The 72,089-nt window shown below is 45.0% G+C and overlaps 2 protein-coding genes and 1 long non-coding RNA gene across 6 annotated transcripts; 2 read left to right on the top strand and 1 right to left on the bottom strand.

Annotated features, from left to right (window-relative positions):
- The first annotated feature begins 4,654 nt into the window (after positions 1–4,654).
- Positions 4,655–17,563, top strand: LOC142664309 (jeltraxin-like). Its single transcript, XM_075843340.1, has 3 exons — positions 4,655–4,720; positions 11,030–11,641; positions 17,394–17,563. The coding sequence occupies exons 1-2, from the start codon at positions 4,666–4,668 to the stop codon at positions 11,629–11,631; spliced, it is 657 nt and encodes a 218-aa protein (XP_075699455.1). The 5' UTR covers positions 4,655–4,665; the 3' UTR covers positions 11,632–11,641; positions 17,394–17,563.
- A 1,881-nt stretch (positions 17,564–19,444) lies between these two features.
- Positions 19,445–22,280, bottom strand: LOC142664548 (uncharacterized). Its single transcript, XR_012851312.1, has 3 exons — positions 21,779–22,280; positions 21,471–21,538; positions 19,445–20,446 (listed from the first exon to the last, which is right to left on the bottom strand). It is a non-coding gene; the product is annotated as an uncharacterized LOC142664548 (long non-coding RNA).
- A 19,318-nt stretch (positions 22,281–41,598) lies between these two features.
- Positions 41,599–68,883, top strand: HORMAD1 (HORMA domain containing 1). Of its 4 annotated transcripts, none has more exons than XM_075844943.1 (15): positions 41,599–41,764; positions 46,579–46,631; positions 50,154–50,298; positions 50,814–50,877; positions 51,160–51,196; positions 53,100–53,120; positions 54,645–54,671; positions 56,543–56,610; positions 59,521–59,666; positions 61,382–61,632; positions 62,257–62,323; positions 63,757–63,824; positions 64,730–64,819; positions 66,543–66,620; positions 68,664–68,883. In XM_075844943.1, exons 2-15 carry the CDS (start codon positions 46,596–46,598, stop codon positions 68,748–68,750), a joined length of 1,185 nt encoding a protein of 394 aa, XP_075701058.1. In that variant the 5' UTR covers positions 41,599–41,764; positions 46,579–46,595; the 3' UTR covers positions 68,751–68,883. The 4 variants fall into 4 exon arrangements, with proteins under 4 accessions (XP_075701058.1, XP_075701059.1, XP_075701061.1 ...); XM_075844944.1 differs by having other exon boundaries at positions 41,599–41,779; XM_075844946.1 differs by having other exon boundaries at positions 41,599–41,786.
- Positions 68,884–72,089: the final 3,206 nt, after the last annotated feature.

Raw genomic sequence — 72,089 nt, 5'->3', positions numbered from 1 at the left:
AAATATACAAATATAAAATATACAATATAAAAATGGACGGATTCATGTAAAGTGAGAAGTATGAGTTGATTCCTGGTACACATCTGGCTCAGAAACCAGCGCAGCAGTATGTGTACAGTACAGATAAAAAGTTAAAAGGGATTTCCAGGGAATTTAACATCGGTAGTAATACCTTAGCATAGGCTGTCAGTGTATAAACAGTGGCATCTGACCCCCGGCGATCAGCAGTACACAGGGGTTAAGGCGCTAGCTGGAACATCGTAGTCAATTCCTTGCAGTGCTAAACACAGCACCCTCCATTTGCGTTAGGCTGTATTTGGTACTGCAATAAGTCATATTCAATTGAATAGGGCTGATTTCCAGTATCAGACACAGCATGCAATAACCTGCATGTGATATGATGCCATTATTAGTGGGATTAATTATGGGATTTTTACTACCACCCATACAAGGAACGGGTATGGATGGCATCAGAGGTAATCTGTATGACGTGCTCATAGAAGATCCCTATTTTGCTTTCCCCTTGTATGCCGTGTTCAGCTTTTATTTGCAGTATACAATGGGTTAAACAACGGAGATTAAATGATTTTTGATCTCCGCTGTAAGAGCAAGGTCGTGGCTGCTCCAGCAGGATATGCCATAAATGTCTAATCGATGCCGGTCCCGGTTCTAGGACCCAAACCTACTTTGAGATTGTGGTTGCCCCGACACCGTCCCGGCCTTAACGGGGAATCAGTGCAGAGGTGGTCGGGGTTCCGGAAGTACGCTGTACTATGCTGTTTCCAGAACTCCCATTGACTTATATGGGAGTTACGGAAACATCGTAGCTCACCTGTTTCTGGAACCCCGACCATATTTTCACTGATTCCCTGCCATGATGTGGTGCGTAACTTGGTCACGCTGATACCATGTAGTCCAGGCTCTGTTTGCATTGTCCCGGTGACGCTGGTATTTTGTACCTAGTAATTTATTTTAACTATAATATATTGGAGAACTGTTACTGATTTACTTGCTGACATCAATGATCTTGAAGGGGTTATTTAAATTGATGGCCTATCCTCAGGATAGGCCATCAATATTAAATTGGTGGGGGTCCGACTGTTGGCACCCCCCCATCAGCTGTTTAAAGGCGCCGTAGCACTCGTACGACCGCTGCAGCCTCTTCATTGTTTACATGGTTCTTCTTTATGTTCATACTAGGCTACCCGGGCATGGGAAAACCTGATCGTCATGACGTGCCCTTTACAACCACATTGTGTATCCTATGGTAAGTAAACATGTCGAGTGGTTTGCTACAGTGGGCAGTAATTTTTTCGCGATAGGCTGGCATTTAAATAGGATGCATCAGGCAACAGATAGTGTCATAGACTGTTGTGTACAGAGGCCCCTGAGGGTACCATTTTATCGGGGAAACATGTTGGGTAGTGCCTCTTGCACACGACCGTTGTGCCACTCGGACCGTTTTTGACGGCACCCGATAGTCGTCACGGACCCATTCACTTTAGCGGGTGAATCGGGTCCGTGATAAAAGGTCCGAGTCTCCGATCCGAGGAAAGATAGAACATGTCCTATCTTTCCTCGGATCACTGACGGGACTCGGACAGCGCACACGGTTGTGGGCATGAGGCATTAGCAGACGGTGTCTGTGTATATTTTCATTTTATTCACCGCGTGGATAGGTTATGGAATTACACACTAAGCTGTAGCGGCGAACCAACTAAAAATATTATAACCCCAGAGAGGGTCGAAACTCAACTGCTCCACAGGCATCATATACAATAGAGAAAAGCTGCAAACAGCTTTATCAGAATATACAAAAAATGGCAAATATGACCATAATGCGCACTTTTGTGCAACATAATAAAGAAATTTGATTATTTCAACTTTTAATAGTGAATAATAAAAGTTACGCTTCAATATGCCTGCATTTAGAGGGGATTCCTAATTTTTGGACTATGTCTTGTACCCTATCGGTGAATATGTATGTGAATTAATAGATCCGCCTGCTTTGGTGTCCTGCCTTGGGACATATTGTGTTACTGTTTCTATGTATGAGATTTATTAGATCTAGATGATATCCATTGTGACAGCTAAAGGAGCAAGTATACATTTTTGGGTTTTTCCTCCACAGTAATGTGAATATGAAACCTACAAAAAACATGGTGGCAGCAGCATCATGCTATGGGTGCACTTTCTAGAACGGGAACAGAGGGGCTTATGAAAGTAGAGAATAAAATGTTGCAAAACTCAGGGAAATTCTGGAAGGAAACCTGCTGCAGGCTGCAAGAGAACTGCATGTGATTTGTTTGAAATTCCCCCAAAAATTTACAGTACACAAAAATGTTTTAGGAAACAACAATCTTAAAGTGACATTGTCATAAAACAGTGGCACATTTATTATAGGCGTTCATAAGATACCTGTAAGTATTTTGGATAGCAGGTGCAGAACGCCCGCTGTACAGCCCAAAAACGGCAATTGTTTGCCCCTTCAGCAGTCCTTGTGAAAAGGACATTTAAGTATTTATTAATCTAGGTAATCACAGGGAGGTAATCACAGGGAGGTAATCACAGGGAGGTTGTCCATGGATCTACATCTAGAAATGGAGACCCCCTAGCACTGGATATAAAAACGAACCCGATTTACTGTATAAACAGCTATCTGAGCCCTCTGGCTGGGATAGACATGAAGCGGAGGCATTACATTATTTTGTATCTATGAACTGTAGATATTTTGTTTTCACTTCATTTTTTAGAGAGTTCCTTCTCTAAAACAATGGGGGAAGGAGGTCACAATTTATTTTTGCATATATGACAAAAAATGTAAAACAAGGCGTCTGACACAGAAACAGCTGTGAACTGGAGGAGAAGGTAAGACTGAGATATTGTGTCATCTATGACAAATTTTTATATAAAACTTACATGATTGAGGCAGAATTACCAGATTCTAGTAGAGGAGCAGGGTTGTCACTGATACGTTTTTATTTTTATTCCACTTTGATCTTTAGTGAGATATTGTGAAATGTTTTACCAAGATCTGTCATTTGCGCCTTTATTTTATAGTCAGTTACAAAGTTCATTTTTAGATTAAAGACAAGGTAAATTCTCATATTGTTTTCATTCGAGTCCCCAATCATTGCTGACAGTATCACACATTCTACTGAAAAGGGGAATGGTAACACCCAGTTATCTATTAGTCCTAGGCTAAACAAATACTTTTGTGGAATACAATTTCTTTTATCAAACATGTCAGGAGAGATGACAGCTTTTCTATAAATCCAGTGACTCACAGGAGACGTCTTTTCTGATTGTAGACGTTCTCTTCCCCATCCAACCAAAACCGGCCTGGCGAATTCTCCTGGTGACTGCAGAGTTTTATGCCGAGATATCTTTGGCCCCTCGATTCTGCAGCCTCTGTAGCAACCTCTGTGGTAACACAAATAAATTCAGACCAGAGATCTGACCCCACATCAGACCCTAAAACAAATACAGACCTCAGACCTTCTAAACAATTACATTCCCTAGACTAAACAAATGCAGATGTCATAACAGATACCCCAAATAAATACAGAACCCAGAACAGAGACCTAAACATATACAGAGCCCAGACCAGACCCCCTACACTAATACAGACACGAGACCAGACCCTCTAAACTAATACAGACCCCACACAATTTCATAGCAGATCACACTCTTGCTGCTATAATTTCTGGCATCTGGACCTGCCCACATGGCCATGTGACCTTAAGTTTCCGGGTTCTGCACAAAGCCGTTTAGTCACATTTTTTGCCACCATCCATGGCAAAAATAGTGTTAAAATGTAAATGTATTTTGTCTGTGGGCAGCCATGGCCCCCTCGGGAGACTCAGAACCCGGGAAATTGCCCTAAACGGCCCTATGGTAATCCGCCACTGCTTTTCCTCTATAACTGTTGCTGCACAGCGCTGTCACTGTTAGGGCTGTACTGAGTTTAGTTAGAAAACCGCTTTTGTCTTCTCTCCAGGGTCTGTCTTATCTCCAGGGTCCCTGGGTGTTTCTGACCGGCGGGCACTAGACAATCAGCTGCCAAATTGCTTGGGCAGCAAGCTTAAACCTGTGCTGTATCTATACAGCAGGCAGTCCTCAACCGCAAAAGAATGTCATACCATTTTGTGTCTAAGGCAACTATGCAGAGCTATGTGTCTCCATGGTAACAGACTACAAACACACCCTGTGAAGTCTGGTCCTGCAGTTATACTCTCTTCCATTTTTCCCAACTTCTTGCTACCCTACTGAATCTTTGTTAGCATAAAGTTGGGGACAGATGAAAGGGAGTTCGACTACAGAATCAGACTACACAGGGTGTGTTTGATGTCTGTTACCATGGAGACACATAGCTCTGCATATGAGCTGCATACACAAAAGGGTAGGATTTTAATTTTAGACCATATGCAACATTGATTTTTTTTATATATTTTAGATGCATTGATACAGATTTGTTGCAAAGGTGTACAGACCGTTGAAGCGCTGTGTCCTGTAAAAATTATAAAGACAAAGAGTTTCCCTTTTCAATGGCCACAGCTTTGGCAAAATGGAAGCAAATGTACTAGTGGTGAAAACATGCACAGGATATGTATTCACTAGCTACACATTGAATAATTATTTTTTTTACAGATGTGCGTGCCAGAAATGAATACCTTTTCCATTCTGTTTGTGCTTCTCTTTGGATGTTTTCCACTGGAAGGTGAATAAATGTTTACTCAAAATGTCAAACGCTCAATCATCATGTTCTTATATAATACATATTACAGATATTCATAGGTTACCGTCTGTGTATGATAATACTTAAATTCAATAGGAAAGAAACATGAACGTGTTTCACCTCTGATCAAAAAGGTGTCAAAGAAAAGCACCCGTGATGTGTGAGCCTGACTTTCACATTATTTGAGATTGGCCCCTTTCCCTGAAAAATAATGTTTCCTCAGCGGTCCCCTGGTAGTCACAGCGCAGCCCCTCCTCTTCATCAAATTGTCACAGCAGTGCCTCATCTTTAATCTCAATAGCCAAATATGGCTTCCTTTCCCAAGTTGTCACACTACTCATCCAATTTTCCTCCAGGAATTGTAGCAAAGCCTTTTCCCACTTTCTCCCAGTAATCATAGCAGGGCTTTCCCCCTACCTTCAGCCTTCACAACAAGCTTCCCTTCTACCTCCAATAGTCATAATAGGGATTCAAACCTTGTCCCCCAATGGCCACAATACAGCCTCCCCCTATAGTCAAATTACGGCTTCCCCAACAGTCACAGCAGTCCCCCTTCTTTCATCCAGTTGTCACAGCTAAGCTTCCCCCTTATCAGTCACAGCAGGATTACCCTGGCTCAATAAGAACAGTATCCATAGCGCTCTACCCGCTCAACTCCTTCAGCTGACAGGAAACTACATTGAGCATTTCATACCTGGTAACTGTTACGGTCTGATTCCGACGATAGCCAAAAAAAGAACCAACCGGGCGCACCCCTTTCCAACAAGCTCAGTTAGGGTTGAGGTTCTCAGCTGGTTCCCCGATTTCCGTGCCCTCAACTAGACCGGTGGTTGATTCTCTGGATAAGGTCAGCGGAAAAAGAACCAAACAATATACGGTTGTTACAGGTAACAGCAGTAAAATTCTATAACATAACAATGCAATGACATAGCAGAGTAAAACAGTAAAGGGGATCAGGGCCGACATCAGGGGGGTATTAGGGGTACTGATGTGAGGGGCCCGGCCAAATCTAATTGAAAGGGGGGGCCCGGCAACTGCCGCGACTTGCCTTTGGTAGAAAAAAACAGGCCCCTGCAAAGGGGCCCGTTTCTTTCACCAAAAGAATGTTGTGAGCTGCGGGCCCCCCCCCCCCCTCTCATGGGGGCCGGCAAACACCGCCGACCGATCGCGCGCATCCGCAAACTCCCGCTCGTGCGCACTCGCGAGCGTCCGCGACATGTCCGATATTTGTGCATTGTTCGCGCATCACGCACCCATTGAAGTCAATGGGTGCGTGAAAATCATGCCCAGCACTTCCGCAGCAGTATAAACTATGAATGAAAACAGAAAAGCACCACGTGCTACAAACATACAAACAGAGTGTCATAATGATGGCGGCTGCGCGAAAATCACGCAGCCGCGCATCATACGCTGCTGACACACGGAGCTGTTATGGACCTTTTGCGCGCGCAAAAAGCACACGCTTGTGTAAATGCGGCCTTAGGGTAGGAACACACTAGGCATGAACACTGTGGATTTTATGCAACACATTTTATTGTGGAAAATCCGCTGCGCATTACAGTGGCAGCCGAGTGGATGAGATTTGAACAAATCTCATTCACACTCTGCAAAAAAAGTTGACCTGCAGTGTGGCTTTTTAAGCCGCAGCATGTCAATTTATGCTGCAGAATCGCTGCTCCTCTGTTGCGGAAATGCTGCGGTTCTGCCGCAAAAATCACAAATGAGTAAAAAAAAAGGTACTTTTTTACATTTATAAAAAAGTTTCGACTTCCCCCGGCCGTAGTCCTGGTGACGCGATCCTCTATTCTTAGCGCAGCCCGGCCTCCTGTCATGACGTTTCATCCCATGTGACTGCTGCAGCGGTCACATGGTCTACAGCGTCATCCCAGGAGGCGGGGCTATGTTCAGAAGAGAGAGATGCGTCACCTAAACTACGGCCAGGGGAAGTCGAAACTTTTTTTTCCCTGCAGGATTCCCGCAGCGGACATGCCTCACGAAACCTGCACCACTATTTGGTGCGGTTTTGCTGGCAGACTTCCCTGCGGCTACCGGGGCGGATAAGCTGTGTAGTTTTACTCAGCATATCCGCCTAGTGTGTCCCTTATGATGTCGCTCCTGGAGCTGCTGCCGGTCTCTAAATAGGCAGTTGGTCCAGTAGAATTTGGAATTTTTTTTTTTTGTGAACCAGCTTAAAAAAAAGACAAAACTTTTGTGTTAGGGCCTGTTCACATCACCGTTCGCTTCCGTTCCGGGGTTCCGTCTGAGGTTTCCGTCGGGTGAACCCCGCAACGGAAAGTGAAAGTGACAGCACAGCTTCCGTTTCAGTCACCATTGATCTCAATGGTGACGGAAACATCGCTAATGGTTTCCGTTCGTCACCATTCCAGATGGTTTTCGGTTTTCCGACGGAATCAATAGCGTAGTCGACATCATAAGGGTAGGAACACACTAGGCGGATATGCTGAGTAAAACTACACAGCTTATCCGCCCCGGTAGCAGCAGCACCAAACAACTTCCAAAACCGCCTCCCATTGATTTCATCTGAAATCAATGGGAGCCAGTCGCGGAAAAAATAAAAAGCAGCACGTCCTTTCTTGCCGCGGTTCCGCCTCTGACCTGCCATCGAAATCAATGGGAGGCAGAAAATGCATTTTTCGCTGCGTTTTTTGTCTGCTGTCAATCGCCGCGGGCAAAAAACGTGGCAAGATAGTGTGGGCAGGTCAAAATCTGCCTCAAAATTCGGTGCGCGCTTCCAGGCGGTCGCGGGTGCGTGGGTGGTCGCGCACGCGCGGGAGTTTGCGGGTGCGCGCGATCAGTCGCGCGGGCGGTGTTTGACGGCCCCCATGACGACATTCTTTTGGTGAAAAAAAATGGGCCCCATTGCAGGGGCCTGTTTTTTTCTACCAAAGGCAAGTCGCGGCAGTTGCCGGGCCCCCTTTTCAATTAGGTTTGGAGGGGCCCCTCACATCAGTACCCCTAATACCCCCCTGATGGCGGTCCTGGGTAGCATGATATAGTGCTGGACGGAGTACCGTTAACAGGCGGTGCCACGGTAGGGGGGCCCAGAAAATTTAGCTGTATGGGGCCCCGAAATACCTGATGGCGGCCCTGAAGGGGATGTAGCAGTGCCAGGTATGTGGTTCCAAAGCAGTTCTCTAGAAGTTTCTAGCTCGGGGTTACCCTAGGAAATGGCTACACAAAGCTTACGCTAGAGCAAGAGCCACTGATAGAAAATAATTATTGTACGAACAAAAATCCACGAGTACACACTACACGACTACTACCATCGAGTCTGGTGGAACTACCAAGGTCAGGTGTATTGGTACCTTCGACACTGGTTCACAACAGGTCCGTGAGATTCTTGAACGCCACTGGCCAATTCTTCTGTCCGACCCCGATCTCCAGGGGTTTGTACCCTCAGTCCCAGCCATTACGTACCGTAGAGGTAGGAATCTACGTGACTACCTGGTGCATAGTCATCATACTGGACCTTCTACTATCTCCAAAAATTGGCTGAGGACGTCTGTCATTGGCTCTCATTCATGTGGCCGTTGTTCCTTTTGCCATCTAATGCCCACCACTAAACAATTTACCAACCCAGTTGATAATAGAATATACCAGGTCAGACAATTCATGAACTGTCAGAGTAAAGGGGTGGTCTATATTGCTAGGTGTCCCTGTCCCAAACTGTATGTGGGGAAGACCGTACAGGAGCTGAGGAGGAGAATATCCAAACATCTTAGCACTATTAACAACAGAGAAGATACACCCTTATCTAGGCATATACGTTGTTTCCATGGTGGTGATACTTGCTCGCTACAATTTTGGGGTGTCACGCAGGTCAAACTCGGTCCTAGAGCAGGGAATCTGGACCGAAAATTATTACAGGAAGAGGCACGCTGGATCCATCGTTTGGGCTCTCTTAGCCCAGGTGGTCTGAATGAGGGCTTTACGTATGCTGCGTTCCTGTGAATATATGCGCTTATCAAGTTATTAACTTAAAAATAGCCATTAGAATGGCACTTGCTATTGAATTGACCGTTCTATACTAATTATGGGTCATGTGATCATACACTGACCCTTATTGAATCTAACTTTATCCTTATGTCTTCGACATTATCTCTACTAATCAATCTATTCACCATAGTTTGTAGACAATACTTGCTTCTACATCTTTTTACATCTTTTTAGAACTATACTCAGGAAATGACACAGTGACGTCATGTCAGCCTATTGGACTTTACCTTATAGACTAAATACAGTCGTTTCATTTGCTCCCATAGTTATCATTATCCATAACCACATTGCTATCATATGCAGCCGCTTTAAATTATGGGGATTTTTTCTCTATTACCATTTTTGCTGCTACTGCGCATGCGCGATGGGGGCATGTATTTAGGGTCAGCAGTATCTTATCTGCTTTCACCCTAATGCGCCTGCGCGCCTTATCCCATCCCCATTGGCTGTTCCAACTAGTCTGCAATTGGTAGTGCGGGACGCCCATCACTTACTAGAGGGCTCGTCTCATACCCTCTCTCTGATTGGCCACTACCGAGCAGGGGAACACGTGGAATGACGTCAATACACATATAAGCACGGACATCTCGCCGCGCGCCGTCATTAGCCCCGATACCCCTGAAGACGCTACATCGTAGCGAAACATGTCGGGGGGGCTTCCTCTTTCATTTTAAATACGAGTCCTGCTGACTCCCTAATCTAATTGTGAGCTGGGTGCAACGTGCTGCAGCCGTTGGCCCTAGGCTCCCCTACTCTGCACTGTGCTGATTGTAGTCAGCATTGGACCTTGCTTTTATTTATATGTAGTTTGTCAGTATTGCATAAACCTAATAAATACTTTATTATTTTCTATCTTCATAGTTGGAAAACAGGGCTTGCTTGCCGGTAGGCAAACCATTTTTCTCAATTTAAATTTATGCCCACCTTGTTTATATTGGTTCCAAAGCAGTACTCAGAGGAGTAGTCAGGCAATCCAGAGTTCAATAACGGTGATGTAGAAGAGCAGAGTATGGGGTACAAAGGATTATCCAAAAGAGTAGTCAGGGACAGAAACAGGTCACAAAAATAAAGTTCAAGTACAAGAACAAGATATAACAAAACCAGGCTAGTAAACAAACACTAAGAAACCAGCACTGAGGCCACTGTATAGGAGATTTAAAGAGAGCCTAACTGGTTGAACAGCCGTGTGATCTGCGCTTGACATCTCAGCCAGTCCCACCGATAGACTCATTATGGCGGCCAGTAGGGAAATCAGCGCAAGACCGTCGTAACAACATTACAGTAACTTATGCTAACCTACTAAAAGAGATCGATGCATGAGAGGCACACAGTGCTTTTCTTTTTTGTTGTATACAGGAGCAATACTCTAATTACACATAGGGCAAGGAACAATTTTCCAAACTCTGTAGTGGCCTGACAACTACATTTAATCCTGCCCTGATTAGAGGGGTTGTCCGGGTATGGGGCGATTTTTCATACTGATGATCTATCCACAAGATAGGTCATCAGTATATGATCGGTGTGAGTCCGACACCCAGACCCCACACCCATCAGCTATTCCGGGTGCCTCCGGCCACCGGATGTACGTGCCGGAAGCAGATGGCTCCAGTCACAGTATAGCAGCTGTGCTAATATTCAAGTGAATAGGAAAAGGGTTGCAGTTGCAGTACTGCAGCACGGGCCGCTATACAGTGTCCGAAGCCATCTACTTCCGACATTGGCCACTGAATAACGTCCAGTGCCCAGAGGCAGCCAGAACAACTGATCGGTGTGGGTTCCAGGTGTCGGACCCCCAAGAATCATTTACTGATGACCTATCTTGTGGATAGGTCATCAGTATGAAAAACCGCTCTGTGCCCAGACAACCCCTTTAAGTGTCTAGTGATCCAGTTTTGCCTTCACATGACCCAATGGTATATAGTCTTGTCCTGCATCATCCAGTAGGTTAGCGTCAAGCAATTTTCATTAAACTGGTGTAGTCTCTGGTGACCCAATAATATTGTCCAGAACCAATGGGACCCAGTGTTCCCTATTTAATCAGCGATGTAAAGTCATGTCCCTGGTGTGCCAGTGAGTTGGTATTTTGTTCCTGGTTACCAAGTGGTTAAGAAAACTGTCCCTGATGACACATTGTCCAATGACCAGTTATTGGTGGCATTTGTAGTTATCTAGTGGTTTCATAAATATATCTTAGAGTTAATACTATTATTATATACCTGAAAATTATTGATTATTTATTTTTATTCCTTTTTTTCATTTATTTTTTTGGTCCAGCTAAAAACATCATAGTTTTTCCAAAGCAAACAGCCACTGACCACGTGATTCTGCAGCCGACTGTGAAACAACCTTTAAAACAACTTACCATATGTCTGCGCTCCTATTCTGAACTCAGACGAGAACAATCCCTTTTATCCCTAGCCACACCCGGTTCAGGATCGGCCAATACTTTTTATGTCTTCTCAAGAGAAAGTTCATATGTTGTTAGCGTAAATGAAGAAGAACTTAGCTTTAGAGTGGACCCTCAGGTTCTAGACTGGAAATGCACTTGTGTGACTTGGGATTCTGGTACAGGACTGGTCGAGTTGTGGATTAATGGCAAGCGTTACCCTAGAAAAATTGCAAGCAACCGATCTCCCATAGGACCTCAGATGAGTGTCATTCTTGGGCAGGATCAGGACTCCTATGCTGGTGCGTTTGATGCAAGCCAATCGTTTGTAGGTGAAATATGTGATGTCAGTATGTGGGACTATGTTCTGCCCCCTTCAACTATGAAAATGTTCACTTATGCCTATATTTATATACCTGGAAATATCTTTAACTGGATAAATGGAACTCATGTGGTCATAGGGGGCGCCATCATCTTGGACGATAACTGATTAACTAAAGGCAATGGAAAAGGGGGGGCGTGGCCTAGAGGTGAATGTGAGAGGACGTGTGTGACCGGAGCTCCTGCTGTAATCATCCTTTAAGGTCCATATATCCCGTAAAACTCGGGGAAAATAGCTTCCCTAGGGGCTTACCAGAGTCTGGAGGTGGAGGAGCACGAATACCCGGTCATAATGACGCGCTCTAAGAAGCAGAAGTCGCCGCCAGCGAGTCCCGGGTCCCGCGCTCAAGATGGCGCCGAGGAGAAGGAAGGCCGCAATAGAGGCCTCCGGCAGGAAGTTGTGGAAAAGCTGGAGAGGTTCGCCCGCACGCCGAGAGCAGGGGGGGCGGCTGCACAGCAGCGAAAGTCGGCTGGAGATCAGGCAGCTGGAAGCTCATCATATGGATCCAGGTATTCTCCTTTGGCGGGGGACATGAGAAGTGAGGAGGAGGAGGAGGAGGAGGAGATGAGTGGCGCCATGCAGGATCAGCCAGGTGCTGGAGGGAAAAGTGGAGTAAGGAAGGAGGAACCCTCCCTAAAGGACATTTTGGCAGCGGTGAAGCAGAATTCTATGGTCCTTAATACCTTAGCAAGTCAGATGGGTGGATTGAAGGAGGACATTTTGCTGCTCAGGAATGATTTGCAGAAAGTTGCGGAACGCACCACTGCAGTGGAAGGGAGAGTCTCAGACATGGAGGATGCGATTCCTCACATAAAGCAGGATGTACAGGCACATTCGCAGGCAGTGGCGACATTGATGGCTAAGACAGACGATATGGAAAATCGGCTGAGACGAAATAATGTGCGCCTTGTGGGGGTTCCGGAAAGAGTGGAGGGAACGAATCCGGATGACTTCTTTGAAAAGTGGCTGATAGACACATTTGGTAGAGAGGAATTGACCCCTTTATTTGCGGTGGAGAGAGCGCACAGGGTGCCGACCAGACCTGGCCCTCCCGGAAGGCCGCCGAGACCGGTGCTGATAAAGATTCTACATTATAAAGATAGAGACAAGATCCTGAGGAAAGCTAGAGAACGTCAAGACATCTCCTTTAATGGGGTGAAAGTGTCCTTCTTCCCGGACTTCTCTTTGGAAGTACAACGGAAAAGATCACAGTTTATGGATATAAAAAGACGACTAAGGGCATTACAAGTGCAATATTCCATGATGTATCCTGCCCGTTTGAGAGTGGTGGCGCTGGGAACAACTTCCTTTTTTGAGACACCGAGAGAAGCGGTTAGATGGTTGGATAGCCATGAAAGTCAGCTGAGACCGGCAGAGGGACGGCGTTGATCCGGAACAGACCGGCTGGCAAAAGGAGGCTGGGGATGCAGGACTGAACCAGGTGTCGTAGGAAAAATTGCAAGATTTGGCATTTGATTGGACTTGGAGTTGGAGGGCATGGTTGCGGGGACCGCGGAAGACCGGAAGAGGAGGAATGTGTTTATGGACATTGAGGGGTATTGATATGCTGAAGGGATGGTAGTTTATTTGTAAGAAAATGGCAGCGGGAGGGATGGTCAGTTAAGCGGGAAAAGCACATAACGAGTTATGGCATTGTTGAATGTATGGTGGGCGGAGTTGACCTGCCGATGTTTGTTATGGGTAATGGCAGATACGTTCTGTTGCCCCAACCCTTGGAAAGGGGTAGGTTTACGGGGGAGGTTGCAGGGGGGGGAGGGGAGGTTGCAGGGGGGGGAGGGGAGGGAGGGAAAGGAGACCCAGCCGGTCGGATATGTAAAATTAAGAGAACAGGATAGGAGGAGCTGTGATATGTTGAGGGATGATGGGATCAATTAATTGTTTGTCCTGGAATGTACGGGGCCTGCGGGAAGCCAGAAAACGACAGGCGGTATTTGATTTTATTAGAAAACAGGAGTCGAGGGTGATAGGACTACAGGAGACACATATGACTAGGGATTCAGTTTCCATGATGCATAGGGCCTGGGTAGGCCATAGTTTTCATTCTTACCATACTACATATTCAAGGGGGGTGAGTCTTCTCATACATAGGGCAGTGCCATTTGTATGTCACGACTCCTTCCAGGATGGGGAGGGGCGGTATGTGGGGGTACACTGTACATTGTATCATTGGAATTGTGTGTTGGTGGTGTTGTATGTACCCCCTCCGTTTTCTAGTGGATGTATCAAGAAAGTGGTGGAGGAACTGGCTAGGTACCCGGAGGTGCCGTTAATAGTGATGGGGGATTTTAACGCAGTATTGAATACCAATATGGATAAATTTGGCATGACAGGGGGAGGTGTAACAGCTTTTGGCCATCTGGTTGCTGAAATGGGCTGGCGGGACATATGGAGGGATAAACATCCAAATAGCTTTCAGTATTCTTGTGCGTCTTCCACATATCAGTCTTTATCCAGGATAGACTTAATCTTGTGCTCACCGACAGCGGTACCATTTGTAGCTCAGATAGAATACTTGCAAAGAGCGTTATCGGATCATTCTCCTGTGTTAATGAAGGTAGAGACGGAGGAGAGGACAGGGCGGGGGCAAGGGTGTTGGAAACTTAATGCCTTTTGGCTAAAGCTGATAGACAATAAACAAATTTTAGACCTCATAAAGGAGTACTTTCAGTTCAATTCAGGAACGGTACCGCAAGAGATACTGTGGGACGCGATGAAGGCGTGGCTGAGAGGGGTGTTCATCCAGCACATTTCAGCAGTAAAAACACGGTCTAGACAATTAGGAGAAGCACTGTTGGGAAGGGTAGAGGAGACAGAAAGGCTGCATATAATAGATAACACAACAGACACATTGAAGCATTGGGTGGAGGCGCAGCTGTTGTTAAAGCAACATCAGTTGGAGAGGGCAGATAACAAAAGGATGTTTTTAAAACGCCAATATTATGAGGAGGGGGAAACCACTGGACGGTTACTGGCAAGGATGGCGCAGGCTCAGAGGGAGAATAATTACATACACACCATTAAAGGGGAGGGGGGGAGGTTGGAGACTGATACAGGACAGATTTTGAAAGTGTTTCAGCAGTTCTACTCGGATTTGTATGCCTCTAGGGCAGAGCACACGCCTCAGCAGCTGGAAGAGTATATAGGGGAGATAGAATTTCCTAGGTTGGGGGGGGAGGAGAGAGGGACATTGGAGGAGCCAATATCTCTGGAGGAAATACAGGCGGCTATAGGGATACTAGCCAGTGAAAAGGCGCCGGGGCCGGATGGTCTTCCGGTGGAAGTTTTTAAGGAATATGGGGAGGAGCTTGCGCCGCAGTTACTGGCCACTCTTTTAGATAGCTTCAATAGGGGGCGGCTTCCAGAAACAATGTATGAAGCGACTATAGTAGTTCTGCCTAAAGAGGGGAAGGATCCTCAACTCCCGGGCTCTTATAGACCAGTCTCACTGCTGACGGCGGATATTAAAATCATGGCGAAAGTATTGGCGCTTCGACTAGCTAAAGTAGTAGCTGGGGTGGTACACGGAGATCAGGCCGGTTTTATGCCATCCAAATCGACGGCGGTAAATCTGAGGCGGCTGTTTTTGAATCTACAAGTTATGCCGGATAATCGTGGGGGGAGAGCCATAATGTCCTTAGATGCGGCCAAAGCATTCGATTGTGTGGAGTGGAATTATTTGTGGTCAGTTCTGGAAAAAATGGGATTTGGCCCTAATTATATAAAATGGGTAAAATTGTTGTATGTAGCCCCGACAGCAAAGATAAGGGTGAATGGGGTGTTATCGGATCGGTTTGCGCTGGAGCGGGGAACGCGTCAGGGATGTCCATTGTCCCCATTGTTGTTTGCGTTGGCGGTGGAACCCTTGGCGTGTGCAGTGAGACAACATAAACACATTCAGGGGTTGAGATATGGGGGGGTGGAGGAAAGAATTGCATTATACGCAGATGATATGCTGCTATTCATGGCGGATACCGAACGCACATTACCGTTAGTGATGGCCCTAATTAAGCGGTTTGGGAAATATTCAGGACTACTCATTAATTGGTCAAAATCGGCCCTAATGCTCATGGACCCGGGGGATATTCAGAATGGGGAAGAGGAGGTGGAGATACCTGTGGTGAAGGAGTTTAAGTATTTGGGGGTGAGGGTGACGGCGAAAGTACAGGATTATATGTCCCTTAATGTAATGCCACTGTTAACAAAGATAAAAGCCAAAGTAGAGGCGTGGAATAAGTTGCCCCTATCGGCTCTGGGTAGGACAAATTTGATTAAAATGATCCTTATGCCCCAGGTGTTGTATGTCCTACATAACTCACCGGTATGGATCCCCAAATATTGGTTCAGGAGATTGCATAACCTTTTTAGAGACCTAGTATGGAAGAAGGGGGTACCTAGGATTAAACTGGAGAAATTACAGCTGCCAAAGGAGGAGGGGGGCCTGGCTGTTCCTAATGCTTGGGTGTATTATTTAGCTGCCCAATGTCAGCATTTCTGGGGGTGGGAGCAGGAAGAGACATGGGGGTCCAGTGCGCGCATCCTATCATATCTGGGGGGGGGGGAGAACCCGTTGGCAGGACTGGAAGCGCACAGATATAAACAGATGGCGAGTACCAGACCCACTCTGCTTCTCATACATAAGGTGTGGTGGCAGTGCAAGCAATTGCTGGGGATAGGGGAGTGCACTAAATATACACCGCTCTGGAGGAATGCTTATTTGGGGGAATTGGGTAAATTGGAAGGGATGCAGGGGTGGGAGCAGCAAGGCATAATACGGTTGAATCAGTTGTATGAGGGAGACATACTCAAATCTTTTCAGCAAGTAAGGGAGGAGTTTCAACTGGACTCCCGCATGTTTTATCAGTACCTGCAGATTCGGCACGCAGTGCAGACACAAGCGGTCAGTGTGGACCTGACGATGCATGCAGCGGGGGTGTTGGAGCATATTGCAAAGGCAGTATCATCAAAAGGATTAATCTCATTGGTTTATCGCAGGTTGTTGGTGGAACATCTGGGAGATCCTATGGCAACAGTGAAAGCAATATGGGAGAGGGATGTGGGTCCTATTACAACAGACCACTGGGAGGCGGTATTGGCAGCAACATGTACTTTGTCCATTAATGTAGCACAACGAAGATCGCAGTTGTTTCTGATACATAGGGTGTACAGGACCCCGTGGGTGCTGAAACAAATGGGATTAAGAGCGGATGCAAAGTGCCCTAGGTGCCCGGAAGAAAAAGCAGACATCCTTCATATGTTCTGGACATGTGGGAAGCTGGGGAGTCTGTGGACGGAAATATTGGAACTAGTGGGGAGAGTGTTTGAGGTACAGATCCCATGGGATCCGGTAGTAATGCTGCTAGGGTATGTTGGAGATTTGGGGGGAGATAGGATGTCAGGGTTGGCAATTGCTAAAATACTGTATCAAGTTCGGAAAGGAATTGCAAAGCACTGGCTGGATGCGGAGCCACCATCAAAACAAGAAATCATAGGGGCACTTAACTCACAGGTTCTGATGGAGTATAGGATATACTCCAAGAGGGGGTCCAGGGTCAAGTTCGACAAACAATGGGCTAGGTGGATTGATCAATCTGGGTATGCTTCTGTGGAGCTAATGACACTAAGGCAACAAGTGCAGGTATAGGGCCACTGAGGGGAGAGGATTGGAAAAGTGGTACTGAGGAGATCGGCTGGGGGGGATACAGGGGGGAGTTGGGGGGAAGGGAATGTTTGGTTAAATGTAAAGAATTGGGTCTGTTGAAAATTGCTTGTACACTGTATGAGAACGTACAATGACCTGTAATAATGTGGAGTTTTGTTGAATAAACTTGAACTGATTAAAAAAAAAAAAGGCAATGGAAAAGTATTTGATTCACTTCTTCATCTCTAAGTGCTATAAACTTTTGTATTCCATAGAACTTCTATGTACCATGTTTCTTGACCATCTACCAATCATTATATGACCTTAAATCCCCATGTATGTCTCTTATACTGATAGGGATGTCTGTAATTCCTTCACTTTCATTTTATGAATTAAAAAGTAATAAACTTTCTGCAGAACTATATAAACACTATATGTGATATTTGCACAGCTGGATTCTCTAGAGTACACAGTACTTGAAGGGCATTGGCAAAGTTGAGGGAAATGCCCTGTTGTAACTACTGGTAAAGGAGGGAAATCAAGTAACTAATAGGGAAATGGGTTCTGGAGAAAAGGTAGGAGCCATGCTGTGCATACTGGGGGAAGGAGGATCTCTGTTGCATCTACTGTGGGAAGGGTGAGGCCCTATTGTGAAAACTGGGAGAAGAAGGCTGCTTTAACTACTAGTGGAAGGGTCACAATTGGGAGGATTGGACCTGGTGTGTCTACAAGGGAAAGAGTGGAAGACTGCTGCGACCATGGTCGTATGGGGGAGCGCCCTGCTGCGAGTACTGGGGAAAGGTTTGAGAATCTGCTCTGACTACTGTGGGGAGGGTCTACTGTGACAACCAGACTAAAGGGGGGACATTGCTGTGACTTTTGGGGGGAATGGAGTAAGGCATTGCTGTGGCTATTAAAATAAATTGGGAAGGTCCTTCTCTGACTGCTGGGGGAAAGGCACTGCTATGACTATTAGGAAGAGGGCACTTATGTTAGAGGGGAATATTGTTGTAAATAATGACAGGAAGAACATTGATGTGATTGCTTTAAGGGAACTTTACATTGACTGCTTTTCGGGGAACTGCTGTGATTACTGGAAGTGGGGGGAACAGGGTTTTGACTACCAGAGGGGAGAAGGTGGACACGGCTATCACTACAGTTTGGTTGGGTACAGCTGTACATGCTGTTTTCCTGGGAGTTGTGCTGTGTCTACTGTTGGGGGTATCTGCAAGTAAGGTGTAAAGCTGGATTCACAAATACAGTTGCAGGGGCAAGTACAAGGGGCCAAATACCAGTACAGTGCTTGAATTGAAGTGGCACTGTGCAAGGGAGAATTTGGAGGGAGCCAACTCAATGTTTGCCTACGAGCTAAAAAAAATGTTCCACAAGAGAAAACATTGATGACAATGTTGTGGCCAAATCATTTATTTATTTATTTTCTGTTTTCTGTGGCTTTTGCAAATCGCTTTATAACTGTCATTTGCCACGGTTTTGTGGAAATCGCTATAAAAGAAACGTAACATGTCCGTAAGCTGTGAATAGCTACCAAAGAAGTCCCCCCACACACAAAGCACTTACAGTGAAATTCCCCCTCCCCGAAAAAACTATTTATACGGCATTTCTTCCCCCACACATAACACTTACAGTCCCATTCCCCCTCCCCACAAAAATGATTTATAACACTTCCCCTCCCCCACACAAACAGCTCCCCCTACTTACAAAGCACATGCACAGCATACTTACCAGTCCTCAGCTCCGTGGAGGAATCTCCATCCTGTCAGCAGCCTCATACAAGTTGCAGGCACTGGAAGAGCTGTCTGTTCCTGCTCCTCCCCAGCCCTTTCTTGCTCCATCTTCCCTGCCTGCTAAGCAACTAGATGGGCCATGAACGCGGATAATGGCCGGTCCATATTTGTGACCTCTTGAATACTATGACGTCACGTTTGATGTCCGGAGATCACACGCTCTGCCTGGAGAACACAGTATACAGCTAACAGCTCCCGCTCCCCTGGGCTGACCCAATCAATTTTTTCAGCAGCAGGTTGCTGCAGTCCTAATCGTCTACTTGGGGACCGGCCCTGGAGAGAGGCTTGTTTGTTGTTTGGGGGTGACTTGTTTGTTGTTTGGGGGTGACTTGTTTGTTGTATGATGTAAAAACTTTCAACAAAAATCATTTGATTTAAAAGGAAGTAAGACCAGAAGCTAATACAAGATCAGGAAACAGAATTGAGGTCAATAAAGAGGAAAACAGTAACACAGATATGATGAAATACATTTTATTATAGAAATATAGATGTTGGTGTTAATTTGCCAGTCAACAGCGACCACATGGCTTGGCAAATTCTAGAAGGCCAGGTCTTTGTATCATCCACTTCAGTAGATAGAGCCTAGATTGTCGAAGGCCGGATCTTTATATTATCCACTTCAGTACATAGAGCCTAGGTTGTAGAAGGCCAGTTCTTTATATCATCCACTTCAGTAGAAATTGCCTAGATTGTCGAAGGCCGGATCTTTTTATCATCCACTTCAGTAGATGGAGCCTAGATTGTAGAAGGCCCGGTCTGTTTATTATTCACATTAGTACACGGAGCCTAGATTGTAGTAGGCCCGGTCTTTATATCATCCACTTCAGTAGATAGAGCCTAGATTGTTGAAGGCCGGATCTTTATATTATCCACTTCAGTAGATAGAGCCTAGATTGTAGAAGGCCCGGTCTGTTTATTATTCACATTAGTACACAGAGCCTAAATTGTAGAAGGCCAGGTCTTTATATCATCCACGTCAGTAGATAGAGCCTAGATTGTCGAAGGTCGGATCTTTATATCATCCACTTTAGAAGATGGAGCCTAGATTGTCGAAGACCGGATCTTTATATAATCCACTTCAGTAGATGGAGCCTAGATTGTAGAAGGCCCAGTAAATGATCCACTTCAGTAGATGGAGCCTCCATACACCAGGACCGGTGGTCCTCCTGGTCTCTCTTACTTCCTGAGCAATATTTGTTGATATTTTTTGTCTACACAGGACGTTTTGAGGATTACAGCAGAGATGACACATCTATTTCTCCATGTCCACCATGATGAATTTTGGGCTGGACACTTCGATGAGTACAATGCTGAAGTAACCCCTTGTAGTCGTTACTTGATCCAGAATGGAGGGGGAGCTGTGTTTAGGACGTGCACTTTGTTAGATACAGTCTGTAAAGTTGTGCACGTCTTCGGACTCCCCGCTGATCTCCTTTCATTCTTCAGGGGTGGATGAAACCTGAAAATAAAGTAAGACAGTCGCCGGTTATATGTGGTGACCCCAGGGTTCAGTGCTGGGACCAATATCATTCAACTTATTTATTAATAATATAGAGGATGGGATTAAAAGTACTGTTTCAATTTTTGCAGATGACACCAGGCTACGTAATATAGTTTAGTCTATGGAAGGTGTTCAGATGTTACAAGCTGATTTGGACACACTAAGTGTTTGGGCGACAACTTGGCAAATTAAGTTTAATGTAGATAAATGTTAAGTTATGCATTTGGGTAGCAACAATCTGAATGCATCATATGTCCTAGGGGGAGCTACACTGGCGGAGTCACTTGTTTATAAGGATCTGGGTGTACTTGTATATCATAGACTAAATAACAGCATGCAATGCCAATCAGCTGCATCTAAAGCCTGCAGGATATTGTTGTGTATTAAAAGAGGCATGGACTCGCGGGACAGGGATGTAATATTACCACTTTACAAAGCATTAGTGAGGCCTCATCTAATATGCAGTTCATTTCTGGGCTCCAGTTCATAGAAAGGATGCCCGGTGTTGGAAAAAATACAAAGAAGAGCAACAAAGCTAATAAGGGGCATGGAGAATCTAAGTTATGAGGAAAGATTAAAATAATTAAATCCAGCCTTGAAAAAAGACGATTAAACGGGAACATGATTAACTTATATAAATATATGAATGGCCCATGCAAGAAATATAGTGAAAACCTGTTCCATGTAAAACCCCCTCAAAAGACAAGGGGGTACTCCCTCCGTCTGGAGAAAAAAAGTTTAAACTCCAGAGGCGACAAGCGTTCTTTACTGTGAGAACTGTGAATCTGTGGAATAGTCACCGCAGGAGCCGTCACAGCAGGAACAGGAGATGACTTTAAAAAAGGCTTAGGTAATTTCTTAGAATGAAAAAATATCAGCGCCTATGTCAATGTGTAGAATTCTTGTTTGAATGTTGATCCAGTCGGATCAAGATCAAGAACAACCAATTATTCTTCACTTTCCACCAGTGGTTATCACTTACCCAGAATGGCCGTGCCCACGAACACTATCGTAAACAGCACCGACTGGGGGTATCGGGCTCCCGTTTCACTGCGAATAAGAGAAAAGAGACGTTGAGGGAACATTTCTGATTGTCAGAGATGTGTAATAATGACCCAGAGACTTCTATGAACTTGATGTTAACACTTCATAGAGTTCTTCTACTTGTAATGCCCTGTATAGAATCACTTATAAGATGACACTTCTCTGCTGTATAATAAAGTAACAGCGCTCAATATACAACGTCACTATGAAGATAACGTCATGTCATCTGTAATGTTCTCCACGTACCTGATGTAAATCATCAGCCGGCCATTGTCCTGGTCCAGGGTTAAGGTGTAGCAGAGCAATATCCCTCCCAGGCACAGATGGAACACAAGGATGGGCAAGAATGCCAAACCCTTAATCTCCATTGAAAATCGTGATAAAGCGAAAATCACAAAGAAACACACAGCAATGCAGCTGCAATCTCCCTCTGAATACACAGAAAGTGACACTGTGCTGCGTCACCGCCTTTTAGAACCACCCAACTGTGATGTCATCAGAGTGATGTCACAACGGAAAACTTCATAAGTCTGGATGTTTCCAGGAAGGCGACAACATCCTGTGATGTCACAATGGAAAACTTTATTAGTCTGGACCTGATCAGGGCTGAACGTTAAGGCTCGAAATGTTCTATGGCTGCTCCGTTATTGTCCAGTCTAATACCAAAGAATAGAATTGCCGCCTGAGATCGCATGAATTATACTAATTAGGATTAATAAAAAAGTTCTACTATGTATTGATTTTGAATTTTTTTTTATGTATCAGGTTTCCTAATTCACAGTCACATATGAGCAGTTGTCTACAGATTATGAGACTGAATGGATCTCTCTCTGTGTATATCCCAGCAGTCGGGGTAAGTGCACACATTGCAGAATTGCTGCGGATTTGTGGATGTAAAGATCGCAGCGGATTACAGTACCAGCCGTGCGGAGGAGATTTGAAGAAATCTCATTAAATGCTGTCACATTTTTCTACACAGAAAATAATCTGCAGAGCGGATCTTAAAATCGTCGTCAGAATGTCAATTTCTGTTGTGGACCATTAATTAACCCCTACCAGACATCCACCGTATATATACGGCGCACGCCGGGTGGGGGAATATGGAGCAGGCTCACGGGCTGAGACCGCTCCATAGAGCGAGTGTGTCGGGTGTGTGTTACAGCCGACACTTCCGGGTAACGAGCGAGATCCCGCTTGTTTAACCCGTTAAATGCCGCGTTCAAAAGCGATCACGGCATTTAAATGACTAAAAACAGGGGGGTGACACCCTGTAACGTCCCAACGGCCCCCCGCAGCGAGATCGGGGGGAGCCATTGTTTAGCACAGCTGCCTGGGGGCCTGACGAAGTCCCCCGGGTCCGCCATCTTCGCACTCCTATGAAGCTTCATAGGAGACTGTCAGAATCGCGATATCGTGCAATACATTAGTATTGCAGTATATCGTGCAAACTATCTGGTTAAAGTCCCCTGGGGGGACAAGTAAAAAAAGTAAAAAACAGTAAAATTATTTTTTTTTAACAAATTAAAAAAAATAAAAATAATTAAATGCTCAAAAAAAAAACCTTTTCCCATTTTCACTCAAGCACAATGTAAAAAAAATTAAAAAGCTAACATAACTGGTATTGACGCGTCCGTAAAAGTCTGAACTATTACAATAGATCATTATTTAGTCCGCACGGTGAACGCTGTAAAAAATTAAAAACATCAGAATTGTTGTTTTTTGGTCTCTTATTCTCCCACGAAAAATGAAATAAAATGTGATCAAAAATTCTCACGTAACCCCAAAATGGTACCAATATAAAAATAAGCCCTCTCAGAATGTGGCGACAAAACTCAAATTTTATTTTTAACAATCAGTTTTTTCCTTGTAAAAGTAGTACAACATAAAGAAAACGATATAAATTTAGTATAACTGTAATCGTATTGACCCGCAAAATAATGTTAACATGCCGTTTTTACCGTAAGGTGAACACCGTAAAAACAAAACCACCCAAAAGGTTGAGGAATCGCTGTTTTTTTTCCTATTCCACCCCACATATATTTTTTTTCCTCGTTTCCCACTACATTATATAGTACAAAAAATGGTGCTGTGAAAATGTACAACTCGTCCCACAAAAAAAAAGCCCTCATACGGCAATATTGATGAAAAATTAAAAGAGTTATGGCTTTTGGAAGGTGGGGAGGAAAAAACAAAAGTAAAAATCCGAAAAATGGCTGCAGAGGGAAGGAGTTAAAGGGAATGTGTTGCCAGAAAAACATGTTTTTTTTTTTTAAATTAAACATTTAGTGTGTGGGTGATTAAACATTGTTCAAATTTTTTTTTTTTTTTTCACGAGTCAGGAAATATTATAAATTAATTCTAATTTATAATACTACCCATTTTTGGTCACTAGATGGAGCTATTTCCAAAATTGCAGCTTTGCAAAATTGGGTAAAAAGCCCTTGCTCTAGTGAGCTCTCAGCATCCCCCCCTCCTTTATCCTGGCTAGTGCCGGGATAAACGAGGGGTTTGAACGGTGTAACCTCCTACACCGTGTGTCGCCATTTTTTGAGCTAACACACAGTGTAGTAGGTTTACATACAGTAGTAAACACACACAAACACGAACATACATTGAAATCTCTTACCTGCTCCTGCCGCCGCAGCTCCCTCCGGCCCGTCCGCTCCGTTTGCTGCCGCTGGTCCAAGTGCACAAATCCGGAAGCCGCGACCGGAAGTAGTAATATTACTGTCCGGCCGCGACTTCCGGTCCACAGGAAAATGGCGCCGGACGGCGCCAATTTCGAATTGGACTGTGTGGGAGCGGCGCATGCGCAGTTCCCACACAGACGCCGTACGCTGAAGTCAATGGGACGGGAGCCGTTCGCAGTCCCTATGGGACTGTGGCTGCCATATTCCATGTCTGTATGTGTCGTTAATCGACACACACAGAAATGGAACAAAAAATGGCAGCCCCCATAGGGAAGAAAAAGTGTAAAAATAAGAAAAAGTAAAACACAAACACACAAATGAATATAAACGTTTTTAATAAAGCACTAACATCTTTAACATATAAAAAAATAATTTGTGATGACACTGTTCCTTTAAGGGCGTGAATTGTGAAAAAAATTCCGCACCAATGTAACACAAATGCGGATTTTGCGGCGGATTTTCGTCATTCCCTCTCTTATCGCTGGAGGCATGGTATACAGAGGGCTGCGAGGACCAGGGAAGCGTTGTCATGGGAGAGTGCCAGGGGAGGTGAGAATAGTGGTGGTTTTTTTAAGACACTCGCCACAGGGAAACCTGCACTGATTTTGACATGAAAATGTGCGGACTTAGCGATACTGTTACGTTTATGGAGAACTGCCTTTACTGCATACATTGCAGCAAACCCTCAGACAAGAGAAGTATTACATCTGTATAGGTTTTAAGTCTCTGGATATTTCCGTTCGCTGCCAGCAAACAGAGATCTTGAAAATGATGAGGAAGTAAAATGAAAAGTATAGTAGAGAGTTGCTAAACATTCCAATATCATTATTAACTGTTATTTATATACAATTCTCCCGTTACTAGAATGGCGCTGTGCTGCAATTACTTGCACAGCAGGTAGACGGGAGAGCCGAAGTGCAGGGATAAAGCCAAAGGGATCGGACTCCCACCAATCATAATGTCATGGCATATCCTAGCAATATGCCATAACATTATAGCATGGGTATACCTCTTTCAATATAGGTGATAATTGATGAATAAAGTATTAAAATCATGACATATGTATGTGCTATATGTAAGGCACTATATACAGGGGTGGGCTATATGTGGAGCACTATTTATAGGGGAGATATATGTAGGGTGCTCTCTATAGGGATGGACTATATGTTGGACACTATATGCAGGGGTGGTCTATATGTGAAGCACTATCTATAAGGGAAGCTATATGTGATGCACTATCTACAGGGGTGGGCTATATGTTGGACACTATATACAGGGGTGGGCTATATGTGGGGTACTATCCACTGGGGTGGGCTATATGTAGTGCACTATCTACAGGGGGAGCTATATGTGTGGCACTTTATACAGGAGGGGCTATATGTGGGGCACTATATACAGGGGGCTATATGTGGGCCACTATCTACAGGGGTGGGTTATATGTGGGGTACTATCTACAGAGGGGCCATATGTGGGGCACTATTTTCAGAGGGGGCTATATATGGGGCAATATATACAGGGGGGCTATATGTAGGTCACTATCTACATGGGGGCTATATGCAGGCACTATCTACAGGGTGGCTATATGTGGGGCACTATCTACAGGAACTCTATGGTTGTCACTATCTACAGGGGGATCTATGTAGGGCACTATCTACAGGGGGCTCTATGGGGGACACTATCTGCAGAGTGCACGATGTGTGTGGGTCACAGTGTATGGTGCTTTTATAATAAGAGGTGCAATGTATGACGCTATTATATTTAGGGACACAGTGTATGGCACTCTTATATTTAGGGACACAGTGTATGGCGCTATTATATTTAAGGGTGTGTTTGGCACCATGAGAACTTTATCTTTGTTTATAGGTGCAGAAATGTTTGAAAAGTGAGATGCTGAAGACATCTGAGCGGCAAACTGCAGAAATGGGCTGTGGCCGGGAGAAGTCGTGATAGAGGTCTGGACTAGATAGAGAAGAAAAGAGAAAAAGAACAACTAGAATCTGACGTCACCTGTGATTCACTTCATGTAAATGTTTATTCTGCCTCTAATCTGTACTGTAGTCACAGTATGATCTGCAGCGAGATGTTTATTTTTAGTGAAACAGCAACTCCCAGCATATTGTTACTCCTGTTTGGGCCATGATTAGAGCTATATACAATTTAGTGCAAACGTATACGGCAGGGGTTACACTCACACAGCGGGCATTCTGGCCAAAAAACTGCACAATTTGGTGCGTTTTTTCGCCCAGAATTCCCTGCGGCTGCTAGGGTGGATATGCTGTGTATCTTTACAGCCTAGTTTGGGCCTTAAAGAGGCTCTGTCACCAGATTATAAGTGCCCTATCTCCTACATAATCGGATCGGCGCTGTGATGTAGATAACAACAGTGGTTTTTATTTTGAAAAACAATCATTTTTGAGCAAGTTATGAGCAATTTTAGATTTATGCTAATTAGTTTCTTAATAGACAACTGGGCGTGTTTTAACTTTTTACCAACTGGGTGTTGTACAGAGGAGTGTATGACGATGACCAATCAGTGTCATACACTTCTCTTAATTCATGATTAGCTGTACTCGCAGCACAGCGTGATCTCCCAAGATCACACTGTGCTGTCACTTACTCACACATTAACTTTACCAAAGTGTCTTCAGATTGAATGGATATTGCCTCCAGCCAGGATGCGATGTCTATTCACACTCCCGACACTTCGGTAAAGTTTCTGTGGGACTTACTCACACAACACAACGTGATCTCGCTGTGAATGTGTAACGAATCGGGGTAGGGAGACGGACAGGTGAGCCCTAATCTACCTACAACTCAGTCCCTGCCTACTTGCACGGCCCATCCTAAGTGACGGCGTACAACTGGGCGACGGTCCCTACGCTCAATAAGTGAAAGACAGACAACACAAGACAAGAGCACACAGATGCAAAGGGGGAAGTAGGGGCAGTTGCCCATGGAACACCGTGAGCAACAGGAGTGGTGAACGAGCCGAGTCAAACCAGGAGAGTACGTAGTAACAAAATCAGAGCAGGAGAAGAGTCAGTCAAGCCAGGGTCAAAAAGTAACAGCGGTCAATAATGAAAATAGCAGGAATCGCAGAGCCAGGAAACAAGACAATCACAGGCAAGGAACAACTGCAAGTGAGGGTATAAATAGACCAAGGGCGGGAGCAGAACCGTCAGGCCAGGCTGTGATAGGTTCTCCCTCTCCTCAGCCTGCGAGCCTGAGTGGTAACAGATCGCGTCACTCTAGCAGACCTTGGAGCTGATGAAGGCTGATTAACCCCAGACGTCGACACAGAACCTGTGTCTGGCAAATCCATTACAGTACCCCCCTTTTATGAGGGGCCACTGGACCCTTCCTAGGTGGGCCTGGCTTGTTGGGGAACCGAAGATGTAACTTCCTGAGCAATATACCGGCGTGAACATCCCGGGCGGGTACCCAAGTCCTCTCCTCAGGCCCGTATCCTCTCCAATGGACCAGGTACTGGAGGGAGCCTTGGACCATCCTGCTGTTTACAATCTTGGATACATCTAATTCTACCCCATCAGGAGTGAGAACAGGGACCGGAGGTTTCCACGATGTAGCCAAGGACAGGGAGCAGCTTTTCAAGATGGAGGCATGGAACACGTTGTGTATCTGAAAAGACGGGGTTAACGCCAGCCGGAAGGAGACAGGGTTGAGGACCTCAATGATCTTGTACGCCCTATATACCGAGGAGCAAATTTCTTGGACGGAACTTTAAGGCACAAATTTTTAGAAGACAGCCACACCAGATCCCCGACCACAAACAGGGGGTTAGTTGAACGTCTTTTATCTGCCTGAGTCTTTTGGATGCTCTGGGACGCCTCAAGGTTCTTCTGAACCTGGGCCCAGACTGTGCACAGTTCCCGATGAACGACATCTACCTCGGGATTGTTGGAACCATCAGGTGAAATGGAGGAGAACCGTTGATTTAAACCCAAAATTATAGAAGAATGGAGAGACCCCCGACGAGTTACTGACCCGGTTATTAAGGGAAAATTCGGCGAGGGAAATGAAGGAGACCCAATCATTTTGACAGTCTGAGATAAAATACCTTAAGTATTGTTCTAGAGACTAGTCCTCTCAGTTTGGCCATTAGTTTCAGGATGGAATGCCGAGTAAAAAGGACAGATCAATCTCCAGTTTCTTACAGAAAGCTCTCCAAAACAATGAAACAAATTGTACCCCTCTGTCAGAAACAATATTGACCGGAACCCCATGGAGACGCAGGATGTGTTTGGCAAACAAGGTAGCTAACGTCTTGGCATTGGGTAGTTTCTTGAGGGGTACAACGTGGCACATCTTACTCAAGAGGTCTACTACAAGCCACACCACCAACTTGCCTTGGGATGGAGGCAGATCGGTGATAAAATCCATGGAGATATGGGTCCAAGGTCTCTGGGGAATGGGCAAAGAACATAGTAAGCCCGCAGGTCAGGACCTGGGAGTCTTGGGCCTAGCACAAATTTCACAAGCGGCGACGTAGGCCTTAACGTCTTTAAGCAACCCAGGCCACCAATAGGTTCTAGAAATGAGGTGCTTAGTACCCAGGATGCCTGGATGGCCAGATAGTGCGGAGTCATGATTCTCCCTGAGCAACTTTAGCCGGAATTGTAGGGGAACAAACAGCTTGTTCTCAGGAAGGTTCGCGGGAGCAGAACCTTGATCAGCCGCAATTTCTGAGACTAAGTCTGAATCCACAGAGGATATGATTATACTGTCAGGGCAAACTTCCTTTTCCCTGGTATTTCACACTGAATAGCCACCTCTGTAAATTGAAAACTGAGAGCATGCGTAGAAAAAGTACACCAGTGAGACAAATGTTGGTAGACATCTTCCCTCAGTTCAGTAGGAAGTAAGAACTGAACTTTTTATTGAACAAAGAAAGAAACACAAAACTCCTCCCTAGAGATGTGGGACGTGCTTAAGCCCCATTGGCTCTATTCAGCTGTAAGTTCTTCTGTACACTCCTCTTGCATTCCAGGGACGGTGTCTCCATAGGCGTGCCCCTGATACAGGTTCCATCTTGTTTAATTTACAAATCTTTGTGGAATATACTGATATAAACTGATGCAAACAATATACATGGTAATGATCCCTGACAGTCCCACCTAAAAACATTATTACTCTATCCCTGAGTCTTGCCTATCAACCTACTACTGACCACTCGAACCAGGCGGGTAGGGGTTTTGGATTTCTTTACCAGCTTGAGATGAGCTACTCCTTATGAGTATCCCCCCTTTGTACCTGGACTTCCAAGGTTTCGGAGTGGTCCTAACTTGCCCTATTCTCCTCAGGATACAGGATGTTGTCTTGGTATAATCGACAAACCGCTGCTGGTTGTAATATATATAATTAATCCAGTCTACATTTTATTAATGGTAATAATTGTCGCACTGTCACTTACTGTCCTAATGGGACTTCTACCCCTGCAGATATAACAGGTCATGGGCGGCATCTTCCCCAAACCTAAAGACACCCGGATAATATGACATCCGGGCTCTCATTGCTGCCATGTACTTCTTACATATGAGTGACAACAACCAGTGACCTTCACCTCACACCTCCACATAAAACTCCTCAGATCGTAATTTGCAGCACTGTGGCATATTTACACACAATATAATTATAAACCTCAGACAATATAAACAATAGGGCCTCAACTAATAATATAATGCTATCACCAATCTCATGCTATCACCCTCAGGTTTTGGGTCCCATCAGTTTATTGCCAGTCCTGTACATCATCGTCCTCTTCTTCTCCTGTCTTCTGCTCTTCTGTTTTCTGTGGAGTCAGACTGCACAGTGGTGTCCAGTGGGGGATTTATTACTATCCTCCACCTCGTCACTTACTTATTTAAACACTTGATACTGCTGACAGATTCACTCAGGTCTTTACTTTACTTTGCTGATGTCATCAGGACTTGGTTTGGTCCTTCTCATCTGTCAGACACCGTCTCTTTTAGTATACGTCACCGGGCTGTACATAGCACCTCATGCTGTGAGCCTGGGGTGAGATCCCACGTAGACGAATTAGTGGAGTTTTATTGTGACTACCACAAACCCTCCGCATCTGTCCTCTTCCTCTGGTAAGTTACTTGTCTGGGCGGCTGCTTAGAATTGTGACACTGCCGTCAGTTCATGATAAACGCATTGTACTGGTTCAGGCTGCGCCTGCCGCATCTCAGTGATGGAGTTCATCATATTAAAAGTCTTCTAGTTCATGTTTACTGGCACTTGCCGGGGACCCCCAACCCTTGTCAATTGTTAAAATAAATACTAATCTGGTGATAACATCATCCGCATACACTATAAACGTTGTTCTAAGTACATACAATAATAATGACAGGCCCTTAAACGACAAACAAACACCATTATGTAAGAAAAACTTCTCTGTTCCACTGGACAGGGCCACTAGAAGATGTGTAATTACTGGGTACACTGTATTTGAACTTGGTGTCACACTTTCCAGCAGGATTTATACCTTATTCTCAGCTGATTACCTGGAACATCTCCTATTCACAGAAATATAGACAGATTCCACATGTTTATCTGACAAGTGTCTCAAACCAATTTCCCCCCCCCCCTACTCTGGTTCGTTCTACCTGGGAAGGCCTCTCAAGGTCTGTTCTCTTTGTGGGAGGCGGGTATGATAAGGTTGGCACCGGTCTGCCAGGACTGTTCTGTAGGCAAATCAAACAGCTCTAACAGAATTTAGCAGCATCAGCTGTAAAGCCTGGGACATACCAATTAGATCTTACCACATCGATCCTTGCAGTCTTGGGGCATATGTGAGGTCATACACCATCAATGCAATGGCCATCAAGAGTGCCTTGGGTGCTACCGGTTTACCTTCCTTTATCCGTCCACATTCTGTCAGAATCTGGTTCTCACACCTTCCGCTCCCAGTTGGACTCTTCCTGTGGAGAACAAGCTTTTCATCGCATAATCAGTAATTGATCTTAATCAGATAATTAATTTGAAGAAAAACATTAACAATGACAGATTTATGTTAAACGTTCAAACTGGGAAGTAACTAAAACTGATACCTACAAACTGATTCTTCTTCTCTTTATATATATCTATACATACACATATACACTGCACAGAATTCTCTGCTCTAAAATTTTCCTTTCACAACAAAAATATTTTCAAATGGGAATCTTCTTGCACTGAGAAGTTATCATTTACACAAACATAATACTGACGCACGCCTCCAATAGTCCAATGCTGAGGCTGGTCCAGAACTTTACATAAAACTTAACCTCAGTATTTAGTATTCTCACAACACTTTTTGAATATTGTTATTAAACAAACTAACTTTGGGACAACATCTGGAGAACTGCTGACATCTTATCATTGTACAAACACCAGTTCAATACTTGGGATAACACTGTTCCCCTGTCACTACACACAACGTCTGCAGTGGGGAAGATACCGGCCGGGCTTCAGGCCCCCCCCTGAGAACAGGTCTACCACATTGTCATACACTTCTACCTCGGGTAGTTGTATGTTCTGCAGTCGCTGGGACAGGTAATCTGGCCGGGCTGCACTCTTCACAGGTACCTTTGCTGTTTTACCTATGTCATGCCGTGCCCACATCATGCCGGCTGCTACAAACCTAGTGGTGGCATTATTGTATCCAGAGACAAGCCAATTTACTGACACCTGGCTGCACATACTCTTGTTGTCAGTTCTGTCTTCTCTTGCTCTTTCAATTGGCTTACCCGATGATCCAATAAAGTTCCTACTACCAATGGGCCCATAATTGTGGGCGATGCCAAAAGCGTACCTAGAGTCAGTGTAAATGTCGGCCGTCTTACCTTCTGCCAGGTTACAGCCTCAGCGAGCACCTCCAGCTCCGCTCCTTGAGATGAATGAGGAGGTGAGAGTGGTTTCCAGATGATTTACCTGGTGCCTCGTATCCTGTCTTGTATATACTGTATATGATCAAGTATCTCTACATTACAAATTTACATTAAAAACCCATGTCACATATAGATAGAACATTTCAAAGGAGTGGCGTCTTTATTCTCAAAAATAAAAACAAATGTTATACACTTCTCCACACTCATTTGATAATCCAGAACACTGTGAGAATCTCACTTTTATCAGGTTCTGTAAATACTTGATTAATACAAAAACAAATAAAAATTACTAAAATCTTTACATAAAATTAACAATATTCAGATAATTTTCACCTCCTTCCCTACTAAATCTGTAAAGACTCATCTGTGAGTGACATCGGCCTCTTGTGTAAATTTGCTGGAGGGGGATGGTCTCTTACACATTTTGTAGATCTCCTGAAGCCAAATTCATTAATTCAAAACAAACCAAAATTGTACCTGATCAGTCCCTTCACCATTCCCCCCTTTGTGGACTCTGCGAAAGTAATGTAGCAGGGTTCAAAACTACATCTCAACATAATAAGGTCGGGCACTCTATCTGGGGGGCACTAGTTTAACCCCCTGTAATACACAAGAGCCTGGAACAAAAATGACTTTCTCCTGACAAAAAAAACCAAAACATTTTAACTTTAAAATGACTTGCAACCATTTCCTGTAAAACATCTCACATTTTCCAAAATAACATGTAGGTGGCACTATAGCATGTGCCTCATGTGTGAAAACAAAAACAAAACAATTGTAATTAGTTATTCAATAAAACGGAAAATAATATATCTGGTAATATTAATTACTGCAAACCAATAAACTGTATATAAAAATAGGGAACAGTGGGGGCACATACATTTTCAAGACCCCGTGTCTCACAATATCTGTAGTTTAATACATTTGAATTAACATCAAAACACATTAAATCTTATCACATCATAACACATAAATATGCAGCGTAACTTTTATCGACAACAGCGCATGCGCAAAGATAAGAAACTTTCCTGTACACAGAAAAAAGAAACTGATTTTAACCCCATACACAAAACACTAAGAATTTTGGTTTTTAGACATTACTGCTGTTAAAAATAAGAGCATACAATATAGATCTAAAATCTGTGCAATATTGTAATCCCTTGTCTCAGTCCACGCCCTGTATACCAGTCTGCTTTGCACACATCACACAGCCCCCCCTCCCCCACACCATCGCATTCTACAGGAGGGGGTCACACACTCACTCCTCACAGCCTCTGTTCTCACAATCTTAACAATTTCAATGCCGGCAAAACAACGTACGTATCTGCAATCATTCATCACACTATTGTATAGGAATTATCTACGTTCAAAACATCAAACACATAATCTGTAACAGTGTCCAATCTGTCGGCCACCATCTCTATATTATGATGACGTGTCTTTTCACCAGTGCACAGCGTCCTGCACACTGGGACGGAATCTAGAATAGAAAAAAAACACTGCTGCATGTGTTATTGCAAGCAACTCCTTACTGAGGGAAATGACAAAATTAACAAGGCTATCATTTCATACTGATTTGATTGGGCCGGGCGTGACCTCATCAGGGGTGGGGGGGCAGCCTCTCCCACAGGAAGCACATTGCTCAGCTGTGAGGGGGATTTTGCTGCCCACAATGAGGACACACTCAACATGAGGGACGGACGCCATTACAGGGCGGCGGCTCGTCCTGTGGTTTCTAATACATATACCATACAATGCCTTTCTTATTTCCAACTTCCAGTCGCTTCACCAAATCATACGAATAGGATCGTCCGGGTACGGGTGATCCTGATGATTTGAATATGGACCGTAAGCCATCCATTCTAACTGTCTATATTATACACGTAATTTATATAACACCTTTTAGTCTGCAACCTTCTAGTGACCGGTTTCACCGAGGTCTGGCCAACAAATTACCCACGACTTATCACACGACTTATCAGTGCGTTACACCCCGCGTGCACCTATCCCACGACTTATCACACGACTTATCACACATTTTATCGTGCCCGCATGCCCGCGTATAAGACAGGTTATAATACTATCCACGACTTATCGCACATTGTGCCCGCGTGCCCCTGTATAAGACAGGTTATATTTTCTATCTAGTCCCTAATTACCCAGAGGATGGTTAGTCGGGCACGACTAATTTGTTACGGGTTCGTGACCACACAGCGAGGATGTCGCCTCTATCGCCTGAGAGCTAATCCAGGCAACCGACAAGGGTTATACATATTCCCACAAGACCGTCCACTAACACAGATAAGTCAAAGATTAATAAAATCAACTGACTTACCGTGTTATTGTGGAGGTGATCAGGCTCCTTCAGTGGGGAGTCCTGGGTCGTCTGTTTCACCCTGTGATTGTCGGTTGTCCGGATTCTGAGATCCCCTCAAGTATGGCCCCACGCTTGGCGCCAATTGTCAGGGCAAACTTCCTTTTCCCTGGTATTTCACACCGAATAGCCACCTCTGTAAATTGAAAACTGGGAGCATGCGTGTAAAAAGTACACCAGTCAGACAAATGTTGGTAGACATCTTCCCTCAGTTCAGTAGGAAGTAAGAACTGAACTTTTTATTGAACAAAGAAAGAAACACAAAACTCCTCCCTAGAGATGTGGGACGTGCTTAAGCCCCATTGGCTCTATTCAGCTGTAAGTTCTTCTGTACACTCCTCTTGCATTCCAGGGGCGGTGTCTCCATAGGCGTGCCCCTGATACAGGTTCCATCTTGTTTCATTTACAAATCTTTGTGGAATATACTGATATAAAGCAATAATGTTTTTGCAAACAATATACATGGTAAAGATCCCTGACAATACCTGGGGGCAAAATACAAGCGGGATCCTCCTCAGGAGGAGGGCTGGCCATGAAGCTACGCGACAGAGCATCAGCTTTAATATTTTTCGACCCAGCCCTATAGGTAACCACAAAGTTGAATCTCGTAAAAAAACAACGCCCATCGAGCTTGTCTCGTGTTATCCTCCGGGCAGATTCTAGGAAAACCAGATTATTGTGGTCAGTAAGTACCGTTACCTGGTGCCTAGCCCCCTCCAGGAAGTGGCGCCACTCTTTAAATGCCCATTTAATGGCTAAGAGTTTGCGGTTGCCAACGTCATAGTTTCTCTCAGTGGAGGAGAACTTCCTGGAGAAGTAGGCACAGGGACGGAGTTGGGTGAGAGACATAGTATCCTAGGACAAGAGCGCACCCACTCCCACCTCGGGGGCGTCAACCTCCACGATGAATGGCTCCATTTGGTTAGGCCGAATCAGCACTGGGGCAGATACAAAGCACCTCTTAAGGATCTCAAAAGCCTGGACCGCCTCCGGAGGACAGTGGAGGAGATCAGCACCTTTACGACTGAGGTCCGTAAGAGGCTTAGCGATGTACGAGAAATTAGCAATAAATCTCCTGTAATAATTAGAAAACCCCAGGAAACACTGTAAGGCCTTCAGGGAGGCAGGGCGGACCCATTCTGCCACAGCCTGAACCTTGGCAGGGTCCATGCGGAATTCGTTAGGAGTGAGGATTTGACCCAAAAATGGCATCTCCTGCACCCCAAACACACATGCTCAATGTGGGAGGACCAGTCCTTGGAAAACACAAGTATATCATCAAGGTACAGTACAAGAAATACCCCCAGATAGTCTCTTAAAATCTCATTTATGAAATTCTGGAAGACCGCGGGAGCATTACGCAACCCAAAGGGCATGACGAGATATTCGAAATGACCTTCGGGTGTTTTAAACGCAGTCTTCCACTCATCCACAGCTCTGATCCGGATAAGGTTATAAGCCCCCCGAAGATCGAACTTCGAGAACCATTGGGCCCCCTGAACCTGATTGAAGAGATCAGGAATCAAAGGAAGGGGATATTGGTTCCTAAAAGTGATCCTATTTAAATTTCGGTAGTCGATGCATGGCCTAAGACCACCATCCTTCTTCCCCACGAAGAAGAAGCCAGCACCTACCGGAGAAGTAGAGGGGCGAATGTAACCCTTGGCCAGACTTTCCTGGAAATATTCTTTCATGGCTTCACGTTCAGGACAAGAGAGATTAAATATCCCACCTTTAGGGAGCTTAGCTCCTGGTACCAAATCGATTGCGCAATCGTACTCTCTATGAGGAGGTAACTCTTCAGAGGGCCTTTTAGAAAAGACATCAGCGAAGTCCTGAATAAACTCAGGTAGTGTTCACCTCCTCAACGAGAGAAAGCAAATTAATAGAAAAACAAGACGTCATGCACTCATTACCCCATTTAGTAAGATCACCAGTATTCCAGTTAAAAGTGGGATTATGCGTCTGCAACCAAGGAAGGCCTAAAATCAAATCGGACGATAACCCCTGCATCACTAACACAGAACACTGCTCCAAATGAATGGAGCCAAAAATGAGTTCAAAAACAGGGGTATGCTGCATAAAATAACCATTAGCAAGCGGAGTGGAGTCTATACCCACTAGCGGGACAGGTTTAGGCAAATCAATTAATGGCATAGCTAGAGACATAGCAAATTCCAGAGACATAATATTAGCAGCAGACCCTGAATCCACGAAGGTACTGCCAGTGGCAGACCTACCATCAAAAGAGACCTGAAAGGGGAGGAAGATTTTATTAGGCTTTATGTTTACGGGAAATACCTGTGCGCCCAAGCGACCTCCCCGATGGTCACTTAGGCACGGAAGTCTTTCCAGCAGCTTATTCTTGCGCTTGGGACAGGAGTTCAGTAGATGCTTGTCATCCCCACAGTAGAAGCAGAGACCATTCTTCCTGCGGAAATCTCTACATTGTTGGGGAGACACGTAGACCCCGAGTTGCATCTGTTCATCCGAGTTCTCCGTGGAAGAACGAAGCAACGGAACCTCTGGAGCCATCATAGGGGAGCCAGAGGTGAAGGCACCAGAACGTTCAAGTCGTTGTTCCCTGAGACATCGGTCAAGACGTACCGCTAAAGCCATAGCCTGATCTAGAGAGTCTGAAGTGGGATAGTTAACTAACAGGTCTTTCAGGCCGTTCGACAGACCCAATCTAAACTGGCACCTCAAAGCAGGGTAATACCACCGAGAAGCTACACACCACTTCCTAAAGTCAGAACAGTACTCCTCAACGGGTCTCTTACCCTGACGTAAGGTCACCAGCTGACTCTTGGCAAAGGTAGTTTTGTCAGTCTCGTCATAGATGAGCCCGAGAGCAGAAAAAAAAAGGTCAACAGAAGAAAGTTCAGGCGCGTCAGGAGCCAAGGAGAAGGCCCATTCCTGGGGGCCGTCCTGGAGCCGGGACCTAATTATACCCACTCGCTGGCTCTCAGAACCAGAGGAGTGGGGTCTTAATCGGAAATAGAGTCTACAACTCTCCCGAAAAGAACCGGTCAGGCAACTTGAGGTGGGGTTCAAGAGGTCAGGTGAAGGGCACTACCTGGGTAGCATCAGGCTGGTTGAACCTCTGAGCCAGGTCTTGGACCTGTAGGGAAAGACCCTGCATTTGTTGAGCCAGGGCCTCAAGGGCGTCCATAGTAGAGTCAGGGACCAGGGTAAGAAAAGGTATATGGGCCTGTGATTATGTAACGAATCTGGGTAGGGAGACGGACAGGTGAGCCCCAATCTACCCGCAACTCAGTCCCTGCCTACTTGCACGGCCCGTCCTAAGTGACGGCGTACAACTGGGCGACGGTCCCTACGCTCAATAAGTGAAAGACAGACAACACAAGACAAGGGCACACAGAAGCAAAGGGGGAAGTAGGGGCAGTTGCCCACGTAACACCGTGAGCAACAGGAGTGGTGAACGAGCCGAGTCAAACCAGGAGAGTACGTAGTAACAAAATCAGAGCAGGAGAAGAGTCAGTCAAGCCAGGGTCACAAAGTAACAGCGGTCAATAATGAAAATAGCAGGAATCGCAGAGCCAGGAAACAAGACAATCACAGGCAAGGAACAACTGCAAGTGAGGGTATAAATAGACCAAGGGCGGGAGCAGAACCGTCAGGCCAGGCTGTGATAGGTTCTCCCTCTCCACAGCCTGCGAGCCTGAGTGGTAACAGATCATCTCACTCTAGCAGACCTTGGAGCTGATGAAGGCTGATTAACCCCGGGCGTCGACACAGAACCTGTGTCTGGCAAATCCATTACAGAATGACAGCACAGTGTGATCTCGCGAGATCACGCTGTGTGGGCAGTGAAAGAAGCTGGGCTGGAACGATGAGAAGTGTTTGACGCTGATTGGTCACTGATTGGTCAGCGTCATACACTTTTCTTTACAAGCACAGTTTGTAAAAAGTTAAAAAACGCCCAGTTGTCTTTTAAGAAACGAATTAGCATAAATCTAAAATTGCTCATAACTTGCTCAAAATTGATCGTTTTTCAAAATAAAAACCACTGTTGTTATCTACATTACAGCGCCGATCAGGTTATGTAGGAGATAGGGCACTTATAATCTGGCGACAAAGCCTCTTTAAAGCTCAGAGCCCATTTTTCAGATTGTTTACTCGTGACATATTGGGCTTTATGTTAGTGGTAAAATTTGGTCGATATATTCAGTGTTTATTTGTGTAAAATAGCTAAATTTAGAGAAAATTTGAAAAAAATAGCATTTTTCTAAATTTAAATGCATCTGCTTATAAGACAGAGGGTTATACCACCCAAAATAGTTACTAGTTCACATTTCCCATATGTCTACTATATGTTGGAATAATTTTTTAAACATTCTTTTCTTTTTCTAGGACGTTACAAGGCTTAGAACATAAGCAGCAATTTCTCATATTTTGAATAAAATTTCAAAAGCCACTTTTTTTTTTAGGTACCAGTTCAGTTTTGAAGTGGCTTTGAGGGGACTATATATTAGAAACCCCCATCAAAACCCCATTTTAGAAACTAGACCCATCAAAGGATTCAAAACAGCATTTAGAAAGTTTATTAACCCTTTAGGTGTTTCACAGGAATTTAAAGCAAAGTAGAGGTGAAATTTACAAATTTAATTTTTGGGCAGAAAATCCTTATTATTAATTTTTTTTCTGAGAAACGCAACTCAATACTTATTGCCCAGATTCTGCAGTTGTTAGAAATATCCCACATGTGGCCCTAGTGCGCTACTGGACTGAAGCACCGGCCTCAGAAGCCCAGGAGCACCTGGAGGATTTTGAGGCCTAATTTTTGGTAGATTATATTTTAAGCACCATGTCCAGTTTCAAAAGGTCTTATGGAAATAGTGGAAATACCCAAAAGTGACCCCATTTGGCAAACTATACCCCTCAAGGAATTCATCGAGGGGTATAGTGGGCATTTAGACCATACAGTTTTTTTCTTTGCTGCATTTTGTGGAATTAGGCTGTGAAATAGAAAATCGCATATTTTTCCGATAAAAGTTACAAAATTTAAATTTTTACAAGGAATACAGGAGAAAATGCACCCCAACACTTGAAAAACAATTTCTCCCGATTACGGCAATACCCCACATGTGGTCATAAACTGCTGGTTGGACAAACGGCAGGGCTCAGAAAGGCAGGAGCGCCATTTGGCATGTCGATTTTGCTGGATTGGTTTCTGGACGCCATGTCGCATTTGCAGAGCTTCTAACGTACCAGTACAGGGGAAACCCCTTAAAAGTGACCCCATTTTGGAAACTAGACCCCTTGAGGAATTCATTGTAGTTTTCATGGGGTGCATGCGACTTTTTGATGAGCATTTATTCTACTTTTTAAGAGGCGTGGTGACTAAAAAACAGCAATTCTACTATGTTTTCATATGTTTATAGGTTTTTTATGTCTTATGGCGTTTGCACGATGAAATACTTTTTAATAAAAAATCATTTACTTTTGGTGTTGCCTTATTCTAAGAGCCATAACGTTTTTATTTTCCCATCAAGAACGCCGTGCGAGGACTTGTTTATTGCGTAACGAACTGTAGTTTCAATCAGGACCATTTTTAGGTACATGCGACTTTTTGATCTCTTTTTATTCAATTTTTGGTAGGTGAAGTGACCAAAAAATTGTGATTCTGGTATGATTTATTCTTTTTTTTTTTTACGGCGTTCACCGTGCGGGATAAATAACTAAATACTTTTGTTGTTCAGGCCGTTACGGACGCGGCAATAGCAATTATGTATAATATATTTATATTTTTTTTATAAAAAGGGACTGCTAAGGGGTATTTATACATTTATTACTTTAAAACGTTTATTTTTTTATAACTTATTTTTACTGTTTTACTTTGTCCCACTTGGGGACTTAAGGGCAGGAGGCCCTGATCGCTATTCTAATACACTGCACTACATGCAGTGTATTAGAGCTGTCAGCTACTCGCTGACAGCAAGCATAGTGGGTCCAGACTTTGTTGTCAGTACCCACTAGGCTTCCGTAGATGGCATAGCCGGAGGCCATTGTTAGGCCTCCGGCTACCGTAGCAACAATCAGCGCCCGCGATAAAGTCGCGGCACGTCAATGGTGCTTTAACGCCTAAGAAGCCGCGATCGCTATTGAACACGGCTTCTAAGGGGTTAATCGGTGGGGACAACGTGATCAGGTCCCTGGGGTTGGAGCGGTGACAACTGCTGTATAAGACAGCAGTTGTTACAGTTCATGTAAGTGCCGGGTGGGGGGGGGGCGGATTGGCGGTTATTCCCATGACCTACTATTAGGTCACGGAGCGCGAACGCTCTACTTAGTGTGACCTAATAGTAGGTCCTGGAGCGGGAAGGGGTTAAAGGGTCTCTCATGAAGAAAACCCTTTCTCTAACCAGCTGATCGCCACGAGACTGGCGTCCGACCATTAATTTTCCCTGTAGAAGGGAAATGTAGAATTATTCTAGGTCGTGCGACCAAAAGTCGCTGTGACGCCCCAGCCTGCATCACAGGTAAAGTTAATGCGGACGCTTAGCGACTTGCATGTTGCCACGACCACATAGTTGCAGGCAGTATAAATCTGCTGGACTTTTCGCGACCACTTGCAGGTTGCGAAGCGACCACATTCACTTACATTACTGCGATGTGCGCAGCGCAACACAGCGATTTTGAGACGCGTGATCTCTATATGCCATAGGTTCTCCGCTCCGGCTCATAGATGGGGTCAGGATCGTCGGAGCCCCCCCCCCCCTCTACGAAGCCCATATGCACTAATTATGCCTATAAAACGGGCTTGACGTTCACTTTAAGGGGTTCAGGTTCAGCAACATACATTTCTAAAAAATAAATGATAAAAATGAAGCTTTAAAATACTTGGCAGACACAAAATGAGGTAAAAAACTAAAAGTGTACATATCTGCCCATGTATAATTATAAATTATTAATAAATACACAACATGTTTGCTTGACTTCCACTCCTAGCCTGTCATGAATACTTTTTCCTCACACTCCTGCCTGTAACAGGTGAATAATAACGTTCTCCTTTATGACTCGACGCCATCTTATTCTCGAACCAAATCACAGGCGGCATCACGTGACCTAACTGCCGCTCGTCTCATCGCCGCGCCTGTTTCCCGCCTAAGCTGAAGCCGCGTCACGTGACCTCGCCCCTTCTCAGAGACGAGGGAGCTCCCCCGCCGCCATTTTACATCCAGGACCTGCGTCATCACCTCGTATATAGCGTCGCCGGAATAAACCTGCTGACAAGTCACACACAGCAGCGTCAGTCAGTATTACCGAGGTGTCATGTACGGGCTGGTGGAGCTGATCTTACACACGGGATAATATTACACAACCAGACCAGGCTCCTATATAGGGTTATATGAAGAGTCTCATGTCTGAGGTGGACAGATCATTTGCTGTAGAAAGATTTTAGCGAATACACTGGAAATAAAAGTCCCTGGCAAAGGTTTTCCTCCATGACTGAAGTCAAATTGAGACCATGATTTGCGCTCAATGTTTAGTCGCCGTGTCCGATCCTGTCACCATTATAGATCCCCTTTAATAGGCAATATATAAGGGATGCTATTGCCCTTGCTGAAAAGCACCCGAATCCACCTATGGGGCCGATGTGAAGCGTGCAATGGCGGCAGCGACTGTTTTATGCGCTAAAGTGTTGTGGACATGCGCTTTTAGGCGAAACGGGGGCGCCCTCAAGTTATGGTAAAATCACGGCATTACCACGAAACATGAACAAACAAAGGGGTATTTTATATTGCTGGCCTATCCTCCGTATGGTTAATTAAAATCAGATCTGTGGGGGTCTGACCTCCGGCGATCAGATGATTGATCGGGGTCCTGCGGCCGTTTCCCAGTTTACAGGCATAGCGCTGTACACACCCGTAGCGTCTGCAGTTTCAAGTGAATGGGACTGAGCTGCAATCCCAGCGCCAGCCACTACCGATGTGTATGGCGCTGTGCCTGGTAAACACTGACGACACCGTGGCCCCATTGATCATCTGATCGCTGGGAGTCGGACCCTCATGGATTTGATATTGAACTATCCTAAGGATTGGCCAACAATATGAAATGCTCGGAGAACCGCTTTAATGTTTCCTAAACGGGGAATAAGCCTTGTGTGAATCGTGTCCATCACAAGAAAAAGGATTGTGTCCGAATTTTTGCGATTGTTGTCGGTTAAAAAACGGGAGACCTTTTGGACTCCCATAGGAGTCGGGTTTTCTCCCGCATTCATTGAGGGTTCAGTGTTCGCTGCAGGAATTGGCGTTTATACCTGCTGCCCGCACAGTGGTGAGTGCGTCCTTACACGCGCAAACACACGGGCAGATTTACTATTCAAAATGCGACAATTCTGGCGTACATGGTGTGCGGCGCATTTATTAACTGTTTTAGACATGCTCCGCGGTGGTGTGGCTTAGTGTGAAAATGTCGCGGTCTGGCAAAAAAGGGGACATGGTTTAAAATGTAACACTGCGTCAAAATTGCGCAATAGTTTTAGCGCAAAAATTATCGCTAACTAAATTAATCAAAAAGTGGGATATGGTAGAGAAAAATGTCTAGCAAACTGAGGGTATGTGCACACGGAGTGTTTTCAGGTGTATTTCGGGGTAATTACGCACCTGAAAAAACGGAAGTAGAACGCCTACAAACCTGCCCTTTGATTTCAATGGGAAATACGGCGTTCTGTTCCGACGGGGCGTTTTTTTTTACGCTTCGTTCTCAAAAAACGGCGCGTAAAAACACGCCCGCGAAAAAGAAGCGCATGCCACTTCTTGAGCTGTTTTTGGAGCCGTTTTTCATTGACTCCATAGAAAAACGGGCGTGAAAAACGCGAGTGGCATAAAAAAACGTCTGAAAATCAGGAGCTGTTTTCCCTTGAAAACAGCTCCGTATTTTCTGACGTTTTTTGGTAAGCGTGTGAACATAGGCTGAGGGCGGATTTACTCGACCGTGTAATACGTCCGTGTGACGCGCGTGCTTTTCACGCGCGTCGCACGGACCTATGTTAGTCTGGGGCCGTGCAGACAGTCCGTGATTTTTGCGCAGTGTGATTCCGCTGCGTAAAACTCACGACATGTCCTATATTTGTGCGTTTTTCGCGCATCACGCACCCATTGAAGTCAATGGGTTGCGTGAAAATCACGCGCATCACACGGAGGCACCTTCGTGGGACGCGCGTGATTCTCGCAACAGCTATCAAACTATGATTGCAAACAGAAAAGCACCACATGCTTTTCTGTTTATAAACATAAAAACAGCTTCATAATGATGGCGGCGCATCATATGATCATGGCACACGGAGCTGTTAAAGGGAATGTGTCGCTAGAAAATTTTTTGTCTTTTAGTTAACACATTTAGTGTATTAATGATTAAACATTGTTCTAATTTTTTTAATTTTTTCACGCGTCAGGAAATATTATAAATTAGATTCTAATTTATAACATTTCCCAGTGCTGGTCACTAGAGGGAGCAATTCCCAAAATTGCAGCATTGGCATGTGGTAAAGCAACCACATTGCTTTATGCTGCAAAATTAGAGAATACACACTCGCTCTAGTGTCCTCACAGAATCCCCCCTCCCTTATCCTGGCTAGTGCCAGGAGAAAGGAGGGTATTGAACGGTCAAACCTCCTACACTGTGTGCCGCCATTTTTTGAGCTAACACACAGTGTAGTAGGTTTACATACAGTAGTAAACACACAGTAAAACACGAACATACACAGACCTAACTTACCTGCTCCTGCCGCCGCCGCTCCCTCCGGTCCAAGTGCTTGCTTCAGAACACAAGTCCGGAAGCCGCGACAGGAAGTAGTAATCTTACTGTCCGGCCGCGGCTTCCGGTCCACAAGAAAATCGCGCTGGACGTCGCTTGGCCGAAGACCTTAAATTTGGACTGTGTGGGAGCGGCGCATGCACCGTTCACACACAGACGGCGTACAGCATAGTGGATCGAAAGGCTCCCGTTCGCATTCACTATGGGACTGTATGTGCCGTATTCCATGTCCTGTATGTGTCGTTAATCGACACATACAGAGATGGAAAAAAAAATGGCAGCCCCCATAGACAAGAAAAAGTGAAAAAATAAAAAAAAGTAAAACACAAACACACAAATAAATAAAACATTTTTTAATAAAACACTAAAAGCAAATTGATATAAAAAAAAAATGTTCGCGACACCTGTCCTTTAAGTGCCTTTTGCGCCCTCAAAACGCCACGTTTTTTGCATGCGCAAAACGCACACGCTCGTGTAAATCCGGTCTGACTCAGTATTAGTAAGGCCTCATTCACACGGCAGGGTTTCCCGGCCGGGTGCCGGCCGTTCATAAATCGGCCGGCACCCGGCTGCATTAGGAATAATAGACCCCTAATGGGGCTATTCACACGACCGATTTTTTGACGGCCGGGAAAACAGGCCGTCAAAAAATAGGACATGCTCTATCTTCGCCCGGGTACCCGGCCGCCCGGCTCCCATAGAAGTCTATGGGGCCGGGTAATACACGGCCATCACCGGGATGTGTTTTCCGGCGCTTGCGCTCTATCTCCTCCTCACAGCGCAGAGTGCATGTGAGGAGGAGGAGTTGATGCCATTCTGACGAATGGCATCGCTGTACACTGTGTGGCAGGGCCGGGCTGTACAGCAGGTGGAAGGGAGCGCTGCGCTGGCTCCCTTCCCCTGCTTGTTTTAAAAGCACCCTGGCCCGGCGACACCTTCGATGGCGCCGCTAGCGGCTGCTACTACTGTAGCGACGCCACTATAGCAGAGCAGGGAGGTATCTCCCCGCTCTGCTATGTGCTAGCCGCACTTTAGCTCATTGAAGGAGCGGAATCCCCGTGTGTTCGGGGATTCCGCTCCTGGACAGAGCGCTTGATGTCTCTGTCCATATCTGGGCAGTGACATCAGGGGAAACTCCTGAAGCGGAATCCCCGAACACATGGGGATTCCCCTTCAGGAGTTGCCGCTGATGTCACTGTCCGGATCTGCCCAGCCCGGCACGGATGCAAAACTTAATGCAAACCAGCCGGGCAAAATGGCCGATTTTACCGGCCGACACTCGGGCTCGGAAACGACCCGGTCGTGTGAATCCCGCCTAAATCTACCCCACAGTGTTTGTGCAGATGGCACGGACAAATGCCAGTCTGATTTATATATTTTTTTCATTTTTAGCAGTAAAATTATACTAAAAGACAGCTTTGATGTGGGTTCCCCCTTTCCATTAGGGTTTGTTCACACGGCGTATTTTCGTCCGTTTTTGATTTTGTGTGTGCACATGCCCTTACTGTCATTTGGATATAGGATTGTATACCTGTGGGTTGTCAGAGGCAGGGCTGCTATTGTGGTTTGGAATCATTATTTTCTGTTGTTCTTTTAAATATTTTATTTTTACTTTATTATGCGACCCTCACATTCAGTGCAGCCAAAAAATGCCTATTTTAGAGCATGCTCGAACTTGAAAATTCGCAATATGCTCTATTGTACCACAAATTTAATCCGGATTTGGCATGGATTTTACCTTCCCTATTGTGAAAGACGAATCTAGCATTACTGTGCAATCACGTGAGCCAGGACTAATAGAACAAGCAGTTTGTATTGTGATATTTTCATAGCTTCTTTACAGAAGTATTCCAATCTCTCCTTACGCCGTAACCACAGGATATGCCATAAATGTCTGATAGATGTAGTACCCATCTCTTGGATATGCACCTATTTGTAAAACGGGGCATCCTTACTCTGTCATACCTTCTCTCGATAGGATCCGGTCACTGTCCGACAAGGTGGCCAGGTTTTCCGGAGACAACCAAGTGCATTTTGCTACGGTAACAGAGTAGTCTTCGCGTTACACTGTGTCCGGAACTCCCATTCACTTCTATAGGAGTTCTGGAAACAGTGTAGCAAAAGGACAGCTGCAGAAGGTAGGACGGGGAGTCAGAGGGCCTTGTTCTAGAGATAGGTACGTGTGCCAGATGTCGGACCAGCATCTATCGGACATTTATGGAATATCCTGTGATAATGCCATAAATGTCCCAGATGGGAGTACAGATTTGGAATGTATAGAAATGATTACGCCGATTTGTATTTCAGGTTATAAATATAAATCGATGATGGCAACTGCTCAGATGCACCGAAGCTCTGTGGTAAGTTATAATTTTTCTGTATCAACATAAATAGGGTTGTCTTCAGTAATCCTATGGGGCAGATTTATCAACACTATCTATGAGTAAGCCCATAGCAACCAATTACAGGGCAACTTTAATTTATCCAGATCGGCTTAAAAAATGTAAGCTCAGCTCTGGTTGCTATGGGCAACAAGGCCAGTTTTATTCATAGACAGTATGATTAGAAATCTCTCAATCCTTAAAGAGAGTTCCACGCTACAACTTAAAAGGACTTTTCCAACATCAACATTTTGGCTGGTGTAATTTAGCTGCGATTTTGTGAAAACTGCATCAAAATGGGGCGGTTTTTCCACGATTCGCAGCAAAGAAATGCATTTTCATATTGACGTGTGAATCCAGTCTTAAGATATAAATAAAAAATGATGTATAATTGGTGGGGCTAAACCTCGCTAGAAAGAAGGGGATGTCATTCTTGGATTTCTCTGGAGAGACTGTAATGGCCAACCTGGTGTCTCCTAAGAAAAGCCATGGGCGGATAACGGGAGTCAAAGGATGTACAGAACTCCTTCATTTTAGTGATAGGTGGGGATCCCAGAGGTCCTTCCTTCATGATCATACATTTATGGCATATTCTAACATTATCCCGTAAATCCTAATGTTGGGAAAGCCCATCTAATTTCATAAGCTGGTATAAATTATGTACAGTCTGAACGCTACCTACAGTATTGTCTCCTTTGTGGATTTTTCCCAAGTATCAGCAGGAAGTGCTAAAAAGTGACAACGCCTCTGGTAGCCAATTGGTGATGTTCAAAGGGTTGTCATTTCCATAACGTAGAGTTGGAGGGGAAATAGAGCTTACCCAGCCCGGTTTGGAAATTCTTGTATTCACTGCTTTGCCAAATTTCATTGCAGTACCAACTCAAGGTTCCCATATTGAGAATGCAAGTCGTACAGTTAGGTCCAGAATTATTTGGACAGTGACACAAGTTTTGGCATTTTAGCTGTTTACCTTAACATTGAATATACAGTTATATCATCAATATCGGCTTAAAGTGCAAATTCTCAACTATCATTTGAGGGTATTCACATCCTAATTTGAGGAAGGGTTTAGGAATTACAGCTCTTTAATATGTAGCTGCCTCTTTTTCAAGGGACCAAAGGTAATTGGACAATTATCTGAAAAGCTATTTAATGGGTTATTCCCTCGTTAATCCATCATCAATTAAGCAGGTAAAAGGTCTGGAGTTGATTCCAGGTGTGGTGTTTGCATTTGGAAGCTGTTGCTGTGAACCCACAACATGAGGTCAAAGGAGCTCTCAATGCAAGTGTAACAGACCATCATTAGGCTGAAAAAAAATGAAGAAATCCATCAGAGAGAGAAGCACAAATGTTAGGAGTGGCCAAATCAACAGCTTGGTACATTCTTGAAAAAAAAGAGTGCACTGGTGATCTCGTGAACTCCAAAAGACCTGGACGTCCACGGAAGACAACAGTGGTGGATGATCGCAGAATCCTTTCCATGGTGAAGAAAAACCCTTCACAGCATCTACCCAAGTGAAGAACACTCTCCTGGAAGTAGGTGTATCAGTATCTAAGTTTACCATAAAGAGAAGACTTCATGACAGCAAATACACAAGGTGCAAGGTGCAAACCATTAATCAGCCACAAAAATAGAAAGATCAGATTAGACTTTACCAAACAACGTCTAAAGAAGCCGCCCAGTTCTGGAACAGCACAAAACTAAGATCAACCTGTACCAGAATGATGGGAGGAAGGAAGTATGGAGAAGATTTGGAACGGCTCATGATCCAGAGCACACCACATCCTCTGTAACACATGGTGGAGGCAGTGTGATGGCATGGTGGGGGTAGTGTGATGGCATTGTGGAGGCAGTGTGATGGCATGGTGGAGGCAGTGTGATGGCATGGTGGGGGTAGTGTGATGGCATGGTGGAGGCAGTGTGATGGCATAGTGGAGTCAGTGTGATGGCATGGTGGGGGTAGTGTGATGGCATGGTGGAGGCAGTGTGATGGCATGGTGGAGGCAGTGTGATGGCATGGTGGGGGTAGTGTGATGGCATGGTGGAGGCAGTGTGATGGCATGGTGGAGGCAGTGTGATGGCATGGTGGAGGCAGTGTGATGGCATGGTGGAGGCAGAGTGATGGCATGGTAGAGGCAGTGTGATGGCATGGTGGAGGCATTGTGATGGCATGGTGGGGGCAGTGTGATGGCATGGTGGAGGCAGTGTGATGGCATGGTGGAGGCAGAGTGATGGCATGGTGGAGGCAGTGTGATGGCATGGTGGGGGCAGTGTGATGGCATGGTAGAGGCAGTGTGATGGCATGGTGGAGGCATTGTGATGGCATGGTGGAGGCAGTGTGATGGCATGGTAGAGGCAGTGTGATGGCATGGTGGAGGCATTGTGATGGCATGGTGGAGGCAGTGTGATGGCATGGTGGAGGCAGTGTGATGGCATGGTAGAGGCAGTGTGATGGCATGGTGGAGGCATTGTGATGGCATGGTGGAGGCAGTGTGATGGCATGGTGGAGGCAGTGTGATGGCATGGGCATGCATGGCTGTCAAAGGCGCTGGGTCACTAGTGTTTATTGATGATGTGACTGAAGACAAAAGCAGCCGGATGAATTCTGAAGTGTTCAGGGATTTACTTTCTGCTCAGATTCAACCAAATGCAGCAAGGTGATTGGACGTCACTTCACAGGACAGATGGACAATGACCCAAAACATACTGCGAAAGCAACACAGGAGTTTATAAGGCAAAGAAGTGGAATATTCTGCAATGGCCGAGTCAATCACCAGATCTCAACCCGATCAAGCTGCATTTCACTTGCTTAAGACAAAACTTAAAGAGGCTCTGTCACCAGATTTTGCAACCCCTATCTCCTATTGCAGCAGATCGGCGCTGCAATGGAGATAAGAGTAACGTTTGGTTTTTTTTAAAAACAAGCATTTTTGGCCAAGTTATGACCATTTTTATATTTATGCAAATGAGGCTTTCTAAAGTACAACTGGGCGTGTTTAAAGTTATGTACATCGGGGCGTGTATTATGTGTGTACATCGGGGCGTTTTTACTTGTTTTACTAGCTGGGCGTTGTGAATAGAAGTGTATGATGCTGACGAATCGGCATCATCCACTTCTCTTCACAACACCCATGTTTGTTTTTTTCCAGCATTGCGATTTTTGTGGCCTAAACGCTGCGAATACGCTGCAAAAGTTACAACTCTTGGCTTTTTGTTGCAGGTTTTGAATCCCCATTGAATTTAATGGGGAAAACTCACAACAGAAAATCAATTACTAAATCTCACCCACTTTGCTGCTACTATAAACGCTGTGGAATTTCCGCACAGAATTCTGTTGCATAAATTCCGCAGCGTTTACGCTACTTGGGAACCCGGCCTAATAGTGCAGTCCGTGTTGAACTGTCCTGCTGTCTCTGCTTATGGCTAGTTCTCAGCCATATTATCCGCACCAGCTCACAACCTATGTTACCTGTTTGCTGACCTGTCTCTTTTCTCTTCAGAGCTCAGTGACACTACCCAACCGCATCGCCACAGAGCAGCAGTCTTTGGTTCTTGTTAAGAGGCTGCTTGCTGTGTCTGTATCATGTATCACTTACCTGAGGGGCCTATTTCCTGAATATGCATACGGGACAAGATACCTTGAAGGTAAGATCGTTATTACTCTCCTTTTTTCCTTGCAAGATTTTAAAATGTTACAAATATATTGTCAATTGATGACTTTTATGAAAGACGTGCCCTTACTGTAAATATCTTCACAATTAAAAGGGTATTCCAGCCACAAGCATTTATCATCTATCCACTGGGTAGGTAATAAATGTTAGATTGGTTGAGGTCCAGCTGCTGGGAACCCCATCGGTTGCTAGACAGGGTGTTTTCGGTCCCCCATGCCCCCTCCAGCGGCTTGAATAGAGCAGCGGACTTGCATGCATGTTGTGACTCCATTCAAACTCCATGAGAGGGATGGAAACAGCCGAGCGCTGTGCATCAAGTTGTCCAAGTTACATGAAAATGGGAATCTAGAAGAATTAATACTTAGGATGGGAAATGAGCCTAAATATGGTGGAATTACTAATAAATATGGCATTTTTCATTGATTTGGGGAAATTAAAGTTGGATATTTTTTAAGATTAAAGACGACCTTTTCTTCCTTGTCCCACCAGACATATGTGTGAAGATTCTGAGGGAAGATAAAAGCTGTCCTGGCTCAACGCAGCTTGTAAAATGGTGAGCTATGTGTAAAAAAAACTGGTCTAACTTCTATCTGAGCCATTTTTTACATTTTGTTGTGTTGTTGGGTCTCACAACAACACAGGTTCATATGCCCTTTCTGGAAAATGGACAAAGAGTGGGATTCCCTTAGTCAGAGCAAAGAGACACTTATCACAAATAACTGTTACTACTATGGCGGACTCAACATGACCATGTATTACATCGTCAACCTTTCATATGAATGTGCGCCATGGAAACATCTATTTCCTTTCTATTAAATGACATCTTATGTTGCAGGATGTTGGGGTGTTACGATGCATTACAGAAAAAATATGTAAGTATTTGTAGCTGTAGTGAAATTAGGCAGCATATTGTTGTTTCAAGAATACCTTGCTGTACAGTACTTAACCCTTTAAGGTTGTGGCATATAGATGCAGCGATTTTTTTTTTTTATTGCTTTTTCATCTGTGTGTTATGTGAGCGAACAACCAATTGCAGCAATTTTTTTTTTTCCCACTATCTTATCAGTGTATTATATGAGCGAACAAGCAATCTCATAGTCTAGTCACATAGTGGGACTGAAAGAAAAATGGAAAAATGAAAGGCAAACAAAAGGAAAATAATATTTTATGTATATATATTTAGATATATAATATTTATTTTTTATTTTTTTAATCTTTTTTTAAAGAAAGAAAAAAAAAGAAATACACGGAAAACTCTTTTGCCCATTAAAATGCTTTATTATGTAAAAAATATAAAGAAAAAACACATAATTAGTATTGCCACATCCGTAACGACCTGATATATCATTATTTGACCCACATGGTGAATGCCGTTAAAAAAAAACAATGACAAAATTGCTGTCTTTTGTTGTTAGAGCGAGATGTCAGCTCAATTGTAATCAAATCTGACTTGATTTGATCAGAATTGAGCTTAAATGAGTGTTCAGGAGAGGGAGAGAGAAAGACGGGAGAGGAGCTGACAGGGAGCTTGTCTGGTGGAATTGTTAGTGAACGGCATCCAGCAGCTTGTAATGTACTGGAATACAGTTAGAAGCCAAACTGTGCAAACATTTTTGTTTATTAAGAACAGGTGTCCATAGCCTATAAAGTGTAGGTTCTCCTTAAAGGAAACCGCATATCTCCCAACCATCCCGAATTTAGCGGGACAGTTCCAGATTCTGGGCGGTATCCCGCTGTCCCCGGTGGCCGGGAGTATGTCCCGCTGTCAACTGTATCTGCATCGCCAGGATGCAGATACAGTTGAACCCATTTCTGAAGCAGGGAACCATCAGCTCCCTGCTTCAGAATTAGTTCATAGTGGAGGAGCAGAGGGAGCTCCTCCGCTCGTTGAGGACTCCCCGGCACAGCGCTATATAGACAGTGACGTCAGTGGCTACTCCTTAAGCGGAATCCCCATTGTCGATGATCTGGCCGGAGATTACGCTCCACTAGGAGCCCCTGATGTCAATGTCCATATATGGAGGCATCTGTGTTGGCTTTATACTGTATGGGTTCATCTATGGGGCTTTATACTGTATGGTGGCAGCTATGGGGGCATTATACTGTATGGTGGCAGCTAGAGGGCATTACACTGTATGGTGGCAGCTATTTGGTATTATACTGTATGGGAGGCATTATGGGAGCATGATACTGTGTGGGCTGAACCAGGTCTGTATGGGCGGGAAATGGGTGGGATTAGAGGTGTGGCTTAAAAGGGAAAAATTTGCTGCATCGGTTGTCCCTCTTTGTGATACTTGAAAGTTGGGAGGTATGGGGCACCTGTCATCTAGGTTATGCTGCCCTTACTGTACAGTAATAGGAAGAAATTTGTCAATCAGTGGCGGGTGGGTGTGGAAGCGGCAGCTCATGAATACATCAGACTTTTCTCTGGCGGTTCAGGCTACAGTACATAAGTCACAGACCACTGAAATCAGCATGCCCTTTCACTACTTTATCCTGCCCTTAGTGAGGGCAGCGTCACCTAAATGACAAGTTCCCCTTTAAAACCATTTTAATGTTTACATATATAGTTGTTGTACATAAAAAGTTCAGAGCTGTATTCTCAATTCTGCAGGCTTCACAGCTGAAATCCTTGTATCATAGAGTTACCAACCATTTAAAATGTAGTACTGCAGGTACTTTGTCTGGGCTACAAGATTATTTATATATTATTTGCTACTTGTTAGTAATACATCAGTCTGATCTGTATTTGATATATCTTTTTGCTTTGTACAGCTAAGAATGGTGGTATTAGCAGTAAGTATTACGAATTGTTTTTTGTTTTAAGTTCAGCAAAATATTTTTTTGCCTCAGATTTGCCATTGTATGCCAGAATACGTAACCTATACTAACTGGGAGTGGATGAATCTATACTGTAATAATGTAATTTTATAATTTATCCTTTTAGAAAAGTATACAGGTCAGCACTTTAATTTTTGCCATAGTTTTACCTAGTTATTTATTGCCCAGTGCTTTAACATTAAACATATTGCCAATTGACATTGTTAACTTAGCCGTCAAGGAAAGCCAAGAAATGTATATAGAAATGGAAAGTGGAATATATAACATATTGGGCTATGTTCACATCTCGTTTTTTGCCTTCTGTCGGTGTAACGGCAGGGGGTAGGGAGACGGACAAGTGAGCCCTAATCTACCCGCCACTCTGTCCCTGCCTACTTGCAACGACCCGCCCTAGGCGACGGGGTACAACTGGGCGGCGGTCCCTGCGCTCAGTAAGTGCACGACAAACACGACAAACATACAAGGAACACAAGCAAGGAAAAGGGGCCGTTGCCCACGGCAACACCGTGAGCAACCAGAGTGGTGAACGAGCCGAGTCAAGCCAGGAGTGTGCGAGGTACAAAACGAAAAGCAGAAGAGTAGTCGGTAAGCCAGGGTCGGTATGGAGCAGGATCAAAAATAGCAGGAGCTGTAGCTGGGCCAGGAACCACAAGGAAGGAAACAAAAGCAATAACAAGCACCGAGGGACAGGAAGTGCAGGCTTAAATAGACCGAGGGCGGGAGCTAGCTGAGTCTGGCCAGGTTACGATAGGCTCTCCCACTCCTAAGCCTGCCAGCCTGAATGGTGGAAGCAGGAGTCAGTCTCAGGGATGTATTCTCAGGTGCTGACTGATTAGTTCTGGGAGTTAACCCCGCAGTGCCTGGCAGATCCTTTACAGTCGGAAGTATACGTTGGGAGGATTCCCAACGAATACCTCCGATGGAAGGCACCGACATATCCCACTGTATAGGCATACAGTGGGATATGTCGCCCTGAACTCCACGTGCACAGTGCTATTTTAAGCGCTGAGCCCTGGGAATCTCCTGACGTCTCTGTCCATATATGGACAGTGACATAAGGGGCTTTGAGATGCCGGAATCCCCGGCCAGAGCATCGGCAACGCTCTAACTGGGGATTCCGATCCTAGAGGGAGCCCCTGACGTTACTGTCCATATATGGACAGTGATGTCAGAGGCTTTAAACGACGTAGTCCCCGGCCAGAGTATCGGAAGCGCTCTGGACGGTGATTCCAGGACTGGAGGAGCCCCTGCTGTCACATCGCAGGAAAAATGGCGTGGTTTTACTGCATTTCAAATTAATTACAATGATGACAGAGGAGGGAATACTGAAAAAATTTTTGGTGTTTATGGCAGGGAAAAATATGAAACAGCTTTTATTTATTGCAGTGATTTTATTTCTCTCGATGTGTGTTGCTATTCGACAGTTTTCTTAAATATTTGACAGTCAACAAAATAAAAATGTATCTTATTTTTTTTTAGCTGTATGCAAATATTGAGGATCCACAGGTGTGTATTTTAGGACATATAGTGATACTGCATTGCCCTCTGCTGTATGTTCTTTGTCATTAAAGTGTCCTGCGTTGGAATAATGGAAAACTTGACTTTCCGCAGCACTAAGGGCAAAGCCACACGTGGCGGAATTGCTCTTGAATTCCGCTGCGGACACTCCACAGCGGAGCCGTTTCTCCATTGCCTTCCACTTCTTTTTAGTAGGGTTCGTTTAGACGAGGCTGAAAATTCCGCTGCGGAGCATAGGCTGCGGTGCGGAATTTGGTGTCCGCAGCATACAATGGATGTTGCGGACCAGTGGCGGACTGGTTGCGGACTCATGGCGGAAGTTCTCCATTGACTTCAATGGAGATTCTAAATTCCGCAATGAAGTCCGCAGCTGTCATGCACATGTTATGTGTGCTGCGGATGCGTCTTGCTTTTTTAACATGACATTTCTTCATTCTGGCTGGACCTATGTATTTCTAGGTCTACAGCCAGACTGAGGAAGTCAATGGGGCTCCCGTAATCACGGGAGCGTTGCTAGGTGACGTCAGTAAATAGTCACTGTCCAGGGTGCTGAAAGAGTTAAGCGATCGGCAGTAACTGTTTCTGCCCCCTGGACAGTGACTACCGATCCCAATATACAGCAACCTGTAAAAAAAATAGAAGTTCATACTTACCGAGAACTCCCTGCTTCTGTCACCAGTCCGGCTTCCCAGGATGACGTTTCTGTCTAAGTGACGGCTGCAGCCAATCACAGGCTGCAGCGGTCACATGGACTGCCGCGTCATCCAGGGAGGTCGGGCTGGATGCCGAAAGAGGGACGCGTCACCAAGACAACGGCCGGTAAGTATGAAATTTGTTTACTTTCACTAGGGAAAGGGCTGCCCCTTCTCTCTATCCTGCACTGATAGAGAGAAGGGAAGCACTTTTACCGCAGTCCGCAGCAGCTAGTCCGCATCAATTTACTGCACATTTTGGGCAGATCCGCCGCAGAATCTGCAACGCAGATTCTGTGCGACATTGATGCGGACAGTTGCGGAGGAAATCCGCCATGTGTGGGCATGCCCTAAGGCTTCGTTCACATCTGCGTCAGGGTTCCATTCTGACGTTCCGTTGGAACTTCCCATCAGAAAGGGACCCCGACTGAAACAAATGGAAACCATAGATTTCCATTTGCATCACCATTGATTTCAATGGTGACGGATCCGGTGCCAATGGTTTCCGTTTGTCTCAGTTGTGCAAGGATTCTGTCGTTTTGACAGAATGAATAGCGCAGTCGACTACGATATTGATTGCGTCAAAACGAGGGAACCCTTGCACAACTGAGACAAACGGAAACCATTGGCACCGGATCTGTCACTATTGAAATCAATGGTGATGCAAATGGAAATCTATAGTTGCCATTTGTTTCAGTCATGGTCACGTTTTTAACAAGAAGCTCCGACGGAACGTCAGAACGGAACCCTGACGCAGATGTGAACGAAGCCTAAGAGTCTGCTCATCCATTCAATTTATTATACTCTACTGACACCAGCATAGTCTGTGCAGAATTGAAAGGAGTTTCACAACTCAGGACAACCTCTCCCCACGTGCCCTATTTGGTGGCTCTCCAGCTAGGGACCCCCCTCCCCATCAGTAAAAGTAGAAAGCTACTGTGAAGAGCATCTTGTATTATCACAATGTGGAGACGACGGCAGCTTCCCCCAGCAATAAAATCTGATCAGCCGCAGGACACCCACCCTGTCCTTATCAGCTGATCACTGGGGAGGGGGATTGTAGGAATGGAATGTATAAGAAACTGAGTTGGTATGTTTTTATTATAAGTGAAATGAAGATAAAATATTTCCTTGGTAATTATTAAATCCGCATGTCTTTGATGTTAGACTATTACAGAATGCTACCAGTTTAAGTTTAAGTATACTCCGAGCGGACCCATCATGGACTTCACTAGGTAAGTAGGTCGTATTTCTCTATGGTTTATAATATAAATAAATAATATCTTCTGATTACATTTATTGACTGCAATGAGTCGTTGATAATTATTTCTATCATTTTTGATAATTGGGGATTAAAATTTTCTTTTTGATTCTCAATTTGATATTAAAATGAATCCTTTATGGAAAAAAAAAATGCACTTTTTTATTCCTGTATGTTCTGTGATGCGGGACCTCCACCTTCCACTGCCAGTCACTTCCCTAGGTTTGGGAACAAAACAAACCTCCAAAACTTTTTGACACCAAATAAACAAAATATTAAAGGGTAACTAAACTTTCAGAAAGCTTCTGACATGTCATAGTGACATGTCAGAAGTTTTGACCCCACCAATCGCTAAAACGAAGCGACAAAAGCGCTCTGGTGAGTGCTGAGCCACTTTGTTTCTGATCGTCTTTTTTCGGAAAGCCGATGTAGCGAGGCGGACGGGTTCATACTGGGTTTCCTTGATGTTCTGGTGAGTCTGTCCAGTGACGAATATCCCTGTTTGATTGTCAGCTACTGCTGCATAACTCACCTAGCATCTGTGGATCAGCAGTTACTGAATGCTCTTTTTTGTATGTATCTGTCTGTTTGTAATTTGGTATTTTTAAAGGGGTTTTCCAGGGATACAAATGTTTGTACTAATACTCAATGTCTAAATTAAATAAACTTCCTAATATGCATTGTGTCGAAAATCGGAACTCATTTGTTCCTATTCCCCCTACCTCTGGCCGGCTGGAAGTTCTGCTTTTCATTCAAGTGTTTTTATACTTCGACACACAGTGCACGAGCGTTATTATGCAGGGAGACCGGTGAGAATACCTCTCTGAGTATCGAGACAGGTCTGTCATTGAAGCATAAGCAGAGAATGAACGGCGCAGTCATTGATGAGACTGTGGATTAATAGGATGCCTCAAACCTGGGACTTCTGACGTAGACCCAGGTTTGAGGCATCCTATTGGTCCACAGCCTCAATGCCCGCCCCATTCATTCTCTGCTTATGCTTCAATGCCGGCACCGTTTACTTCGCTTTCATGCTATTCCTCCGTGCTCCTGTGCTGCTCGCCCTTTTCGGGGCGGCCAGCGCACGATCACTTAGGAATAGCATGAAAGCGAAGTAAACGGTGCCGGCATTGAAGCATAAGCAGAGAATGAACGGCGCTGGCAATGAGGAGGCTGTGATCCGATAGGATGCCTCAAGCCCGGGGTTTCTGATGTAGCACCGGGTTTGAGGCATCCTATTAGTCCACAGCCTCCTCAATGCCCGCCCCGTTCATTCTTTGATTATGCTTCCATGTCCGCCCAATTTTTTGGGTGTCCTTTAAGATAACTCAGTGCTCATGCACTGCCCGCCGCAAAAAATTGTGTCTCTCTGGAAAACCCCGTTTAATGGATATAATTAAATGCATATTTTAAATGTATTCTATGTGTGGTGGATATCATACTCCTTTAGTATTTGTGTACAGGTTGGATGTACGGACTCAATAGAAAGTCTATGGGCCTGAACACTGTTACATCGGCTTTCCAAGAAAAGTGGCTCAGCGCGTACCCGAGCGCTTCTGCTGCTTCGTTTCAGCGATCGGCGGGGTTCTCAGTGCTATCAAAACTCCTGACGTGTCATTATTACATGTCAGAAGTTTTGTGAAGGTTTAGTTACCCTTTAATGTATTTCTATTTCTAAAAATGCAAAAAAAGGTCTCATTTGAGCTGAAGTTTCAGTGTCAGGAAATGTATCATAAGTGGCTAATTTAGACAGAACTATTCAATGTAATGATCTAGACACTAAGTCACATGGTGTACAGATGGATAATGACACAAAAATATAGTTTTTACATACACATCAATTATACCAGCCTGATGCATTCATATCCAATTGATCAGAACGGTCTCTCAACATTGTTTTTTATGTGTGGAAATTAAATTATTTGCTCTTTTACTAAGATACAGTTTCACATCACACGCTGCAGGTTGGGGTAGCCGAGATGGTGATGGCTTCATGGCCCGGGGCAGGAGGTAGTCTTAGGGGGCCAGTTGAGGTAGCATCTCTCAGGAGCCAGGTGAGAAAGGGGCATAATGACATGAGAATTAGGAAAGGTAATTGGCAGGTGGTAGTGGGCAAACAGCGATTGAGGTTTAAGTAGGACACAGAGCAAGTAGGGTATTAACCTTTTTGATTTTGCAATGGAAACCCCACCTCTTGATGGGGTTGTTTTTTTTAATGTGTTTGGTAAAGTACCATGCCTAACGTGAGCCGTGCAAATGAGCACCGATCAACGAGACAGCTCGTTGATTGGTGCTCGTTTGCTCCTTTCACAAAGAGCTATGTATGGGGATGAGCGCTCATTGCTCCGATCGCTAGTTCCCATACATTTTTATCATGTCGGCAGCACGTTTCGCTGTTTACACAGTGAGATGTGCTGCCAACAACAATAATAATTTCGGCATTTAAAACGATGCAATCTGCCGATGGACGAGCATTTGGTTGTTCATCGGCTGATCGTTGGCCTGTTTACACAGGGCAATTATCGGGAACGAGCGCTGTGAACGCTCGTTTGGACAATAATTGGCCGGTCTAAAAGGGCCTTTAGTCTGTCATTCCGAAATCCAATCGTTTTAAAGTAAAGTATGGCCATAGCAAGTGTCCCAACAACTACATGGCAGCAAACCTAGCACATAGGGAGTAGAAGCTCTACGGCTTGTACTGTAATAAATGTATGATCGCTGGGGTTCTCACCACTGGGACCCCCATTGATCACTAGAACAAGGGTCCCGACTCCCCCCAGATGTTAAATGGAGTGGCGGTCGCGCATGAGCCCCACCAATCAACCAGTTATCTCCTGAAAAGTAGTAAAAACTCATTTACTCATGTAATACTTTTTGTTTGCAGCAATAAAGGGAGCATTGTCACTGCTTGCACAGATTTGAAGAAGTCCAGCGTTCTGCTTGTCCGCAAACTGTACGTTTTGATGCAGAATTTGGGCCCTCTGCCAAATGATGTCTGTCTGACTATGAAGTTGTTTTATTACGATGAAGGTAAAATGTTAGTAATGAATTCGATACAAATGTAAGGCGAAATTCATGTTTGAAAAAGATCAAAAATAGTATACAAAAACACTGCAAGGTTTACATAGGATTCTAAGGGACAAACTGGGGTTGCACGATGCATCAAAATATCGACACTATATCAATGCTGTGCAGAGTCAAACGATTCAATACCGTTAATTCATGTATTTCATTTGACCGCGCAGCTTAGTATTGTAAAACATGAATTTAGTCGGTAGATGTGATGCGGCTGGCGCTGCACTAATGAGCGGCGGCACCGGCCCTGAAGAAAGAGAACATGGCGGGCGCACTACAAAACACCCCAATGTTCTGTCTTCAGTGCCAGCACCGCCGCTCATTAGTGCAGCGCTGGCCGTATTGCATCATGCTGACCCTGCGGGCACAACAACTGTGTGTTCGCGATCAGTAGCGGGGCAATGGCTGTATTACACAGTCACAGCCCTGCTCTAACGGCGAAGATCAGAGAAACCTCTGATCTTCTCCGATATCCCATTGAATGCCACGATCAAAGCTGAACGCAGCATTCAAGGGAAAAATGAGGAGTCCCTGTGATGCAATCGAGGGACATACCATATATGGGCAGACAGCTCAGGGTCCATTGAAAGACTCCAGGGCTGTGTTACCATATTTCCTGTTGTTAGGGCATACTTCGGTATGTCCTAATAACTGCCTGTGTACTATCCGTACATAGATATATGCCAGAACATTAAAGATTCAAAATAGAAAAGTAAAAAAAAGAAAGTAATGTTAAATGAAAAAAAACGAAAAAAAATACGCATACACATTTTTTACAGTAACCATTAAAATAAAAGTCTCAATACATAAAATATACACACATTCGGTATCATCGCGACCGTAATAACAAATTTATAGCGTCATTTATGATGTGTACGCTGTAGAAAAAAAAATGCTTTCTTTCACTTATTAATGTGAGGCTCGAGGTGTTATGCATTTTAAACCTCAATTTGCTTCATATTAATAGTCATTAACCCCATCATGTACCTCACACATTAACCTAATGTTATCCATTATGACTGAGGAACATGATGGGGTTAATTACTATTAATGTGAGGCACAAGAAGGTTCAGAATTCATCGCACCTCGCGCCTCACATCAGAAAATAGAAGAACTTTGAAGAAATAGAAGAAAGTTGTTCTAACCCTTTCCAGAGTGCACTGATCAGAGGAAACAATGGCAGTCACTGAACTAAGGGGAAAACTTTTGAGGAAGCATTTTAAAGGCACTGTCTTAGTGAGGGGATCCCCTTCCTTGGGACTCCTCCTCTATTAGCCAGAGTGTGTCACATGGTGCCCCATTGAAGTGAATAGAAGCCATGTAATATTACATTTCCCATGAGCACTGCGCCTGCAGCTTCTCCCAGTGATTATAGCAGATTCCCGGGGGTTCCAGCTGCCGCTTGATCTGGTCGGACAACATGACTGCTTAACTTCCACCCTTGCACAACCTTCAGATGGCGAAGATGAAGATAGGAACAACCATCATTGAGTCCTGTTTCCATGTTTTTCAGACTGTCAAAAAGATGTTTTCTTTCTTTTCTTATTTTTTTATTCCTTTCTAGCTTCACGGTCCCTTTAAAATTCAAGTCAGTTGTATCCAAAATCAATTTAAAAAAAGTTATATAATAGATTAGATGTCTTTATTTTGCCTCTGTTTGTCATTTTTAGTTACTCCAATAGACTACCAGCCTCCCGGCTTCAAAGAAGGTACCTGTGATGGCATGATGTTTGAGGGGGAACCCATGTATCTAAATGTGGGTGAGGTGGCTACACCTTTTCATACCTTAAAAGTAAGGGTTACTACCGAAAAAGACAGGATGGAGAACATTGAAAAGAACATACTAAAGAATGTGGAGATCAAAACTCCCATACAGACCATCGAGCTGGATGTGGAAGAAGCTCAAGACGCAGGCAGTTTTGTAAGTCAAACAAGGGGAAGTATGGATTTACACAAAGCCCATTGAATAGTCAATAAGGTCATGTGCGGGCCTTAGGGTATGAGTTGCCATCTTGGGAACGGGGTCTTCTTAGTCTATATACGGCCTCCACATCGATCCTTTGCTAAAGAACTTTAAAAAAGAGAGAAAAATGTTCAATATTTGTTTTTGGCAAGAGTTCTTCTTACTTATGCGGTCCGTGTGTCCTTCAAATCCGTTCCCTATGTTCCAGAGGGAATGGCCGAGATTAAGCCGCAAACACAGACAGGAATAGGATTCGCTCTTAGTTTTGCGGCTCTGTCCCACGGCCCGCACACGGATCAGTGGAAACCGCGGTCGTGTGCATGGGGCCATGTAAATGAATGGATATAATGTTTATTCATTGACTGCGTTATGCCATTGTATTTTAATCGAGCTCCACCTTTGAAAACGGCATTTCTGTGACTTAAATACTGAAATCTAGTTATTATCTTCCCGGTGATGTCTTGAAATTAGATTTCTAATGCTCATTCTGTTCTGCGAAACAAAAATGGAAAATCAATGAACCGAAATGAAATCTGTTGCAGGAAACATAAACCGCTCTATTTTCTTTTTACCTCCATAAAGGAAGAGCCACTTTGCGACCATACAGTTGATTTTGAGAAAAACGACATCGCATACTTGAAGGTTGACGGTAAGTAGCGCAGAATACATGAATATCATTATGGTGTCTGCTCTGTTATTAGGAGGCCGGGCTCTCATAGAAAATTTTTTTTTGCAGATTTTTAGCTGTGTGAACTGTGACATGTTTCTTTTATTAGTGACAGTGTCTGGTAAGGCTCTGTTCACAACTCAAGTGGTGTGGTCGACAGCAGCATTTACACCGTGAAAATCTCCTGATTTATATGCCCGGACGTATGTCGCTGTAGGCCATACTGTAAGGGCCTGTTCACATCACCGTTCATTTCCGTTCCGGGGTTCCGTCGGAGGTTGTGGTTTCACTTTCACTTTCCGTTGCGGGGCTCGCCCGACGGAACCCTGGAACGGAAAGCGAACGGTGATGTGAACAGGCCCTTACATACGAATGTCATAGACTCTCATTGTAGAAAAAAATATATACTGCAGGCTATATGTTTTTTTGCTAGGTGCTCTTGTATTGGAGTCGACTAAGTTTATCAACACAGTTAAAAATAAGGTATGCCGATGCATACCGGTCAACCATTTTGGCATACATCCAATCTGTAGAAGTCTGGATACATCTGGCGTACACGTTTCGAGATATGCATGTTATATACGTTCTTCTGGAATTACAGCGGGTGTACACAACAAGTGTGGTGTGAACATAGCCTAACCCAGTTACTCCTGCTTATAAGAGTCTGCATAATGAAACCATAATTCATGTATAGACCATAGCATATCTTTATAGTTATCTTTGAATATGCTTTTATTCTTCTTCTTTATTATTATAATGACTGAATGTAGAATTGCATTTTAATCATTCCATTTTTTGACGTTTTACTCAAACCAATCAAAAAGTATAACAAATCCTAACAGAAGGCAGCAGTTTCTTTCTGTTGCAATCCATGACTCCAATTTCTATACTGGATAGAATAGTGTAGTAGGCTATGCTGTTTTGCAGAACCAAAAAATTTTCCTGATGTAAAGGAGGATATCTGGTACCTACTTCATGACATTTGCCGTCAGATAAATCTCATTGAAAACAATGGGGCCATTAAGGGAAACCTGTCTTTACACCTTCCTGTGAAAACTACAGAATAGAATAGGGGCCCGACATGGGCCGTGTAAACGAGCGCCGATCAACGAGACAGTTGGTTGATCGGCGCTTGTTTGCTCCTTTCACAAGGAACTATGATCAGTAATGTATGGGGACGAGCGCTCAATACTGCGATCGCTCGTCCTCATACATTTCTATCATGTCGGCAGCACGTCTTCTTGTTTGCATAGGTAGATCTGCTGCCGACAACGATAATATTTTCTGTATCATAAACGATGCGGTCAGCCGATGAATGAGCGTTTGCTCGGTGCCCTGTTTATACAGGCCAATGATCGGGAACGAGCGTTCTGTTCACATCTGTCTATTACATTTCTGATACGATATATTTTCAGAACTTAACCTTACTTGTCAAGAGGATGAAAGCATGAAGTCTGAAAATGCCGGAAGTCAGAAATCACAGGTACATGTTTGATTTTTTTCAAGAATATTTGCATTTGTTAAATACATACTGACAATACAGAATTGTTATGAAACACTTCCAAAAACTAGTGCCCCCCTCAAATTACTGATAGAGGGGCCTATGAGAGCGCACACTGTATGTTAATCTTGTAACAGTGCCTTAGAGTGGTCTTTATTAAAACCCTCGAATCGGAAAGATGAATTGAAACATTACTGTATTTAATCCCAGAGCCTGATAACAGATAGTTATTGTCACGTAGGGTGCGTGGACCCACTGGGCTGTACCGCCTTAACGGTATGGCAGCTGGCCAACAGGACACAGGTCAAAGTCTATAGTTCCTATAGCTGTACCTGTGGTAGCAGTAGCAAGACCGGCTCGGATGGGACTTAGGCAGCAGGCAGGCAACAGGCGTGGTGTAACAGGACAGGCGTAGTACTCAGCGCAGAACGACTCCAACTCAATACGGCACTTGGACCAGGATAACTCGGGATACAGGTAGCAGGAACGGGAAACACTGGGAACCGGAAGACACTTAGGAAACCATTTGCATAGATGAACACGGGTAACGACAACAACACTCAGGCAATGCAGGAAGGTGCAGGGCCCCTCTTATAGTCCAGGGTGCACATGGGCTAATTTGGGACACAGCAGAGTGAAACGGAAGTGAGGAGGAGGAGGTGCGGGCCAACGCTCACTGATCCATGGCTGCGGCCGTCAGGAGGAAAGTAAACCTCGCGGCCATAGTCATTACAGTTATGCATAACATTGCTGAGAACTTGCAAAATATATACAATTTATAACACATGGAAATATATATATATAAAGTGCAGATTATTATGTGTTTAAACACGCATTTTTCTTTACTGGCTAATTACAGACAAATCTTTACTATTGTTTTTTCCTAGAATAGTCAGTCGCTGCTAGCCGATGCCAACTCTGCTAATGACAGACGAAAGACCAGGAGTGGGCGGATCCTTCCTGACACGGTTTATATAGTCAGTAAAAGCTGTAACTATGAAAGAAAGCTGAGTGTTTCACGATTACCACAATCAATGAACGAGCGTTTAGCAGATGAACCTGAATTGTTCCTCTTGGATATCACTATTGATAGTTCTATAAAGCAAAATGTATGAAGTGCTTTGTATTCGCTGCCGGTGAAGCTCCAAACATAAAGAAACTAAAAGGAAAAAATATTAGAACATGATATCCTAACTACAGTTAATAATCTTTGTTTGGGGGAGGGGAAATGGATAGTTAAAGAAGTTGTCTGCTATGGACAAGCCCTTTCTATATGCTCTGTAAGGCCCCCTTCATGTAACGTTTACTACGATTGATGTGTGCGGCGGAAAAAACTCTAGACTTATACGTTAAAGTCGTCTGTGACATATGACCTGGTATCTGCCACCATAAACTATAATGGTATCATGAGCTGGGGTGTTAAGAGTTCATGAAGTGTCCGTGATTAAGCGGATACCCCTACAATCTATGGGTGACGAATGCAAATATTAGGCAGTCAATAAAATCTATTAGAAAGCCCATGACGTATATGTCATCCCATAGGCTCCCATGTTAAAGTGTAACTAATCGTTAAAAAAAGTTTTGGACATGTCAGAAGTTTTGATCGGTGGGGGTCTGAGCACTAAGACCTAAACCGATCGCTAAAACGAGGCAACAGAAGGCTTTTTTTAATATTTTCTTTAAGTTGGTCTATGCTAACATTCATATGACCTCAGGATCAGACTACACAGGGTTTGTTTGTAGTCTGTAACCATGGAGACACATAGGTCAGCATAGGAGCTGTATACACAAAACAGTAGGAGATTTTTTTTAAGAAGGCCATACCTTCCAACTTACAAGAATTGTAAAGAGGGACAACTCCTGCGGCGCGCAACCATTTTTTCACCGATAACCCCCACCCATACACAAGCAGTAGAGCCCACACAGTATAATACCCCCATAGTGCCACCCCACAATATAATGCTCCGATAGTGCCCTCACAAACATAGTATAATTCCCAATAGTGCCTGATAAAAAGAATAAAAGAAATACTCATCTAGCCCCCGTTCCCCTGTGCTGTAAGGAATCTCTGCTTTAATGTGTAACTTCCACTAGGTGTCAGCAGCGTGCCTGTTTTCATACTGGTTAGCATCTGGCATGCGCATCACAGGTAACATTGTGTTGTGAATGTTTAGTTCACGTCCTCACTCATAACACTGTATCCGCACCCAGGCACGGTTTCCAGCTGACATAAAGTTATGGCTTTTTGCTAGGAAATACCATAACTTCATAATTACTGCTGAAACCTTCGCTGATCATTAGATAGTTGCTGCAGTGCTAATAAAGATCAGTGGCCGCTGCAGATTTTTCACTTGAGCTGGGCTATGTATGGGTTCTTTGGAAAGCGCCTGGTTGGGAGCAGCTGAAATGAAAGCGCATTGCTCTGCTGCTCCAATTTATTATTTGATTACAATGGGGGCTTTGCAATAGAGTCTATCCTGAGTCTCTTCTCCTTCATTATATGAGAGAACAAAAAGTATATTCTTAATTCATCAAGCATGATGTCTGCTGCTATATAGTATTTGTTTTATATAGCTAGGAGGTACAGACAGGTAAACACAGAATTATCCATGTAATCCACAGTTGATACTTCAGTACCTATGAACAACATGGCAAACATTACAGAGCACATGAAACAACTTTGATCTAATTTACTTTTAGAAACCTACAACGGTGTCTGAGAAAAAACTGATTCAGACTGCTAAAAGAGGCAAGAAAAGACTACAAGCGAACAAAGAGGTGAGAGTGAGAATAAACATAACACAAGTGTCAGCACATTTCATTGGTTGGACCTGACAAATTATACCACGATATGAACTTTGAGTCCTGGCTTATACCAGAGCTTTTTAACTTGTATAAATCAATATTCTGCAGGTTTTAATTAAGGGGTATTCTGACCAGAGACATTGACGGTGGATATATCATAAATGTATCACGGCTATAGGGTATGTGGACCCACTAGGCTGCTCCGCCGTCCGTAATGGAGTAGCAGCTGGCCAAACAACTGTAAAGGATCTGCCAGACACAACTTCTGTGTATACTCCCATAGGTAATCAGTCTGCACCTGCTTCTATGTCTGTGAGACTGACTCCAGCTTCCACCACTCAGGATGGCAGGCTTAGGAGTGGGAGAACCTATCACAGCCTGGCCAGACGGAGCTAGCTCCCGCCCTCTGTCTATTTATACCTGCCTTTCCTGTTCCTCCTTTGCTTGTGATTCTTCTCGTGTGGTTTCCTGGCCCTGCTGCAGCTCCTAGCTATTTGACCTTTCTTCATACTGACCCCGGCTTACTGACTACTCTCCTGCTCTGCGTTTGGTACCGCGTACACTCCTGGTTTGACTCGGCTCGTTCACCCCTCTTGTTGCTCACGGTGTTGCCGTGGGCAACTGCCCCATTTCCCTTTGCTTGTGTCCCCTTGTCTGTTTGTCTGTCGTGCACCTACTGAGCGTAGGGACCGTCGCCCAGTTGTACCCCGTCGCCTAGGGCGGGTCGTTGCAAGTAGGCAGGGACAGAGTGGCGGGTAGATTAGGGCTCACTGTCTGTTTCCCTACCCCCCTGTCGTTACAACAACTGTCAATGAAAGTCTTTTAGGACAAGAGCACCTGGGTAGAAGAAAGGCAGACACTTGGCGTGATGACACTTGTCGTGAAGATACCTGGCACAGATGACACTTGTCGTGAAGATACCTGGCACAGATGACACTAGTCATGAAGATACCCGGCACAGATGACACTTGTCGTGAAGATACCTGGCACAGATGACACTTGTCGTGAAGATACCTGGCACAGATGACACTTGTCGTGAAGATACCTGGCACAGATGACACTTGTCGTGAAGATACCTGGCACAGATGACACTTGGCACAGATCGCACTGGACACAGATGACACTGGAACCTGGATGGGCCGTCAGCGTTACAAAATGTCTGATTGTTGGGAGACCCTATCGGTAGAATGGGGCACTGGTGGTCCGTGTTGCAATCCAAGTTGGCCTTGTTCGGCTGTTTTGGCCTATAATGCTCTTCTTGTCTTTCCCTCCTATTTGTTGCTGTGGACAGCCTCCTTAGAGTACCACGCGGAGGGGGTTACAGGACCCCTGTACTCCCATTAGGAGGGGTCCCAGAGGTGAGACCCCCACCCTTCAAACACTTATGGCGTGTCTTGTAGGGGTTAGATCATATTTTATGCTAAATGACCTATATGTGATTTTGGGGCATTTTCTCCCTAACACAACAAAAATATTCCTGTGCTTGAATTGCATGAGGGTTATTTTGTTTCAGCAGTTCTGTAAAGGTTTTTTTTCTTACCTGTCTTTATTACTGCATGTAGAGTTGGAGCATTTTTTTTTATACTTTCAAACAATTTTACATTTTTTATCTTATCGTAATGAATTGATTTCAAGCGCCTCATATTGTAAGTTTTCCTTATAACAGACAGGATTTGCTGCCTCTCCCTATAGGATCGTTCGATATGTCCATACATCATTTACACAGCTTATCTTCTCTGGTGAGACATGAACCTTCAGTTTATTCTACGGGCATACATGAAACCATAGGCTCGAAGATCGAATATCGATAAACACTGGGTGCGGAAAATGTCCGAAATGACATGTAATGCGAGCGAGAGTAAATGAACCTATAGGAGGAAGCGATTAGCCTTTATTTCTGGCATTGATTACTGCAGTGATCAATAAGAAGGTCACAGACCTGCTGTGCGCACCTTCACTGTTGTAGATACTATGACCTGGGACACAATGGTGACAATTTCCTTGTTCCTCTTGCAGAGTCAGGCTTTGGATCTCTCCTGTAGTCAAGATGAACCTACCGTACCAAAGAGAAAAAGATTCAGCGAGCCAAAAGACCCCATATAAATGATCCGCCTACCACCGCTGTTCTAAAAGTTATCACCGCGAAAGGTTCATTTAACACAGGTTGATGCCAATTTTTATTTAATTGTTAGTTGAAACAACTTTATGTCTTAATAAATTCAAATGAGGTAAAATAGGTTGTTGTCGTGTAAATTCAGCTGATGTGTGTAGCAATTTGAAATAAATAAAAAACGGAGCATGGAAAATAGGATGCGCCTAGAGCCCGAAGTGACTCGCCTCCAGCAGGGCTTAATAGGTGTACAAAGATGGCAGACCTGAGGGCCTTTATCAGGCCTCAACACTGCCATGACGACCATTGGCACCCCGCAATCGCGTCACGTGGGGTGGGCGATGGCACGTCAGAGGAGGCTGCCCCCCCCCCTCACGTCAGAGGAGGCTGCCCCCCTCATTTTAATATCCTATTGACCACGGCATCTGGGGGGTAAAACGAGTGAGATGCTGCCCGTTATAGTGAAAGGAACAAGATGAGCAACGATTCGGTTCACACCAGAACCTTTCTCAAGCTTGATGAAAGGTCAGAAAAGACCATGCCTGCATCGCTGGAGTAGAGGACGGCGGGGAACGGCGACAGGTGAGTGGTGCTATGTACAGGGGGTGAGCGGTACTATGTACAGGGGGTGAGCGGTACTATGTACAGGGGGTGTGTGGTGCTATGTACAGGGGGTGAGTGGTGCTATCTACAGGGGGTGTGTGGTGCTATGTACAGGGGGTGAGCGGCGCTATCTACAGGGGGTGTGTGGTGCTATCTACAGGGGGTGTGTGGTGCTATCTACAGGGGGTGAGTGGTGCTATGTACAGGGGGTGAGCTGCGCTATCTACAGGGGGTGTGTGGTGCTATGTACAGGGGGTGAGTGGTGCTATCTACAGGGGGTGTGTGGTGCTATGTACAGGGGGTGAGTGGCGCTATCTACAGGGGGTGTGGTGCTATGTACAGGGGGTAAGTGGTGCTATCTACAGGGGGTGTGTGGCGCTATGTACAGGGGGTGAGCGGCGCTATCTACAGGAGGTGAGAGGCGCTATCTACAGGGGGTGAGAGGCGCTATCTACAGGGGGTGAGCGGCGCTATCTACAGGGGGTGAGCGGCGCTATCTACAGAGGGTGAGCGGCGCTATCTACAGGGGGTGAGCGGCGCTATCTACAAAGGGTTTGCGGCGCTATCTACAGTGGGTTTGCGGCGCTATCTACAGGGGGTGAGCGGCGCTATCTACAGGGGGTGAGCGGCGCTATCTACAGGGGGTGAGCGGCGCTATCTACAGGGGGTGAGCGGCGCTATCTACAGGGGGTGAGCGGCGCTATCTACAGGGGGTGAGCGGCGCTATCTACAGGGGGTGAGCGGCGCTATCTACAGGGGGTGAGGGGCGCTATCTACAGGAGGTGAGCGGCGCTATCTACAGGGGGTGAGCGGCGCTATCTACAAAGGGTTTGCGGCGCTATCTACAGGGGGTTTGCGGCGCTATCTACAGGGGGTGAGCGGCGCAATCTACAGGGGGTGAGCGGCGCTATCTACAGGGGGTGAGCGGCGCTATCTACAGGGGGTGAGCGACACTATCTACAGGGGGTGAGCGGCGCTATCTACAGGGGGTGAGCGGCGCTATCTACAGGGGGTGAGCGGCGCTATCTACAGGGGGTGAGCGGCGCTATCTACAGGGGGTGAGCGGCGCTATCTACAGGGGGTGAGCGGCGCTATCTACAGGGGGTGAGCGGCGCTATCTACAGGGGGTGAGGGGCGCTATCTACAGGAGGTGAGCGGCGCTATCTACAGGGGGTGAGCGGCGCTATCTACAGGGGGTGAGCGGCGCTATCTACAGGGGGTGAGCGGCGCTATCTACAGGGGGTGAGCGGCGCTATCTACAGGGGGTGAGCGGCGCTATCTACAGGGGGTGAGCGGCGCTATCTACAGGGGGTGAGCGGCGCTATCTACAGGGGGTGAGCGGCGCTGTCTACAGGGGGTGAGCGGCGCTATCTACAGGGGGTGAGCGGCGCTATCTACAGGGGGTGAGCGGCGCTATCTACAGGAGGTGAGCGGCGCTATCTACAGGGGGTGAGCGGCGCTATCTACAGGGGGTGAGCGGCGCTATCTACAGGGGGTGAGGGGCGCTATCTACAGGAGGTGAGCGGCGCTATCTACAGGAGGTGAGCGGCGCTATCTACAGGGGGTGAGCGGCGCTATCTACAGGGGGTGAGCGGCGCTATCTACAGGGGGGGTGTGGCGCTATCTACAGGGGGTGAGTGGCGCTATCTACAGGGGGTGTGTGGCGCTATCTACAGGGGGTGAGCGGCGCTATCTACAGGGGGTGAGCGGCGCTATCTACAGGGGGTGAGCGGCGCTATCTACAGGGGGTGAGCGGCGCTATCTACAGGGGGTGAGCGGCGCTATCTACAGGGGGGGTGTGGCGCTATCTACAGGGGGTGAGTGGCGCTATCTACCGGGATGTGTGTGGCGCTATCTACCGGGGGGTGTGTGGCGCTATCTACCGGGGGGTGTGTGGCGCTATCTACCGGGGGTGTGTGGCGCTATCTACCGGGGGGTGAGTGTCGCTGTCTACAGAGGATGAGTGGCGCTGTCTACGGGGGGTTGTGGCGCTATCTATGGGCACTGGGGGGGTTTCTGAGGGGTTCGTACAAAAAAAACCCTGACGACTGAAATTCACCCGTTTTTTTTAACGCCCATTTAAAATGGTCAGACGGCCGGGAAATGGATGAAAATTTGGAGACACGCAGATGCAGAACAGCCATAAAGAACTGACAGGTGATCCGTTTTTTTTTACTGTCGTGTCAATATATCCCCACCCGTCAGACATTTATGACTATAATCCGATAACTCTGTTAGAGAATTCCCTATAATGTTGTTCCTCATATATTATGTACATTGGCTCCAGACGGAAACTTCATTCTGACTGTTGCTCCGCTGCGCTCTGTACTGTAACCTGATAATAACCTGATAATAACCTGATAATAACCAGAACAAGCCTCGGCTGTGGTGACTATACTAAAAATAACTTACAGATAACCAGTTCCTCCAGTCTACCCAAACTGGTTCACCCGACCTGGAAAACAGAGAAGCTTCCCAAATCCAGGAGATAAATTCTGGTTTCCAACAACTACGTTCATGAGTGTGCTCAGTATTGATCTCTGTCCACATGGTGTCTGCAAACTATCTTGGGTGTATGTGCCAGGAAAGCTCCTGACACATATATACCGCCGAACATAGACCCCCGATTCACCCCGTGTATATATATGTCAAAAGTGTGTCCCATTCTTTACAGAGGCATCCCGTAACAGAACCCATACCACGCGGTCTAGTATGTTTACTACAGGAGC

This window comes from Rhinoderma darwinii, chromosome 12 (assembly GCF_050947455.1).
Source record: "Rhinoderma darwinii isolate aRhiDar2 chromosome 12, aRhiDar2.hap1, whole genome shotgun sequence".
Taxonomy (NCBI): Eukaryota; Metazoa; Chordata; class Amphibia; order Anura; family Rhinodermatidae; genus Rhinoderma; species Rhinoderma darwinii.
Note: the sequence above shows the minus strand (reverse complement) of the source record. Positions and strands in the feature narration are given on the sequence as shown.

Bases quoted from the DNA above. Each gene is read 5' to 3' on its own strand.
- HORMAD1 (XM_075844943.1), top strand. From the start codon at position 46,596: ATGATGGCAACTGCTCAGATGCACCGAAGCTCTGTG. The intron at 62,324-63,756 runs GTAAGTAGCGCA...ATATATTTTCAG, and splicing joins CGCATACTTGAAGGTTGACG to AACTTAACCTTACTTGTCAA. The intron at 63,825-64,729 runs GTACATGTTTGA...GTTTTTTCCTAG, and splicing joins CCGGAAGTCAGAAATCACAG to AATAGTCAGTCGCTGCTAGC.
- LOC142664309 (XM_075843340.1), top strand. From the start codon at position 4,666: ATGAATACCTTTTCCATTCTGTTTGTGCTTCTCTTTGGATGTTTTCCA. The intron at 4,721-11,029 runs GTGAATAAATGT...TTTTTGGTCCAG, and splicing joins TGGATGTTTTCCACTGGAAG to CTAAAAACATCATAGTTTTT.